This window comes from Panthera leo, chromosome F3 (genome assembly GCF_018350215.1).
Source record: "Panthera leo isolate Ple1 chromosome F3, P.leo_Ple1_pat1.1, whole genome shotgun sequence".
Lineage (NCBI taxonomy): Eukaryota > Metazoa > Chordata > Mammalia > Carnivora > Felidae > Panthera > Panthera leo.
The window spans coordinates 43853338-43923100 of NC_056696.1; the positions used below are offsets into that span (position 1 = coordinate 43853338).

The 69763-nt window shown below is 55.6% G+C and overlaps 1 protein-coding gene across 2 annotated transcripts; it reads left to right on the forward strand.

The window, feature by feature from the left end:
• The first annotated feature begins 29773 nt into the window (after positions 1 to 29773).
• Positions 29774 to 55500, forward strand: CDK18 (cyclin dependent kinase 18). Of its 2 annotated transcripts, XM_042925894.1 has the most exons (16): positions 29774 to 29825; positions 47285 to 47434; positions 47620 to 47759; positions 48355 to 48480; positions 49304 to 49360; positions 50161 to 50275; positions 50476 to 50570; positions 50794 to 50856; positions 51757 to 51880; positions 51982 to 52102; positions 52872 to 52969; positions 53198 to 53303; positions 53432 to 53474; positions 54137 to 54227; positions 54546 to 54623; positions 55378 to 55500. In XM_042925894.1, exons 2-16 carry the CDS (start codon positions 47311 to 47313, stop codon positions 55410 to 55412), a joined length of 1416 nt encoding a protein of 471 aa, XP_042781828.1. In that variant the 5' UTR covers positions 29774 to 29825; positions 47285 to 47310; the 3' UTR covers positions 55413 to 55500. The 2 variants fall into 2 exon arrangements, with proteins under 2 accessions (XP_042781828.1, XP_042781827.1); XM_042925893.1 differs by lacking the exon at positions 29774 to 29825 and having other exon boundaries at positions 47114 to 47434.
• The last annotated feature ends 14263 nt before the right edge of the window (positions 55501 to 69763 follow it).

The following is a 69763-nucleotide window of genomic DNA, read 5'->3' on the forward strand; positions in this document are numbered from 1 at the left end:
ATATGCTCCATTGTGGAGGTGTTCAATTAGCCACACTCGTGAATCCTACACGTCTAACTGGCTTTCATCCACCCCCACCTCCTCCCTCCAGATGGAGCCCTCTGCTCCGTGGGATATAATTACACTCTCTGGCCTGTTTTAATGAAGGCAAACATATTCAGTATTTGTATTCAGGCTTCTCCTGTGTTGGAGAGGGTTGGAGTGGGCAGGGCGGGGAGGTGGTTCCCTGGGAGAATGGGAGAGTACTAACCTCACTGCTCACTTCCACAAGCCTCTCCGTTCACGAGGTCCATTCACGTGTATTTTCTCATCAGTCCTGCTGCCCTATCGCTGTGGCCATGCATTCGAGACCTGTTCGCGCCAGCAAGGTGTGCCCGCGTGGCTTTACAATGATGTTGGCATCGTGTCAGTGCAAGTAAATCGGTATTTCCAGCTCAACCAACTAATTTAGCTGGGAGCTCAAATACCAGGATACGGGTTAATTCACACAATCCCACCATCACAAGTGTTTCATTACGGAGTCAGTTTTCATTTCTCCTACTGTTCATAGTGATAGTCACTAACCTCTGCCTAGCATACTACACAAACCTTGGACCATACAACAAAAGCATAATTATTTTACAAGCCACCAAGAAAATAAAGAGGTTTGCCAATTACTATGCAACCTCCAGTTATGCGCTGTGTGCCGATTTCAAAGATGCTAAAATTTGAAAAATAACGCATGTGAAAATCAGTGGGAGGGCATAAATGACAGAGAACACAACACTACGCATCGGTCCACCTGCCTTTGGCATATGAATCTTTTTATTGAATGTTTACCCCAGATTCAATGGCAAGTGGGAAGAGAGTAGAGAAAAAGGGGGGAGAGAGGCAATTTCCAATTTTTCTGATGCTCTAAAAGCCACTAGAGATTAAAATTTTTATGGTTCCATTTTACAGGCGAAACTGTCAAGGCTCAGAGACATTTCAGGGCTACTGAAGGCCACGGAGGTAGAAGTGGCATGGGACACAATGCTGGGATTTCTGTTTCCAAGTTCAGTGCCTAGGGGCGCGTGGGTGCTCAGTCGGTTAAGCGTCTGACATCAGCTCAGGTCATGACCTCACAGTTTGTGAGTTCCAGCCCCTGGTCGGGCTCTGTGCTGACAGCTCACAGCTCACATCTCGGAGCCTGGATCCTGCTTCAGATTCTCTGTCTCTCTGCCTCTCCCCTGGTCAAGTTCTGTCTCTCTCTCTCACTCAAATATAAATAAACATTAAAAAAAAAAAGAGTTCAGTGCCTAAACCACCCAAATGTTCATCAACTGATGACTGGATAAACAAACCATGGTATAACCATACAGTGGAATATTATTCAGCCAGAAAACGGAATGAAGTACTCATACATGCTGTAACACGGATGAACCTCGAAAACATGAAGTAAAAGAACCCTGACATACAAAGCCACATATTGCGTGACTCCATTTATATGAAATATCCGGAACAGGCAAATCTAATTTTTTAATGTTTATTTATTTTTGAGAGAGAGAGAGAGCAGGTGAGGGGGAGAGAGAGAGAGAGAGAGAGAGAGAGAGAGACAGATTTCAAAGCAGGCTCCAGGCTCTGAGCTGTCAGCACAGAGACTGACGTGAGGCTTGAACACATGAACCGTGAGATCATGACCTGAGGTGAAGTCAGATGCTTAACCGATTGGGTCACCCAAGCGCCCCCAGAATAGGCAAATCTATAGACACAGAAAGCAGACTAATGGTTGCCAGGGGCTGGTGGGGGGAGGGGGGTACCTATTAATGAGTGTGGAACTTGCTTTTGGTGTGATGAAATTTTCTGGATATAGTGGCAATGGTGCACAATCTTGTGACTATACTAAATGTCACTAAGGGCAAATTTTATGTTCTGTGTATTTTACCACAGTCAAGAAGAAAGATACAATCGGGGGGGGGGGGAATCCCATTCCCTTTCCTCCGTGGCACTCCTATAGAAGCAGGGAGGAAGGGTGGCCGGGGAGAAGGGGAAAGGATGGGGATACGAGAGCAGAGGGCACCCAGGCACTTGGCAAGCCCTCCCCCACCACACACCTAGTTGTGACTCTCCCTCCTCCAGCAGGAAGATGCACAGAGCTGGCCTGGGATCATCTGTCTTCATTACACCATCCCTACGAGCTCCATCGTTTCTTGCCAGAAAACTCATCAATATTCCCCTGTGGCTTGGCATACCCAGCCCCCCTCCCTCCCCTGCCCCCACACTGGCTCCTTCTCCTCTTCCCAGGTTATGAGCCTGGACCAGCTGATACACACACCCCAGGGGCCCTGCTCTCCTTTGTCTCCCCTGGAGGCCCCCAGCCATGCCCTCCCTCCCTGGCTGCAGGGTCTCTGGATACCCTGGAGGTGTGCAGGGGGCTTTGGGAGCCAGACAGGCTGAGAGGTGCTGAGTGTTGTCAGCCCCTTCGAGAAGCCACCCTCGCACCTCTATTTGAACTTTCTAAGCACTTCCTAGTACTCTGGACTCCTTGTGTCTACTTCATCTTTCTCTAGTCTAAAGCATCGATCATTTTCTAATATGAGTTATATATTAATATCCTATAGTATTTATAGGTTATAGGTATAATATATGTATGCTGTTTACTGTTACTCATCCCCTATTAGAATGTATGCTCCGTGAGGGCAGGGCTTACATCACATGTGTTCACTGTTGCACACCCAGCGCCCGGACCAGTGCCGGAACTAATAAGCAGAATGAATGAATGGGGGCTGGGTTTGGATGCCCAGCTACAAGGTGTTAGCAACTTTGAGGGCTTTTCAGTACTTCTGGAACCCAGTGGCTGTGATAGCAAGAAACAAAAGTGTAAATCAGATCGGAAATTCTCCTGCTCTCATCCATCCGGTGCCCTCCATTACCCTTCGAACAAAATCCATACTTATTCCCCAGCTTGGCCATGTCTCTGCTCTTTCCTACTCTGCCTCATTCACTCTGTGGAAGCTACTCTGGACCTCTTGCAGTTCCCCAGCCTTCTAAGGTTATTCCCTGCCCCCACCCCGGGTCTCAGCACTTGCTATTTCCACAGCCCTGATTCCAATGCTGTTCCCCATTTCACATTCAACTGCCTGCAGATGGCCTGTCTCTCACCTCATTCAGGTCTCAGCTAAAATTTCACCTTCTCTGAGATGCCTGCCCTGACCACCTGAGCTAACACGGCGTCCCTCATCCCCCTCCACCTCCTTTCCCCAGTGCTACCTGGCTATGCACTACATAGGTTTGTTTACGTCACTCTCATTAGACGGCAAGCCTCATGAGGGCAGGAGCTTTGTTCCCTGAAGGTAGCAGTTGCTGTTGGTGCCCGAGCTCACCTCCTCCGCCCCACCACAGTCAGTGCACAGCAGACTCGACTCCAGCTGCCAGCATCTGTATTTCTCTGCAGGATGGCTTTCTCCAGCTGTGCCTGCTTTGCTTGTATCTGCATCAAGCAAAAGGGAACTGACGGGAAATCAACACACACGCAGACACACCCAGAAGCCCTCAAACGAGGCTCCTGGAAATCGGTTTATACATCCCCTTGCCCCCTCCTCCTCGGGCAGAATGACTTTGAAGTGCCGAGTTCTTCACTCCCAGAGTTAGGCAGTGGCCTTAAGCTTCAATTGTTCTCAGTGGTAATTTGCTCGATGATAATCCTTTACTGGCCGCCTTCCCTTCTCTTTCTCCCTCCCCTGTTCTCCTACTGGTGTTTCCTGGGATCACTTCCCAAATAGAATCCTACAGTTCAAATCTTATCTCGAATTGGAACGCTCATGCATTGCTAGTGGGGATGTAAAATGGTCCAGCTGCTTTAGAAAACAGTTTGGCAGTTTCTCAAAATGTCAAACATGGAGTTACCATATGACACAGCAACCCCATTCCTAGGTACACACCCGAAAGAATTGAAGACATATGTCCACACAAAAACTTGTACACGCACACGTTCATAGCAGCGTAATCAATGATAGTCAGAAAGTGAAACAACCTAAGTGTCCATTAACTGAGGAATGGATAAGCAGAATGTGGCAGACCCATATAGTGGAACCGTATTCAGCCACAAAAATGAATGAAATACTGACGTATGCTACAATGTGGGTGAATCTGCAAAATAGTACGCTAAGTGAAAGAAGCCAGTCACGAAAGGCCACGTATTGTACGATTCCATTTATATTAAATGTCTAGAGTAGGTATATCTCTAGACAAAGTCCGTTTGTAGTTGCCAGGAAGGCAGGGAGAGAGGACAATGGGGAAAGACGACTAAGGTCTGTGGGATTTCTTTTTTTTTTAATGTTTAGTTTTGAGAGACAGCACAAGCCAGGGAGGGGGAGAGAGGGAGGGGGAGAGAGGGAGGGGACGCGGGATCCAAAGCAGGTTCCGCGCTGACCGCAGAGAGCCCGATGTGGGGCTCAAACTCATGAACCACAAGATCATGACCTAAGCCAAAGTCTGACGCTTGACTCATTGAGTTACCCGGGTGTCCCTGTGGGATTCTTTAGAGGGTGATGACCCTGTTCTAAAATTGAGTGTGGTGGTGGTGGCACAGCTCTGAAAATACACTAAAAATCACCAAAATATGCAATACGAATGGGTAAATTTTATAGTGAATGAATGAAATCTCAATAAAGCTTTTTAATTCTTTTAAAGCCCTTTTCTCAAGGCCCACTTCTGGAGGAACCCAAAGGAAGGTCATCAGAACCTAGGACCGTGCCTAGCACATAGTAGGTGTTCGATCGACATACAAATAACACGTGGAATAACGAAATGAATGGAAAATAGCTGCCAGCAAAGACTTGATGAAAACCACGCAAATAACTTCAAACAGAGCTACAGCTGTTCCCCCAAGTTCACCCTCAGCCATTACCTCGTGTGCCACCGGGAACAAATAGCACATCTCATGGGCACGTCTGTCTGGAATTAGCACGAGAAGGAAGCAAAGTGATGTGGGTATGTGTCCACCATGAGATGGTGAGGGTGGGAAAGGTGTGGCTGTGTGTTTATACGTGTTTGTGTGTGTGTTATGTATCTGTGTGTGAGGATGTGCCCATGGTGAGTATGTAAGTGTGTTTGCATGTGTGGTATGTGTGGTGTGTGGGGGGGTGGTGGCTGGGTGGGGAACCAGAGTCAGGCTAGGAGCTGTCAGGAATCTGACAACAGAACCCTTGGTTGTTGGGGCGGGGGGGGGGAGGGGGGGGTGGTTCTGAGCACCGCCTCCTGATCCCCGAGAGCCAGGGCGTGCATCCCAGCCCCCTTGGGGTCTCCTCTGGGCCCGTGAAGCCCCTCCTATTGGAGGCCCCTGGGGTCCCCGGAGCAGATGCTGTCACTTCGGCAGGACGCTCCTACCTGCAACGTTGTCGCTCGGCTGGTCGGCGGGTGCCGTGCATAGGGGTGGGGGGCTGAGAGGAGCAAAAGGAGCCCAAGTGGGAGCAGGCTGAGGGAGCAGAGGGATCCCTCCACACCCGTAATCCAGTATTTCAGACCTTTTCTTGTCCATTAGCAACAAGACCAGTCCTTAATCGACTTAGAACACAATCTCCATTAGAATGTGCTTCCGATTGTCTGTGACTCATCATCTCCCTCAACTGAGTGAGACTTCAGAGTCCCCGCCATGCTGCCGAAGGGCTCCGCTGAGCTTCAAGGACTGACACCCAAGCCTCTGCACGCGTCTTCTGAAAGTCCGTGGGTTGGGTGGAAAGCACACGGGTGACCAGAGTGTGAGCCCTGGGAGGTCCTGAGCAGGTCCCACTTCCTCACAGTGTGTGAGGGCAGGGGGCTGGGTTTTGCTGACGCTGACATTCTGTGTCCTGTCCAACACGGGACAGCCCTCCTCCTCTCTCCATCTTGGCAGCCCCCAGGACCACCCTCTACTTCCTCACGCCCCCGGCGGTTCCAGGGGTGACCGACCAGTGCCCCATCCATTCTGGAGGGCCATGTGGACTCTCCCTCTAGCTGTCCCCGGTCCAGGAGCTCAGTGGCAGGAGACTAAATCCTCTAGGCTGGCTCCAAACTCTACCTCCCTGGGCACCTGCCCTTCCCGCCCCAGCAGATGGCCACAGCGCCCTGGGTCGCCGTGAGCAGGAAAAGAAGCATGGCACCCGGACCAGGCTCGCCCTGACGTTGCCTCCTGTGACCCCGGCATCTTTCTTTGGATCCCTCCCCAAACAGAGAGCCCTGTCCGTGTCCGGCCAGTGTTGGCTCTCCCACCAGCCGATCCCAGCGCTCCTACTGACCATTTAGTCAGTCGGCACTCAACAATATTTTTGGCCTGTCTGCTCTGAGCTGGGCACTATGCCAGGTCTCGAGGATATCAAGATGAAGGAGGATGTGGGAGGGTCTCTGCCCTCAAGAACCTTGGGAGAAGCAGACAGGTGACATAACCTGTCATGGTAAGGGGCGCCTGGGTGGCTCAGTCAGTTAAGTGTCCGATTTCAGCTCAGGTCATGATCTTGAGGTTCATGAGTTCAAGCCTGGTAGGGGGCTCTTTGCCTGTCCCTGTGTGGATGTCTCTTCTGTCAGCTCAGAGCCTGCCTTGGATTCTCTGTCTCCCTCTCTCTCTGCCCCGCACCCAGCCTGCTCGCTCTCGCTCTCTCTCTCTCTCTCTCTCTCTCAAAAATAAATATTAAAAAAAAAAGAAGAGATGGGGAGGGGGGCAGGTGGCTCAGTCAGTTGAGCATCCGACTTTAGCTCAGGTCAAGATCTCACCCTGCCTCTGGCGCCCTGCAGTGAGCACAGAGCCTGCTTTGAATCCTCTGTCTCCCTCTCTCTCTCTCTGCCCCTCCCCCACTGGTGCTCTCTATTTCAAAAATAAATAAACACTAAAAAAAAGAGAGACATGTCTTGGTAAGAGCAAGGACAGTGCTCATAAAACACTGTAAGAGAACTTGCCACATGTAATCATTGTTTTTTGGGCAATTACTGTTTTAAGCACACATATATTAAGTCACGAAGTCTAACAACAACCCCGTAGTACGGATATTACAAAGACAGAAGCTGAGGCTCAGAGAGTTTAGGTAGCTTGTCCAAGATCATCCCGCTGGCACAGGGGGTGAGGAGGGATTCAAACCCATGCCATCCAGCTCCAGCGTGGAACTTTTAAACAATGCTAGCTTGCCTCCAGATGAGTACAGGAGAGAGACACACGGGGGCCAGGCCATCTCAGCTCCTTGGATGAGTAGGGAAGGACTACTGGACCATCAACCTTCTCTTCCCAGATGTCGTGAACGAACTTAAACTTGGCTCTAAACACAAAGGTGGGGCAGGGGGCCGCCTGACACAGAACAGGCAGCTCTTGATCTCAGGGTCATGAGTGCAAGCCCCATGTTGGGTGTAGAGGTTACTTAAATAAGTAAACAAACAAACAAACAAATTTATGTATCTATAGATATTTATATAATCTATATACATAAGTATATATACTTATATATCTATAAGTATATATACTTATATATATATATACTTATATATACTTATATATATATATACTTATATATACTTATATATATATATACTTATATATACTTATATATATATATACTTATATATATATAAGTATATATACTTATGTATATAGATTATATAAATATGGATGAATATAGATGTTAATATACCAATATCTGAATATAGACATTTATATATCGATATGCATAAATATATAGATATTAATATATTAATATATATAAGGCCTTTGAGCTTCAGAATATTTTTTAAAAAATTTTTTAAATATTTATTTATTTTTGAGAGACAGAGAGAGACAGAGTGTGAGCGGGGGAGGGGCAGAGAGAGAGAGAAAGACACAGAATCTGAAGAGGCTCCAAACTCTAAGCAGTCAGCACAGAGCCCAACGCAGGGCTCGAACTCACGGACCGCAAGATCATGACCTGAGCCGAAGTCGGCCGCTTAACCGACTGAACCACCCAGGTGCCCCTAAAAATTTTTTTAATGTTTATTTATTTTTGAGAGAGACAGAGACAGAACCTGGGTGGGTTAGCAGCAGAGAGAGAGGGAGACACAGAATCCTAAGCAGGCTTCAGGCTCTGAGCTGTCAGCACAGAGCCCGACGCGGGGCCCGAACTCACAAGCCGTGAGATCATGACCTGAGCCGCAGTTGGACGCTCAGCCGACTGAGCCACCCAGGTGCCCCTGAGCTTCACAATATTAAGCGCTTAATGGTCAAAGGCTTTTTGCAAACCGAAGAGCAGCAATGTGGTCCTTGGCATGGGAGGGCAGGGAGGGAGCAGGGTCATGATGCCAGGAATCAGTGACCATGAGAGACTACAAGACCCCATGCCTTTGGCACCCGGTACCACCGCACGAGCAGAGGGCCGTCCTGGTGTCTCAGCAAGGACTATCCCCCTCTCATTTCCTTCTCTTTCATTATTCTCTACCCTCTCTTGGTCGTAACTCACCACACTTGAACGTCACTGTTCCACTGTCCGTCTGTCTCACACTCTCCAAGTTCTCTGGGGGCCGGGGCTCCATATGTCTTACTCCAGGTCATGCCCTCTGCAGCCAGTGCCCTTACCTGGAATGGAAGACACACAGTAACGCTACTGAATGAATGGAGGGTGGGGGGACGATGGGCGAGTGAATGAATCCGAGCCTTACAATCACCCCAGGAACATAGAGTAGGTATTACTGTCCCGTCTTATAGGGTTCAGAGTGGCAGCCTGGAGGAACTATGGGACCAGAGCGTTGGTCTGACTCCAGCCCAGGGAACGTCTTTGGGTCGCACTAGGGGTAGGTCCCCAGGGTCACAAGAATCAAGGGACAGCTGGCTTCTGGCAGCCCCAGGTCCCATTTTCCTTCCTCTTTGTTTCCTCCCTCTGCGGGTCCCTCCAGCCGCGGTCCATAGACCCCAGATGGCTCCATCCCTTCCCTCGGCTTGGCCCATCATTGCGTTCTTGGTGGCCATTGTAGTGGAACAGACATGTGCCTGGGGAGGGACGCAAATAATAACATGTATCCCTGAGGCCACGGTGATGCCAGCAAAGTCCTCCTACACAAGCACTTTCCCTGTAGTGAAATGTGCTGGACTCTCAGGGAAAACATTTCATTCCATTCATTCATTCGCTCACTCAACACACATGTATCAAGGGCACACTGTGTGCCATGCGGTTCTGGGCACCAGGGCTCCAGGAGGGACTGGCAGTCTAGCAAGGGAGACAGACAGACAGTCACACGCCAGCAGGACAAGCAGCAAGCACGTGGTGGGTACAGCGAGGCGGGTAAAAGGAAGTCACCTCTCAGAGGGGCCCAGACACTGAGTTGAGAAATAACGCAATTTGCATGGTGGGGGGGTGATGACAAGAAGTGCCAAGCTGAGCCAAGCTGCCGAAGCGAATGCGTGCGGCAGAAAGGGGCAGCAGAGGAAGCTGGGGGAGGCAGTAGCAACGCTCCCAGTTCTCAGAGGAGCTCATGGAATTCTCACAAGCCTATGAGGCAGGTACTCTTAACATTCCGATTTCACAGACGAGGAAACGGTGGCACAGAGAGGTTCAGTAACTTGCCCTTGGTCACAAGCTAGGAAGTAGCAGGTGGGATTTGAACCCAGGAAGTCAGGCTCTAGCATCCGTGCCTCGGATCACATCCCGCACCGCCTTGGCAAGCGGGAGTCAAACCACAGGTGCCTTTTGGGTCATGCTGAGCAGCCCAACCTGATCCCAGGGGGGATGGGGAGACCCTGGAGATGTAAATGGGACAGAGAGTGGCTAGGCGAGCCCCTTTGGGGTTTGAGCCTGGAGGCCCCCTGGGGGACGGGTTTGTGGGTGCAGGCAAAGAGAGCCAGTTCCTGTGATCCAGGTGAGAAGAGGGGAGCAGGGGCTGGTGGGAGAGGGAGGTTGAGTTGGAGAAACACAGAGAAGGTAAACTTGGCGAACTGTGGGGCCTGGCAGGAAGTGAGGAATCAGAAAGAGGAGACGGGGAGGAGGACCTCCTGATTTCTGGCTGGGTCCTGGGGGGCCGGTGCTTCTCCAGCCAGGAAACAGAACTAGGAGAACGTCGTAGGGGAGCGCCAGAGCTCAGGCTGGGACACGTTACCTCTGAAGTACCTTTGGGACACCCAGGTGGCCGTGTGCGGAGGTTACACAAGAGTCCCACAGCCCGCTGCCTCCCAGGCCCCACTTCCTCCCACCTGCCCTGCCCTCCCCACCCCCAGCCACTGCCCGGCCCTGCCTTCCACGGCACCCCAGAGCCACCAGCTTCATGGAAAGCCCCAGTGCTTACTCTGGTCTTCCAGGGCCCTGCAGTTTCCAGGGCCCCTCCCGGCCTCCTGTCGATGGGGGGTCCACGGACCCTCCCCCACTTCCTGCCTGCCCCCTGACGGTGGGATGGGACTTTTCCACTCTGGTTTCCCCTGGCAGCGGTGGGCAGGACGTTAGTTATCTCCCTTTATGGGACTCCACCCAGCACCAGCACCAAACTGAGGACGACCCCAAGCGGCGTGTGCACAGGGGTGGGGTGGGGAGAGCGTTGGCACCGGTGGCTGGGGGGGAGCTGCCACGGGGTTCCTAGAGGGTAGCCCCCCTGGTCTGTGGCGGGAGATGGGGAAGAGCGGTGTCTGGCAGGCACAGCTCCGGAAGGGAAGGTCGGCAGGGTCCTCTCCCCGGGGATCGAGAGACCCTGATGCTATCCTGGCCCTCCTACTGACTTGCCACGTGACCTCGGGCCACATATTCATCTGCACAGGTCTCCTCGGTCACATCTAGGCTGTACGCCTCTGCCCTCACCTCCCCGTGGGGAGCCTCCCCCAACAGTTCGCGAGGGGGAGCCCATAGGGCCACACAGTGCTGTTCTAGAGGGGGGCGGGGCACTTGGCAGAAAGCTCAGGAAGGTATTTTAGCAACAAGCCGGACAATAGGGCGGCTTAGAGCTGGGAGCTTTATTCTGCTTATTTCCCCCGTCTGTGTGTCAGGACATGCCAGGGTTGGGTGTCTGCATTTCGGTAAGCCTCTTGCTACAATAGCATTCTCAGCTCCACTCACTTAGACCACAGGGTAATCGGCTCAGGAAGAGCCTGGCCCTGCCGCAGCCCAGCCTAGCCCAGGGGCCGTGTTTGGGACAGGGGGCCCGGGTGCCCGTGCAGCCACTCCTGCTTGTCTGCCCCCGCTCTTCTTTCTCTCCTCGCCCAGTGTGTCACCTCCAGATGCCCTACAGACCCACCGACAAGCGCCCATCAGTGGGAGGGCCGACAGGTCGACAGGTCGCACTCAGCTGAAAGTTGGGGTGGTTCAGTAAGAAGCAATGTGGTCCCTCTTTGTCTAACGAGTGTCAAAAATACGAGCTGTTTTCTTGTCTGAGGTAGAACTTAGCTGACTGGAAGTTTGGCATGAAGGCAGGGAGATGGCCATTAAGCCTCCAGAACTTTCTGGAAAGGAGTTGAGTAGGGACTGGCGGGGAGTATATCAAAACCATTAGTGAGGAATACCCCCAGGAATAGCTCCCCAAGACTCAGCTGCCCTTTGCCCTTTGAGGTAATGAACTTGACTGTGAGTCCTGAGTCCCAGTTGTGAGTCTGCCTACAGGAACCTGTCTGACCCACTGTTTCCTCTTCTGTCACCCAATTTTGGGCTGAAAAGCCATCTCTGACCTGACACCCTCAGCATTTGATACTATTCATCTTCCCTCCATTTTGAAACCTTCTCCCTTGATCACTAACAAGTGACATTCTTCAAGTTCTCCTCCTTCTTGTGAATGAGGGATCTTCCATTTACAGGAAACAGAAAACTCTGTCTTAACTGCCTTCAACCACAACGGACATTTATTCATTCACCAGTGGTTCAGGCAAGGATCGATGGGGCAACTCTAGGATGTCCCCAAGGGCCAAGTTTCTTTCCATCTCCCGCTGTCTTCCTCAGCCTTAGGCTGGCTCCCCGGGGGCTCCCAGATGGGGGTCAAGTTCTCTTGGTCCCACATGCCTCTTTGTTCATGTACATGGAAAGATCTTTGCCCCGCACGTCCACCAAAGGTGCCGTAATTCTCTGATTGGCCAGACGTAGGACAAATGTTCCCCCTGAACCAACCATGGTCGCCCCACTCAGGAGCTGCTGGGATGAAGAAGGGGACTCCCCCCCGCCCCGGGAGACCCATACAGACAGCCTGCCCCTGGGCCCTCCCCTGATCACCCCCTCTCCTGCTGGGCCTCAGCCTTCCCCTACCCTGCCCACCTGGCATCCGTTCTCCTTCTCACAGCTCCAGAGGTCATGTCCACATGGCTACTTCCCTCCTTATCTGTGTCTCAAGCCCTCTCTTCCAATGCCCACGGGGGTTACGTCCCCAGATCCCCGAAACCACAGAGAGTACCGACCCCTCGTATACTATGTTTTTTCCTGTACGTCCGTACCTACAATCAAGTTTAATGTATAAATTAGGCACCGTAGGAGCACCTGGGTGGCTCAGTTCATTAAGCGTCCGACTCTTAGCCTAGGTTTAGGTCATGATCTCACGGTTCGTGAGTTCGAGCCCCGCATCGAGCTCTGCACTGGCAGCGCGGAGCCTGCTTGGGATTCTCTCTCCCCTCTCTCTGCCCCTCCCCCACTCGCTCTCACTCTCTCTCTCTCTCTCTAAATAAATAAATAAATAAAGTTAAAAAGATAAATTAGGCACAGTAAGAGATTAACAAAAAATAACAAAATAGAACAATTATAACAATACACCGTAGTTAAAGTTATGGGGTCTCTTTCTCAAAATCTCTTACTGTACAGTACTCACCCTTGTGGTGACGTGAGATGACAAAACGGCCACGTGATGAGCTACGTGGGCACCGGGACGTAGCGTTAGGCTGCTGTTGACCTTCTGATGATACTCAGAAGGAGGGTCATCTGCTTCTGGACCCCGGGTGAGTGAAACTGCGGACAAGCGGGGCACTAAGGTATCTTGAAGTGGTCACAGAGCGTTTCTACCTCATGTCCTCAAATCCTGCCTCCTATAAAAAGAATTCGTCCTCTTGTCCCTACCATTGCCCCCTCACTCATGGGCACCACGTGGCTCTCCAGCTGGTCCTAATTTGGGCTAGTCTTCCTCTTTCGCCCTCCCACATCGTATCGGGCTCGACACCCTGGCAGTTCACCTGGAACCCGTGCCTTCTCCAGGCCGTTGGTGGCCCTCAGCCTGTAGCACAGAAGCATCCTCCTCTGCTTCCTTCCCGATGTGTCCAGTCTCCTCATCACTTTCACATCAGCCTTCCCGAAACTTCCGCAGCGCTTACTGTCCTACCCTCCTTCAAAAGCCTTCTCTGCTCTCCCCGCTGCCCACATGACCAAATCCACCTCCCTTAGCCTGGCATTCAAGGCTGTTTGCCAAGCAGCCGCCTCTAACTTTATGGGCTCCCATACTCCCCTCTACTCTGCTGGCTGGTCCAGACACCCCCGTCTGGTTCGCTGCAGCCCCTGAAAGACCATGAGCCTTTCTGCCTCTCCGCTCTCCTTCCTGCGCCTCCCCAAGGGCCATTCTCCCGACAGCCTTCCCCGACCACTTCAGCCCAGCAACCTCCCTGTCACAGTCTGCAGCTGAGCCTCCCGTCCGCGTGTGTATGTGCCAGTGTGCCCTCGCGTTCCCAACTGTTCCCACAAACCCCTGGACCCAACAGTCTCTGCCTCAAACCCCCTGGGAGAGCCTGTTCTCAGTTGAAATGAGCTCACGTGCGGGGAAGCACTTGAAACGTTCCCGAGTTCCACAGAGGAGCGGTTTGGTGTTTCATCATCAGGAGCAGGACACTGAGGGAAGCGACGGCAGGTCGAGCCTCAGGGACAGTGTGGCCGCAGATGACCAGGAGAGAGCCACACCTGGCATCGGAAGATACGTTCCGAGCTATAATCCCAGCCACCCTGCTAATAAACTGTGGCATCTTGGGCAAGTCACCCCCCCCCCCCCCCCCCCCCCGAGCTCTGGTGCCCTCGCTGGGACGACATCATCCCACCTGCTCTGCCTGCATCCAGGGGCACTGGAGGTTGACCAGAGGTGATATGCAAATAGATGGGAGAAGGAATATTTATTTATCCAGCGGCCTGGCCTCAGCCCAGCCGGCCCCAGAAAGGGCAAGAAAAAAGCCTGGCCTGCCCCCGGCAGGAAGCTCTGCGTCAGTCCGGCCCTCAGCAGGCTGTAGGGAGAGCAGGAGCTGATCACAGGCCAGGCTTGTAAACAGTAGGGGCAGACACCTCTCCCCATGCAGGGAAGCTGCAGACCGACTCCCGCTGACGCCCTCCTGGCAGCCAGCAGGGCCCTCCTGCCCCCTAGTGGGCGCGATTAGGAGGTGCACCCACTTCCGTAGCCCTGGCAGGGCCGCCTGCCCTAACAGCAGCAAGGTCTGTGGATGGCAGGAAGCCACTGTGCACTGGGAACTGTGCTGTGAGATTTGTCACCTTGTAGAATTCTCAACAGTCCTCCAAGGTCTGTGTTATGATCCCCTTCTCACAGGTGAAAATCCTAGGGTTTAGAGGTTATGGGATTGTGTAAGCCCAGCAGTTCACAATGGTGGAGCCGGGATTTCCAGACCAGAGGGTGTGGGGAGGGGTCCGGGCGCCTTTAGGATTCCCCTAGGGAGCTAGCAGGAAGCTGGGAAGATGTAGGTTTTTCACTGGGGAGTCTTGTCCTGGGAAAATCAGGGCAGCTGGCTCTGGTGAAGGTCTCCCAAGAGCCTATCTCCTCCTTCTGCTCCTTTGACCGGCCCCTCCTTCCTCTGCTGTCTGCAACCTGCACATCCCGCATCCTCTACCCCCTACCGCCCTCCCCCCAACTCCATCCCACCCAGCGGACAGGCTGCTTCCGCTGCAACAAGGGGGCAGATCCTGTGGCTCAAGGCCCTTTTACTCTAAGCTCAGGATCCACACACTTTTCCGCAAAGGGCCAGATAGCAACTATTTTAAGCTTTGCGGCCATATGGTCTGCGTTACAACTCAAGTCTGCCATTGTAGCTGGAAGCAATCATAGAGAATGCATAAGTGAATGAGCACGGCTGGTTCAATAAAACTTTATCTGCAGACATTGAGATTTGAACTTCACGTAATTTGGGGTGTCATGACATATTCTCCTTTCGAATTTGTTCGACCATTTAAAAATGTAAAAGCCCCATGGTTCACCAGCCCTTCAGTTTACGTTACCCTTCCTTACCTGTGTGTTACCTGGAGAAGGCGTTTCCCTTCTCCAAACCCCCAGCAGCAGCGATGTGGTTTGCTCCAGAAAGCGTGCAGGGTGCTGCTCCCACCCCAGCTTGGGTCTACATCCTGACTCTGACACCAGCTAGCGTGTGATCCTTATCTTGTCCTCCTCCGGGGCACATTGTGTCTGTGTCTCATGCTATGTTGTTGGAGAAGCAATGAGAACTGAGTTATGGGCCAGGACACCTGGTGTCTGGTTCCAGCTCTGAACTCGGGGAAATTACGGAGTGCTGGGTGCTGGGGTATTAGGGCCTTTTGCATCAGGACACACAGACCTGGATCTCAGAAGAGATGAAGATTTGGGCTGAGAATAGATCTTAAATGTTCTCACTTCCCCTTCCCCCCCACCTACATTCAAAATGTAACTATACGAGGGGTGCCTGGCTGGTTCAGTTGGTAGAGCACTGCACCCTTGATCTCGGGGTTGTGAGTTCGAGCCCCATGTTGGGTGTAGAGATTACTAAATAAATTTGAAAGTAAAATTTAGGGGCACCTGGGTGGCTCTGTCAGTTAAACGCCAACTTCGGCTCAGGTCGTGATCTCGCGGTTCGTGAGTTCACGCCCCGTGTTGGGCTCTGTGCTGACAGCTCAGAGCCTGGAGCCTGCTTCGGATTCTGTGTCTCCCTCTCTCACTGCTCCTTCCCCACTCCTGCTCTCTCTGTTTCTCAAAAATAAATAAACGTTAAAAAAAATTTTTAAGTAAAATTTAAAAACCTATAACTGGGGGCACCTGGGTAACTCCGTAGGTCAAGCAATCTGATTCTTGATTTCGGTTTAGGTCATGATCTCACAGTTTGTGAGTTCGAGCCCCATGTCAGGCTCTGCACTGACAGTGTGGAGCGTGCTTGGGATTCTCTCTCTCCCCTTCTCTCTCTGCCCCTCCCCTTCTCATGCTCTCTGCTCTCTCTCTCTCTCTTTCACAAAATAATAGATAAAACTTGAAAAAAAATTTAAAAACCCATAACTTTACGAGGCCATGGATGTGTGATCATTTCACAGCATATACATATATCACATCATCATTTGCACACCACAGATTTGCACAATGTTATGTATCAACTGCATCTCAATAAAGATTGCAAAACCAAACCTTCAATGATCATATATATATGGGAGTCAGCAGCATGTAGGTGGTCACATAGCCCTGGGAGAGGATGACATCAGAGAAGAATCCTGAAAAACACCCCTGGGCTAGTCTTAACACTTTGTGGCCAGGAGGTGGCAGCATAGCCCTTTAAGGGGTGTTCTGAGGGGCGGGAAAGGGGCTTGGGAGAGAGGGGTAGGCCCCCCAAATTTCAGATTTGCCAACTGTTTGGGCAAATGCCTGGTACCCAGGTATAAGAGGGGAGGAGAGCTGAGTCAGGGGGGTTTATGTATATGTGGATAGAAACACATGTAGCTTTTTCCAACTAAAAACTCCCTGGAATCAAGCAGGTATTATATTGCCAGGAGCACTGACCTAGAAGCCCGAAGGGTAGCACTCACTTGGGGAGGGCTGGAGGAACACAGGGTACACACTCCCAGGCTGCCTAGTTTCAAATCCCAGCTCTGATGTTTACTAGCTGTGTGACCTTGGGCAACTTACTTGACTTCTCTGTTTCAGTTTCAACTCTAAAATAAGGACAATGATAATATCTATTTCCACAGGGCTGTCTGAGTACTGGACGAATTGATACACGAAAAGCTCTTAGAACAGTGCTTGGCACATAGAAAGTGCTTAAATATCAGCAGTTAACGTTATTAACTTTAAAATGCCACACTGAATGGGAATCCCCCAGGTTCCTTACTTCCCAAGAGGTGCTGCAATCTCAGCCTGGGGACTCAGAAACATAGTAGCCACATCAGATCAGCCATTAGCAGAAGGGCCCTTGGCAGAAGCATAGCATGGCTTACCAGGCCAGGAGACTCAGATTTCAGAGGCCATGCCAATAGGAGGGTCAGAGGGCACATACCTGCTGACTCTGAGCCCATTTTACCAGACCTGGGTCCCCACCAGTCCCCAGGAGGAATTCGAACCGTGTGTGTGTGTGTGTGTGTGTGTGTGTGTGTGTGTAGAAGGAGGGGGATGGGAAGAAGACAGCCTCTCCATCTCTCATGTCCCCCACTCTCCCAGTTTGTCTCTGATCCTGAATTCAAATGATGAGGCAGAAAGACCCCCGGACTTGCCATTAGGCGACCCAACTTCCAATCCTGGCTCTGTGACTTAGGGTGACTTACCTTCCCTCTCTGATCTATTTCTCAGAGGTCCCTTCTGGCTCTGGCATGTCATGGTCTTTGGGGGGGCTTATGACTTCTCACCCCCCCGTCATGCAGTGTGGGATGCCACACTCCTCTTCCCAGTGTCTTCTCCCTCATCCTCCCCAACCCACTCCCATGTCCTTGTAAAAGGATCCCAGGTCAAGTCCTGTTTTGAGAGCGAATAGGAAGAGACAGGCAGCCTCCCAGCCTATCTGTTTCCATTTCCCCTGCAGCAATGCTTCTCAGGGGTCAGTAGGTGGGCCCAGACTGCCAATTTAGCAAACGGGCTGGGCCCCCTGGGAACAGGAGTCTAAAAACAGCTAAGGGGCAGACGCTGTGGAGGTCAGATGCCTCAGAGCAGTCTGCGTCGGAGGGAGGAGGCGGCTCCGGTCCGGCTCCGGCTCCGCCTCGGGTTCCAGTCCTGGGACAAGCGGTGTCTGGAGTGTCTAACCTGGTCGTCGCTTTCTGACCTTATTACTCAGAGCTCTGTCTCCTCCCTGGCCTGTAGCCCTCATCACCCCAGTGGGAGCCGAGGGGGGCTCGGCAAGTGTCGTGGCCCTGCCATGCATTCTTGGAGGAAGTGATTTGGGACGAGTGGAGGCTCCCAACCTTGTGGGGCACTTAACACTAAATGGGGCTGGTGGCATCACGGAGACCACCCTCTGTTGCAGAGAAACTTCGTGGGCGTAGAAACTCCTGAAATGATGAAACGGTGGAGGCTTGTTCCGGCACGGGGCACGGTCAATTCTTTCTGGATTCAGGGAACTGAACCCAAACCAATAAGCAGGATTCGTTAGATAATTTGCAGGACCCAAAGCAAAATGAAAACCGCAGGGCCCCTTGTTTAAAGAGCATGAGGAATTTCAAGAAGGCAACAATGAGGCATTAAACCAAGCGTGGGGCCTTCTGAGCGTGGGACCACCTGGGCCCGACCCTGTGCATTGCATGACTGAGTATCTGTAAAGCCACCCCTGCCAAGAACGATTATGTATTAAGGGGTGCTAGATATTTTAAATGATTTTTTAAGTTTATTTTGAGAGACACAGAGACAGCGTGAGCAGGGGAGGGGCAGAAAGAGAGGGGGGGTGGGGAGAGAAGAATCCCAAGCAGGCTCTGCAGGGCCGGCACAGAGCCGGACACGGGGCTCAAGCCCACAAACTGTGAGATCATGATTTGAGCCCAAGCCAAGAGTTGGACGGGTAACCGACTGAGCCCCCAGGCGCCCCCTAAGTTTTGGGGCTCCTACAGAGTCACGGTGGGCCCGATCTCTTCTGTGCGTGGCAGCTGCTGGTCCTGATGCTGGCACCCGCGTGCTTTCCTTCCTCAGCGGGGTCTCAGTCCAACGCCGCTCCTTTCCTTGTCCCCATCCCCTTCCAGGGAAAAGTGTCCCCTTCCTGCAGGAAGGCCTCCTGCCATGGGTGCCTCCAACTGGGTACCGCGGCAGGACCTGGGTGCCTTCTTGATCTCAGGGAGAGAACCCTGAGCCCCCTCATCTACTACTGGTCCCAAAGTTTCTTTCTAGTCTCTTCCAGCCCATGGCAGGAAGAGGAAGTAGATGGTTGCGTCCGGGGATACCTAAGGCCTGAGAAACCCTCCAGTACCTGAGAAAACGCAGCAACTTCTCCCTTCTTCTCATCGCCCCTCCCCCAGAACCCAGCCAACTGCCGCCTCGGGCTGCCTGGGGTGACGCCTGCCCCTTTGCCCTCTCTCCAGGAGTAAATATTGGATCAGCCTCAGTCACCAGCTGTTTAACGAAGAGCGAAGTTGTGGGTTCACAAATGGCTGGGATCCCGGAGAAGAAATGCTGAGCCCTATCAACACCGCAGAGGGACCGTGGGCAAGTGCCCCGGGGCAAACAGTAGGCCTGTGGGTTCCAGACTGTTCACCGATCCTTTCCTTCTCTGGGCTGTGCTGAGAACTGTTAGATACCAACCTGCGAGACTGGGCTGTTCACCGGCAGCAGCCGGTCCCCTGGATTGGGTCTTTCTTGCCAGGTCATTTGGCACGCTGGTCTGAGTGGGGGCAGCCTGGTGGATCCAGGCATTGTACCCGGTCACGCCTATTCACTCAGCCACACCGTGGCCACCACTGCCTGGCCACTCAGGTACGTTTTCACCTGATAGTACCCGACATATTCAGATATATTTTGATTGGACATTCCTGTTCATTCAGGTATAGGGTCCCTGGACCTAGCTGATCGTTCGGCTGTGTCTGACCTGAGCAGGCCTGGTATCTGCTCCATCACTCAGACAGGGTGTGCTCCTGGGAGGCCCCAGTCATCCACACCCTTCTGGTCACGGGCTTACCTCAGAGAAAAAGGATTGTGAGTCAAGCTCCCTACTCCTTTCTCCCTCTTCTGGTTGTACCCCCGACACCGGGCCTGTCCCGATTCCTTCTGGTTCCAGATCCCTCCTGACCCCTCCCATCTGCCAGGCCCCACTCCCATCCCTTAGGCCACACCTGGCTGCTCCGGGGCCCCAGCCCCTCCCAGGCTGCAGCAAAAGGGGAAGTTGGTCTGGGAGGAGCCCCCAGGAAATTAGCTGCCTCTCCAGGGCTGGGTTCACCTGGTGTGGTGACAAAGGGCTCCCCGCTGGTCCCAGCAGGCCGTAGGCACAGCCTGCCCCGGCATTTCTCAGGGCGGCCTAGCCTCAGAGGCCAGCACTGTGAGTCAGCACTGCAAGGCTGTCCTCGCCTCTCCCTCCTTCCCAGATTGGTGGTGGCAGTCCTGTGGTGGTCGGGCCAGTCCGAGCCGGGGTAACCCCCAGGGGCGAGGGGCAGGGGCCAGACGGGTGCACTTGTCTGATGATGGGCAGTTAGTTCTCTGTGCTGCAGCTGGGTGCTGGTCACCAGTCCAGCTGCTCACTTTGACATTTAAGGCCTTGCACACGTATAGCATCCACGTTTTCTATCTATGCCTCGGTCTCAGAGGCGCTGGCCTCTGGGTCTCCCCGTCTCTGCCCCTGTGAACTCACCTTCTTGCCTGTGCAGAATGATGTGCTCCGTGGCTCTGTCCTCCATCAGGATCCAGCTGCCGGAGCTGGGGCTTGGAGCTTGGAGCGTCGGGTCATTCAGGCCCGAGCCACTGAGGCAGAGGGACCGGATAACTCTGGAAGGGTGTGGACGCCCCATCCCCACGCCCGAGGCACCTGTCTTCTCTCCAATCTCCTTTCTGCCTCTACTCCACCCTCGTGCTGCGCCCCCGAGCAGCCCCACTTGGGTAGGGGCAGAAGCCCCGTGGTATCTTCTCTACCCTTCAGCTGGAGATCGTGTTTGGCTGGAGACACGTGGGTGCCCAGGGCAGGCCAATCACGTGGCACCTCTTCATCAGGGTATCTTCGCAGTATTTGTACAAAGTGATTTTAGCAGAGAAGCCAAGGTTTGGGTGGGATTGGGCAGAGAAGGACCGCTGGGCCAGGCTCGGCCCCTCTGGCTTTCCCAGTCAGTTCGTGCCCCCCACATAGCAAAGCAAAAGTGCTCGGTCCTCCCACCCGCCATCTCGTCACTAGAGCAGTCTTGAGCATGAGGCGAGCTCACCTTGACCCTAAGAGGCCTACCAAATGATTTCTCCTACGTGCATCTTGTTACATTTTTAGGAAAGGCCTGTGCCCCTGTCTGCTAGCCCACCCCTTACTCCAACTTTGGCTACTAGGGTCTCTGGGGTCCATCTTGTCCAGGACTCTCCCCCCAGAATCCATCTGTGTCAGCCCCCTTCTGGTTACAAACCAGTGGAGTGTGTGTGTGTGTGTGTGTGTGTGTGTGTGTGTGTGTGGTGGGAATGTGTGTATGTAGGGGTGTGTGTGTATATGTGGGTATGTAAATGTGGAATGTGTGTGTGTGTGTGTGTGTGTGTGTGTGTGTGTATGGTGCATGGACGCTGAGATGTTCTCAGACAAACCCGGAGCAAAGACTTAATAACACCCCTCTTTCTAGGACCTCACTTTCTAGAGTCCAGCTCGGAAACCCTGCAGAAGGCCCGTGTGGCCCATTTGCCCTCCGTCCGTCCTGGTGTCAGATAGGGAGAAGGCGGGGTCCCTCCTCTCGCTCTGTGCCCTTTCACTTCCTTTCCCTGAGAACTTCCCACATCTCCTCCCCAGGGGAGGGTCCCGGGGATCCCCATTCACGACCCACACCCCTCTGATTTCCCTTCCCCCAGCAGGGCCAGAGGGAGGCCTCACCCACGCTCAGCCCCTCCCCACTGCCTCCCTATCCCCCACAGGAGGGGCAGCCAGTGCCTTGAAGAGACGGGGATTTTGTGTTTAATTATGGAGCAGGCACTTGGCAAGGAGGTGGCTCCAGCAGGGCGTGCGGTGTCTGGGCACCCTGGCTAATGAGACGGTGTCCCGGCGGCCGACGGAGGCGGGCCCTGTGATCACGGCTGTGGGGGCTATTGCTTCTTCCTTCGATCAAGAGCAACCTCCTTCTTGTTTTTCCTCCCTCTTTCCTCTTTAATCTAACTGGGAGAAACAGAGTTCGGGTGTCTCCTAACAAATGCGTTGTTCCGATCCGGACACACTATTCCACGGCACCGGGGTCCATTCGAACGTCTCTACTCCAGATGACGTTATGGGCTTTCAGACTCGCTGAAGCCCCGCGTGGACTGTCTCCTGCTGCTCAGGGGTATGAGCTTCTCCGCATTTCGGAGGCCTGAACCCAGACCGAGATACCTGAGGGTAGGAACTGTGCCTGTCACCTTGACCACTGGATAAACAGTGCTTAATTAGTGTTTCCCGAAAGAAGGAGAGAGGAAAGGAGGAGGCAGGGAGGGAGCGCGTGACCCCTGCCTTTAAGAAGTTCAGAGTTTAATTAGTTGGACTAAAGAAATACAAACTAAAAGATTTTTATCATTTTTTATCTTTAGTTTATTTTTTGCAAGAATCTTTATTTTTTAAAAAGTTTATTTTGAGAGAGAGAGAGAGTGGCGTGGGGGCAGGGGCAGAAAGAGAGAGAGAGAGAGAGAGAGAGAGAGAATCCCAGGCAAGATCCATGCTCAGTACAGAGCCTGACACAGGCTCTAACTCACGACTATGAGATCATGACCTGAGGGGAAATCAAGAGTTGGATCCTTAAGCGACTGAGCCACCCAGGCACCCCCAAAGAAGATTTTATAGTATTTAAAAAAATTTTTTTAAATTATTTTTGAGAGCAACAGAGAGACAGAGCACGAGCAGGGAGGGGGGGTAGAGAGAGAGGGAGAGGGATAGAGAAGGACAGAATCTGAAGCAGGCTTCAGGCTCTGAGCTGTCAGCACTGAGCCCCACACGAGGCTCGAACTCACAAACCGTGAGATCATGACCTAAGCCGAAGTCTGTTGCTTTAACCGACCGAGCCACCCAGGCGCCCCCCCAAAGGAAGATTTTAAATAAAAGTTTAGAAGAAAAGTCGACCAGGAGTAGCTGGATCTGTTGTGCCTACAGGAAAAAATACTACAGATACAAGGGACAGAGGGCCACTGGTGCTGTGGGCATTGAGGTGGTGGGGAGGGTCAGTCAGGCGATAGAGGTAGTGACCCTGGAGCCCTTCGGGAGGAAGTCGTCAAGGGGCACGCGATGTTCTTGACACGAGCCTCGTTTGCTTTCTCCGCAGGGCAGTGGGACCAAGAGAGAGAGGCTGGGAGGCTGGGGCCATCCTCAGGCTCCCGCTGCTCTCCTTCCCAGACCCAGCACACTGGCTCTGCAGTCGGTCACCAGTTGTCCCCAGTCGTCCTTCCGCATCTGCCATTGGTCCTCCAGCCAGCCTCAGGCAGGTTTCTGCCCCAATCTCACTTCCAGCACTGCCCTCGTTAGGGTCACCAACCATGACCAACCTGCAGGGTGGCCAACCATGACCGTTCACTCAAGACTTCCAATTCCAGAACCGGGGGAGTCCCCGGCAAGCTGGGGCTGCTGGTTACCCTACCAACGGCTTCCTGGTTGCAAATTCAGTGATGCCTTTCAGTCCTTAACCATTTTGACCTCCAGCTTCTGATGCCTCTTTCCTCCTTGATAGCCTCTCTTCTCCTGGCTCCTGTCCTAACTTCCTGTCTGCTTATTTTCCTCCTTTGTCAGCTCTGTTTCCTCTGCCAATTTGGTCCTGCTATTTTGGTTCCCCAGACCTATTACATGCTAGGTCCTAGGGACATAAAGACTAAAGAAGTGGTGCCTGGCCTCAGGAAACTCAAAGCTCGATAAAGAAGACAGACACAGATCCCCCATGTATTGGGAGACAGGTAATGAGAGGAGTACTTCAGACCATGGAGTGATCAAGCCTGTCTGGTCAGCATCAAAACCTATGAGGTGTTGACTCCTGAACAGGGTTTTGAAGCATGAATAGGAGTTTACCAGGTAACAGGTGAAGGAAGAGGCCTCTCCAGTTGGTGGGAACACATGCACAAAGGCGTGAAGCAGGCCAGTATGGCGGTGCCCGCAAGGGGAGTGCACATTGTTTGGTGTGGCCTGTTATATACCGGGGGCGGGGGGGGGGGGCAAGCCAAGTGAGCTGATGAGGGAGGCAGAGGCTGGCCACATGGGCCTTCACATGCTATTCCCCCCCAATCAAGTCCATGAATGAGCTTGAAGAGGCCCATAGCTCCCCAAAATGAATGGAAAATGCTGGGCACGTATGTTTTGGATGCTAGGAAGGGAGTCTCTCAGCTGTCGTCAGATTCTGAAGGAGGGGACCCAAGGCTGTTGGGGAGCCACGGGAAGAAGAAGCTGGGCAGAGGAGCCCATTGTCAAATTTTCATTTTGAATTAAGGTCTCTCTGGTAGCTGGCTGAAGGGAGGATGATGAGGGATGGACGTCAGAAGCCAGTTCGCCAAGGGGGCCCGCAGGGTCCCAGCTTCAGCCCTCTCCCTTGGCCCGGAGCAAAATCTCCTCCAGGCAGCCTGCTGTCCGTATAAGCACCTGCTCCAGACCCGCCCGGACAGACCTCCAGGACGCTCTCAGATGTCTCCACCTACACGTTCTGCAGGCCCCGCCCAGCCCACCCGGCCACGGCTGAAGTCAGCATCGCTGCCTGGCACAGGGTAGATACCAAGGAAATGTTTTCAAACTGAATCGAGGCCCAACTCTACGAGGAACTCATGAGCTGGATTTTAGGGTCTCTCTGAGGATCAACCAGAAGTCTTCCTTTCCCCAGGAGTCTCAACATTCTGGAGGTTTTCTGAAAAGATCATCTATAGTTCCTATCCTTATTTATTGGTTAAAAAGTAATTGCAACGCGATAATACAGGCACACACTGAGGATACACTAAAATACAAGTAGGCGTCTGTGACCCTACAGGTCAAAGGTGAGCAAGCGGAGGCCCAGGGCTAAAAACTGGGCTTCGAAGTTCCAGACACACCAGCCCTCTTTTCCTCCCCTCCCTGCATGGGGACCCTCTCCGCATCGTGACCTCACGCTAGCCAGTGCTCACCCCAATGACTGGTCCGGTCTTGTTGCTAAGGGCCACTTTCCCATTTTCCCTGCTTTGTGTGATGGTTTCGTTGCCATGGTAATGCAGCCACCTGAAGGTTGTGTGTGTATATGGTGTGTTTGGGAGGCACTGCCGGACTCGGGGTGGGGGTGGGGGTTCTAATCGGGTTGATGGTTGCTAGGGTCAACAGGGCTGTGATTGGCTTACTCTGTTTACATGCCCATCCTGTTCTAGAACCTTCTGGGGACGCAGCTGTTGTTCCATCGGAAGTCTGGAGTGGTTGTGCATGGGGTGTGTGTGTGTGTGTGTTCACACACACGCACGAGTACATGCGCGTCCGTGCATTTAGCGCAAGCACTGAGGAGAGGACGTGATGCTTGGTGCAGTGACAAAGTGGCAGCTCCAAAGTGGCAGCTCCCGGGCTCTGTAGTGGCATCACACTGGAACCAGGTAAATGACACTGACCCTAATCACCGTCACTCTCCATAAGTCACTGGAAAACAATGGTCTGAGTTTCTTCAGGGGAGGAGTAAGCATCGGCTGAGCACGGCCACGTCCTGCCGCCCCTACGGACTCACACACTCGTAAGGAGCTAGCCCACAGCGGGGTGGCCCATGGGCCAAGCTCCGTGTTGCCATTCTCCCTCCTCCTGCTGAGGTCACAGACGTCCTTGGGGAAGACTTCTCTCTGTTCTGAGTTTCCCATTTCTCTTGTCTTCACTTGTCTCCTGAGAACCCTAAGAAGGTCTCTTTGGCCAAACACTAATGATCTCATACACAGGCAGGTGTTTTCACAAAGTAAACTTTCACATTCACACTCTCATTTAACCCTCCGGAGAGGCAGCACTCACATTATTCCCCATTATTCAGAGGAGGCAAACTGAGGCCCAGATAAACGAAACGGCTCTTGGCACCTTAGGGCCAGAGTCGGGTCTCCGGGCCTCCCAAGTGTCCCTGCAGTGCTTTTGGAGACTGTGTCACATGTGTGGGTAGCACCAGAAGGGAGGAGAGTTTGCAGCAACATGCAAAAAGGAGATTCTCCGTTGGCTGGTCTCCCTGTCTGGATGCTGAGCCTCCCAGGGGAAAGTAGGGCGGGCTTGAACTTTGGTTTTTCAGAAGCTATTCGAATGCACTGCCCACACAGTCTGTGAGGGAGAGCTGTTTCCAGCTTCCCCGCCAGCCCTCGGGCGCCCAGGGACGCCTGTCCTATCTGCAGAGCAGTGGCATGTGATCGGCAGCAGGGAGGAGAGACAGGATTGGAGTGGGAGAGTGGGCTGGGCCGCTGCTGGGCCCCCATTGTCATCCTGCCAGCACTATACCCTAGGGTGACCAGGGCCACGCGGGGATGCCATTTAGGCTAGCAGAGGGGAAGGCCTATAGCGTGGGGCCCCAGAGGCCGGTGTGCCAGGGGACATCCTCAGCTGACAGTCTCGTCTGACCCTCTGCAAGGAGGCAGTTACTGGGCAGAGAAGGGAAATAAGCATCCCCTGTCCGCCAAGTTCACGTCACATTGAAACCTCACAACGGCTCCACGAGAAGGGGACTGTTACTATCTCCATGTCACAGATGGGGAAATCGGAGATGTAACAGTCCATCCAGCTGGAAAGCCCAGAGTCTTGCTTGGTGGGACAGCAAGGCAGCAGTCCTTCCTTAGTGGAGGACCAGGGAGCGCGGCTTCTACCAAGCTGGGCTCGTTAAGAGATGGATGGAAAGAAAATTGGCATGGGAGGCAGGCTGAGGACACCAAATGGTTTTGCGGGGAATTTTTAGAAGGGTACAGACAGGGAGCAGAAAAATCAGGACGGCCCAAGTGCACACACATATAGGCTCCTACCCGGCTAGCAAGCTCCAGCCACGTGCCCACGTTCACGCTTACCTGGTCCCCCTCTTCTATCTGCCCATCTGCTCATGCCCTGCCCTGGGGTTGCCAAGGTTCTATGTACCACTCCCTGCGTCCATATAGACACTCATCTGTAGTCCACCCCCTTCTCCCAACCCCGAGGAGCATGTCAAATGCCTTCAAAACGGAACATTTCAGATTCTGAAACGCAGTCCCATGTCTGGGAGACGGGGGCGATATGATAGCCTCTGAGCCGATAGCTGGCCCTACGTGGTTTAAGCTGTCATCTCTCCTCGGTGAAGTTGTCCTTGATTCTTTGGGCACAGTTTCCTCCTCTGCCCCAGCCCATACCAGCCCGTATTGCTTGGCTATATGGCTATCCTCTGCATAGCTCTCTCCCACTAGATGGTGAGCTACACGTGACTAGGGAATGAGACTTACGTCCCAAAGATCTAGGACAATCCGTGGCACATATCAGGTGCTCAACAAATGTTTGTGGAAAGGAGAAACAATCATAATTACATCTACTATTTATTGAATTCCTGTTACGAGTTAAGCCCTACGCTTTGGCATACATTATCTTTAATATATACAATGACCACGCAAGATCGATTTCAGTATCTTTGTTTTACAGATTGCAAAACGAGGCTCCGGAAGGTTGTCATTTGCCCAAGGTCACACAACCAATAAAAGGAGGTTGTATGAATCAAGGCAACCCGAAGAAGCTTCTAGCTTGGTCTATCACACCAGGGACTCCAACCTTGACATTCTTTGCTCCCTTATCTCCTAGACTCAAAAAGGCACAAAATTCCATGATCCTGGCTCCCAAACCGTCTCTCAAGTCAGCCCCCTCCTCTGTCCCTGCTGCCACTGCCCCAGTCTAAGCCTGCGACATTCATCGTCAGGATCAGCCTGCAAATTGGGGGTTCTACCTCCAGATTTTGACCCACTGTCAAGCCTCCACTTGGCTGTCCAAGGGATCATCCTATATCACAGACCTGGTGATTTCTCTTTCCTCTGACATGTTCCACTTTGCCCTGTAGTTTCGGGAGAGGGCGAGTGTTAGGAGGGTCTTCAGAACCCAGCACCTGCCTCCTTCTAGCACATCACCTCTAGCCCCGGCAACTCTAAGCTCTGGCCTCTCACCCCTGAAGTCTGCACAGGTGTGACCCTTCCTGAGAAAACGGAAACCCCCTCCTGTCTTCCACTGTCCTCTTATCCCTGGACCTTCAGCGCAAGCAGCAAAACAAACTCTCCAGGCAGCCGCAGCTCTAACCTGGGTTAGACAGACAACACCCTGTCGCTTGTTACCTGTCCCATTAGATCGCGAGCTCCCGGAGGGCAGGGCCTGTGTTCCATCCATCTTTGGTGCCCGGAATCCTGGCTATCATTGGGCATATAAGAGATGTTCAGAAAACTTCTGTTGAGACCTCTCAACCCCATCCATTCCCCTGGTTCCTTGAAACTCTAGTTTGGCCCCGTTCTCTTGAATCCACCAGTGTGCACAGTTCTTTAGCCATAGCCCTCTCCCCTGCCCTCCCTGTCCCTTCCCTGCCTCTGCATGGCCTCTCTGCCCCCTGTGTTATCATACACATGGATTATGGAGCCAGGCAGCTGGCTGTTCCCATAGCCTGGAGGCTATGGATCCATCCACTTTTTGCACCCCTTCGGCACCAGGCAGTTTTCTCTTCCTAAAGTGCGCGTGCCCAGGAAATCTCATGCCCTGGCAGAGAAAACAGGTGGCAGAGTTGGGACGCCCTTTGTGGTGTGCCCCTGCTGACGGCCCACAAGTCACTCTACTGCAAGGGCCCAGGGTCTTCCTTCTTTCTGCCATCTCCAGCCCCCGTGGAGTCTGGAGAGATCTGTGTTGCCGGCTGCATGCGGGCTGGTGTTGGGGGGCAGACGGTAGGTAGGCCCATGTCCTCTAGAAAGGAAACACATCCACACTGTGGACCACCCTCCTCAAGGTCACCCTCCCACCCCCTGTGAAGACCCCCAGACTGTAAAGGCCACGCCCACTGGCAAGGCCGAGGACACAGATCTCTCTGATTCGGTGCCCCTACGGTCTGAGGTACCACCTGCTCTCTGATAGCCCCCGCAAGGAGGCAGGGCTGGGCGGGGCCCGGATGGGACAGGTGTGCCCTTCACTCCATCCCAGTTTTCCTTCGATCCCTGAAGTTAGATGGTGTGGTCATTGGCTTGAGTCCCAATCATGGTTTGTCTCTGACTCTTTGTGGAACTGTAGGCCAGTCCAATCACCTTTCTGGGCCTCAGTTTCCCCTTCTGTAAAATGAAAGCGGGACCGGCACTGGCTATTCTGTAAGGGTTCCTGGATGAATCTCAGTCGGCCTGCAGAGTTTCATTCCAAAAGGACAAACTGAATTACCCTCCCGGGTAGGAAGTGGCGGTGATGACTAGCAGGGAAGCTTCATTCAGGCCCCGGAGAGGTGGGGAAACCAGGTGGGAGTTTTGTCCCAAAACGTTAGTGACAAGTCCCACCGGAGGGAGAGCCCTAGGGCTACTGTTGCCAAGAACGCAAAAGGCAAATGTAGCCAACAGGATCACTCTTTGCACATTAGCTCCTGGGATGCCAGGGGCTGGGATCCAGGATCAGCCTCGGTAGGAAAGCTACCTTTCCAGAAAAGCACTGTCAGCAAGTCACCCGTGGTGGTCTGGCCCCAATCCTGGGGTGCTCCAGTCCAGAGGGTCTCTTTGCCTAGTCGGGGTTAACCGGGCCAGCCCCAGAGGGCTGGCAGGGGCCAGGCCTAAGGAACGAAACCGGAAGAAGCCCTTGGACCCTGGTTCCCAGAGTGGGAGAAAGGGGTGGGCACTCGGGCAGAGGGAGCCCTGGGGATTGGCAGCGGCTGTGGGCAGGGCGGGAGGCACGGGGGAGGAGTCAACTTGTACACGTGAAAAACTCTGGCGGGGGCCGGGTTTTTCCCTTCCTCCTCCTCCTCCTCCCCCTCCCTCCTTTTCCCCACCTTCCTCCAACCCTCCCTTCCCCTCCCCTTCTCCCTCCTCCTCCTCCTCCTCCAGCTCAGGTTGCGGCTCCTCTGGGGAGCCGCTCACCTTTCCGGAGCAGGGGAAGCAGCCCCGCGCCCGGGCAGGGACCCCAGCAGGGCGCAGGGCACGGCGCCCAGCCCCGCGGCACCCCGGCCGTCGCGGGCGGGACCCGGCGCGCCGCGGCCCCCAGGACACGCGCGGTGAGTCCCGCGGGCGACGCGCCGTGTCCGGAGAGCTGGGCGGGCGGCGCGCCGGGGGAGGAAGGGGGCGGTCGGAGGAGGGGGCACCGCGGCGCCGGGTAAACCGAGCAAAGGTAAGCGGAGCGGCTCTTAAAGGCGCCGGTCTGCTTTTGCCCTGGGGCGAGAGGTTGGAGGGAAATGCCGGAGCGCCGCGGGGAGATCGGAGATCACGAGGCGTAGGGGCCAGTGTGCCGGGGGTGGGTGATGCCCCGTGCGGCCCCCTCCCAAGTTCCAGGTGCGCTATTTTGCAGCCGCAGCTTTCCCCCACCCCCCCACCCAGGGAGTCTCCGCCGGGACTCACTTTGGCCCCCGGGCTCCGGTCAGAACCCTAGGAAGCAAAGTTTTCCACCCAGGCTCCGACCAGGCGCTTTCTAGTCGCCCTTCCTTCTGGAAAGGGCAAGGGTCAGGAGTCTCCGGGTGACGGGAGAACCCGCGAATGTGGGGCCAGATCGCGCCTTGAAGGGCTTTCTGGGCTCCGGTGAACTTTCCAGAGTGGCAGGCTGGAGGGTGGGAGACCAGAGCCCTGGGGTGAAGGTGGAAGGACGCGCGGAGCCCTGCAGGTTCCGGCGCTGGGGAGAGGGGGATGGATTGGGGCCTCTGGGGATTGCTGCCTCTTCTCTGCCCACCAGGGAGACCATGGGGGCAGCGGCCCCCACCCCGCAGCAGTCGTGGGCGAAGGGTTAATAATACAGCGAGCCGTGGGGAAGGGCGGGCGGCCTGTTGCGCTATGTGGCTGGAGGATTCTGCTGTATGGGGGGGGGGGCGGGTGGTTGGAGGGAGAGGATCGGGGATCTGAAATCGGGAATGGGCTGGAAGCCTCTCCTCTCTCCCTGTTGGTGGCAGGGGTTCCCTGGAGCTGTCTGCAGGCCCTGTGGGCCTCCGGCTGTTGAGACAGTGACTGATTTTCTGTGCTGTGGGGTCAGCACGCCCCTAGGCACCAGTGGCCTCTTTAAGGCTCTCCAAACCCTTTCCTGACAGGGAGGCGGTGGGGAGGAGGGGGGGGAGGGGGGGGCCGCAAAGTTAGGGTGGTGTGAGGAGTGGGGGGAGGTCAGCTCCCCCCGAATCTCCTCCCTCCCCCCAGCCTCACCCTCAGCAGTTCCCCAGCTGCGGCCTGGGCGCTGTGACTCACTACCAACACCAGCTTGCCCCTCCTGGTCAGTACCCTGTGAGATACAGCATGTTCGGTGGCGTTTTCCACTGGGCATGGGCACACAGCACATTCCAGGACGCTGGCCTGAGGGAGCAGAGGCCTCCAGGATGCTGGGAGGACGGGCTGACAGGCACTGCCGGCCCTGGGAGAGCCCCTACCTTTAGTGTGGCCTTGGGAGGGGGCTGGGAAAATTGCTGAGGGTGGAGGGGAGGCAAGGATGGGCCCAGGCAACAGTGGCTTCTGGGTTTGGGTCTGCATCTTGAAGGCGGTCTGGAGAGAGGGTCACCTTGCCACAGCAAAGCTCCTGTCTCGGATTACTCTGCCCCAGCCACCTCCTGTTTGGACTGATGAACCTGTGAGGCAGACCTCCCCCCACCCCTGCAACCTCACTGCCCATTGGGGTTCTGGGACTCTCCCCGCTGTCTGCCCATGCCCTTCCAGGAGCCTGGAGCCTTTGTTCTTCCCATATTCATGGGGCTTCCCGGAACCAGAGTAGACTTCAGTAGTTACATCCGATTTCTGAACGCCTTGATGGCTACCATTTATAGAATATCTACTGGGTGCCAAGCAGTGTCTTACCCGGCTTTATAAAGTAGGCATTACTAGCCCCATTTTACAGGCAAGGAAACAGAGACTCTGAGGGGCCAACTTTCCCAGAGTCCCACATAAGTGGGATCCAGCCTTCTTTCATCCGACCCCGAGCTCCCTGCTCGCAGTCCCTGCCCCATCAAGGGAGATCCCAGCCCACTCTGGGGGTTCTCTGGTTTGACATCAGTCCTCAGGAGAAGGAAGGATGGGTGTGGTGCTCCGAGTAAATGAGGCCCCCCTGCTTGTCCTGTGCCAGGCAGAGCCAGGCTTCTCCATGGGTCGCAGGAGAGAAGGCACCAGATCTGAGGAACAAGTGGGTTCTTGGTCTGAGATCTCCTGGGATCCAGCCACCTGCCCTGGAAGCCACCCCCCAGGGCCCAGGGGACGTGGAGCTGCCTTTACTGCTGTACTTGTTTTCTCTGTAGACCCAGACTCTGTCGTCGGCCGGCCGGGCAAACACGCCCCATGCTGTAGGGTGGAGCCTGGCTTGTCTTCTCAGCTGCTACCCCAGCCATGCGTCTTCTTTCGGGGGTCACCCTGTCTGGGATTTTTGTCCGGCATGTCCGTCTATCCCTCCCGATTCCTTTCCTCCCTGAGTCTGAGACCTACACGGGAGGGCAAACCCAGGGTCTTGTTGGACTCCGGCTCCAGAACTTCTATACAAGCTGTGTGACTCCCCTCTCCCCAGCAAACTCCTGAGCTTCTCTCAGCCTCAGTGTCCTCATCTGTGAAATGGGGCTCATCGTAAGGAGGATTGTCACATGAGTTAAATAAAACAACTCCTAGTGCCTGGCACGCAGCAGATGTTAAATGACCGCTAGCTGTACCGTGGACGGTTATTTGGGAAGGAAATTTTCTGGTTATCACACCATGCCTGGCTCTGGGGTAGAGACTGAGGCAGGCTTTCCTAATTCCAGCAGGCTGGGCCCTGCACATCGTTTCTGCTCTTGCAGGTTGGGAAAGAAGGGTTGGATGGAAACCTGCCAGGAGGGGACCAGGAGTCTGTGTGGTAGGGACTCCGCCCTCTAGTTTCCAGCATGAGTGAGGGGGGCACCGGAAGCTGGAAAACCAACAGCCTCCTGCTCTGACAGGCCTCTGGCGGGGCCTCCATTTCCTGGGGTAAGGAGACCCTTGCTCACTACTTAATTAATGACGGTCCCCGTTTGGCTCTGTTGTCCATGAGGGAGTGGCTGGCCTGGGTCCAAACTCACCTGATCAGCTTTACCTCGTTGTGAACAAGTCACATTTCTCTTCTCTAGCCCTGTGTCCTGCCCTAACCCCTTCTCTCCCCCACCCTGGACCCTTTGCCTTTGCCCTCCTGGCGTGAGCTGCTGAGTGGGCACTCTGCCATTTCCAGGGGGTGGGAACACACCACGGCTAGTCTTGTCTCGTCCTGGTCCCCACAGCGGCGTGCACACCCACAGAACCCAGCGCTGAGGCTGGGCTTCTGGCAGTTGGGGCAGGGGGCTGGGGTCCCGGGGGTCGCCCCAGAGCTGGGGGCCGGGCCCGGCAGGAGCTGGCCAGTGGTGCGGCAGCAGATGAAGGAAGAAGGAAAGCTGTAGGCGCATCTCAGCCAGAACTCCTGTCTGAAGGAGAGCCCATCTGCTTCTGAAATCTTCCCAGTTTTGTCTGCAGAGGGGGAGGGGTGGGCAGGCAAGGAAGAGGTTTAGCTTCCAACCAAAAAGGGTCCTGAAGCTCCCTGCAGGCATGAGTGTCCCCGCTGAGACAGGGCACGCTGGTGGCAGAAACACTGGCCAGAATTTTGAAGGGACAGTGGTGAGAGCCTCTTTCTTGGAACCGCGGATGGCAGTCTCACCCTGTGCTGCTACCACACCTACCGACGTTCAGGTCTTCCCTGGAATCAGGGGGGGTCGGGGGGGGGGGGGCCGGGGGACAGACAAGAGGACTCCGTAATGGCTGATGCCTTCACTCATTCTTTACAAGTGCCCGTCTAATGTCCTGCATGGGTGGGGGCACTTTACAGACTTTGAGGTTCGTTCAAATCCTGCCCCTGCTGTTCAGTGAGCGATTGGTCTAGGTGAAGGGACTTGTTCACCCAAGGTTCAGTTTCCTCATTTAGAAAACGGGGAGAGTCGCAGTATTACTTTGTGTGGTTACGAGGATGTCTGTGAGGTCGTGGCCACAGCCCTCCTAGCTTTTTGCCTCACCTCGTGTCGTTATCGAGGAGCGGTGGCCAGCGGAGTCACTGGGACACGCGTAGCAGTTCTCGGTAGCCTGGCCTCTGCATGGCCCCTGAAGAAACCAGGGCTTAGGCCTCAAATCCAGAAGGGCAATATTCCTAAGCCATTTCCTCCCTCCCTCATTCCAGGCACCTTCTGCATTTTTATTGTTATCGTGGTAAGTTCCAGCAGAACTCCAGAATGGTTTCTGTCCTTACATCTTGCCTCCCTAAAGAAACCCACCCTTTCTTGCCTCTGGGGGTCCCTTCAGGAACCGGGGCTACTTGTCTCCCCTGGCCCCAGCCATCCAGCAGAGGAGACCCTTGCTGGGTGACCGAGTTGGGTCCTTCCCCGTGTCCGTGGCAGGGTTCGGTGCCTGGAAGCAGGTAGGAGGTAGGTCCTGTGCCAGAGGGTATCCCTCAAAACGTCAGCAATGCTGGGTCTCCAGACCACCTCTGGGATGAGGCCAGACGAGGGGTCCCAGAGCCCCTCCCTGTTCCTGGCACAGAGCCCAGCGGGCAGTACCCTCCACTGTGGCTGGGCTGGGCGCCGTGTTCTGGGCTGAGGCCATACCTGACATGGCTTCTTCCCTAGGCAAGCGGGTCCTTGGGTGGCCTGATGATTGTCTAGGTGATATTGCCCTGTGCGGAGAGAGCTATCTCTGGGCAGGTCCTTGCAGTCCCTGAGGGAACAAAAAGGGCATTGCACTTACAGTCACAGGCCCTCAGTTCTGGTCTCAGCTCGGCCTCTTCAGCCTGAGTGGTCTTGGGCAGCCCATTCCCCTTTCCGAGAGTCTTGCCTTCGCCTGAAAAATGAGGGCACAGATCAAGGGATTTCTAAAGCTCCATGCAAGACTGCTGGTTTGTGGTTCCAGCTTTTGCCGGTCGTGCTGATCAGGTGAGCTGTACTCTGAGACTCCAGGAGGGACGCTCTCTCTGCCGTTCTTTTAAACTCTGGAGCACGGACAGGGGCTTCCCCAGTGGAGGCCTGCGGACCTGGTCCCTGCCGCGGCTCAGATGAACCAGGAAACCCTGGAAGGCCTCCCCACAGTCAGATAATGAGGGGAAAAAAAAAAACTCTCAAAGCAGGGGGTGCTGGATTCAAGTGTCACACAGGCACTGGACGCTCGGGGACAAGGGACTTGGCTCTCGGCCGGGTCCAGCCTGTTGCAGTATGGCACGTGAGCTAAGAATGGTTTCTACGGTTTTAAATGGTTGGGGAAGAGTCAGAAGAAGAAAATAATAACATGGAGACTTACATAAAATTCAAGTTTTACTGTCCACGAGTCAAAGTTTACTGGAATGCAGCCACACTCACTTGGTTACATCTGGTCTCTGGGTATCTAAAAAAAAATTTTTTTTTAAATGTGCATTTATTTTTGAGAGAGACAGATCGCAAGCCAGGGGAGGGACAGAGAGAGAGGGAGACACAGAATCTGAAGCAGGCTCCAGGCTCTGAGTTGTCAGCACAGAGCCCGATGCGGGGCTCGGACCCACAAACCGTGAGATCATGACCTGAGCTGAAGTCGGACACTTAACCCGCTGAGCCACCCAGGCGCCCCATCTCTGGATACTTTTCTACAAGGGCGGGGGGAGGGTTGTGTGACTGCCGCAGAGACCATATGACCCCCAAAGCTTAAAATATTGACTCTCTGGCCTTTTACAGAAAAAGTTGGCCAATCCCTGTTCCAGATAATTATAGCCCTCCCAAGGCTTGCACTAAACAGTTTCGGAATCTCAATCTAAAAATACTTTCTTTTTATTTAAAAAGAAGTGTTACTTCTTTTAACATAAGCAATGAATGGCCATTGTGGAAGTATTGGAAGATGCGAATAAGCAAAAAGAAGATGCGACAGTCACCCCCATTCTGCCACCCTGAGCTCACTACCGTTAGCATTTTAACCTGCATCTTTCTGGACTGTATCTAGTGTTCATATTTACAAGTCGACACGTGTAAGTGTATACGTATGACACGTGCCTATCTAGCACACACACAGCTTTCCCAGTTGTACACATCTGCCCTTTCCACTTAAAAACACATCTCAAACTATTTGCTACATCCGGGCCCAGTGAGGTTTATTCTAGTATTTCAGACCCTGGTGGGGGGACATCCAGACAGCGGTGGCCCGGCAGGTGGTCAGATCTACAGGTAGCACTGAGGCTCCGGGGCTTGCTGGGGCCAGAGCTGTGGGTCTGGGAGTCATCGGCACGTGGCTGGTGGTTTCCACCACGGGAGAGCATGAGGTCACCAGGAAAGTGTGTGGAGGGGAAGAACAGAGGGCCGGAGAGGGAACTCTGGGGAGCCCGGGCACTGAGGGACAGGTAGAGGAAGTGAATCTGACAGACGCAAGGGACAGAGAGAAGCAGGAGGAGAGCTGGGAGGCTGAGGGAGGGGAAGACGGGGCGTGGAGCCTGGGACTATGCCTGGCCCAGAGCAGGTACTTGTGGAAGGAGTGAGTGACGAGGAGAAACCAGTGGGGGAGCCTGAGCTCCAGGCAGCAGGGGCCACTGATGGGGGCATTTAGAGGATAAGCTGAACAACTGTGAGATGTTCAGAGGGCGCCTTGGAAGCGGGGAGGGGTGGGAGGAGGTCTGGGCAGAGGGGGCCGCCTGGGCCCAGCCTGGTGGGAGGGAAGCCCTGCTGAATGTGAGGAGGTCAGCTTGCCTTAAAGGTTGGGAAATATTGGCCGGGGGTCCTGTTGGAATGTGGGCCAGACTGGGGAGGGGGGGGCGGGGTGCGACTGGGAGTGGAATATAAATAGGAACAGAGTCAAGAGATGCTGGGAAAGCCTCCCCTCCTGCCCTCCCTGCTCCTGAGACTGAGAGGTCCCCAGGGATGCCAGCGCTTGATGTTAACAAAGATCCTGTGACAGACCACCATGAAAGCTGGGCTTCTTCCATGGATGAGGGACAGGGTGGGTGAACTTGATAGGCCTTATTTCTCCTCCTTTTTATCGTGTGGAAGCTGGTGGGCACCGGCCTCTAAACTTCAGCAAATGCAGAGGACACAGGTGTGAGCTGTTTCCTTTGGGACTGAACAAAAGGTTCCAGACCTTGGGATTTTGAAAACACTAGACTGGGGCCGCCTGGCCCAGCCGGTGGAGCATGCAACTCTCGATCTCAGGGTTGTGTGTTCAAGCCCCATGTTGAGTATAGAGATTGCTTAAAAATTAAATCTAAAAAACAAAACAAAAACAACAAAAAAATGAAAATGCTGGGCTAGGTGGCTGAGGGACCTTCCTTAAGGGTCTTTATTTTATTTTATTTACATTTATTTATTTTTGAGAGATGGAGCATGAGCAGGGGAGGGGCAGAGAGAGAGGGAGACACAGAATCGGAAGCAGGCTCCAGGCTCCGAGCTGTCAGCACAGAGCCCGACGCAGGGCTCGAACTCACAAACCGTGAGATCATGACCTGAGCCGAAGTTGGATGCTCAACCGACTGAGCCACCCAGGCACCCCATCCTTGAGGGTCTTTAATGGAGCCTGCTGAAAGGAGCGGGCTTCTCCCCTGGGAGGGGAGGTGGGCCCGGTTTGGAAGCAGGACAGTGTGGGGACAGGTCTTGCCTACACTGCCCCTTGCTGTAGCCTCTGGTCTGGGATGTTCTGCCAGGACTAGAACTGGCGGAAGGGCACCTTGTCCCATCGTATCATTTGCAAATTCAGAGCCTCCCTAAAGATTGCAGACTAGACTTAGCTGGGTCTCAAAAAGGGTCAAAAAGAAAATACGAGAAGATGATACATGAGCCTCCATTCCTTGAACCGTAAGAATCCAAAGAGAACAACAGAGTGTGAATATCAGCAGGGTTGGTGTGGGGCCCACACAGAGGGGCTAGAGAAGTGGGCAGTCAGGGGGTCAGGAGGGGTCAAGGTCAAGGTCTGATCCCGGATAATGCACCTGACCTGTGAAGCACTGGGAGTCTGCCCCTGAGGGATGGGAACCCATGAGGAGGGTCCAGGCCCTGTCATCCCCCCTTCCCCACAAGCCCTGTAGGCCCCAATCGATGGTGTTTGGTTGGAACCCCCCCTTAGGACTTTCTCCATCACCAGTCTAGCCATCATGGTGGGTCATCAGCCCAAGTAGAGACCTCTGCAGACCTCACTGAGGGAGTTGTCGTGGGGCAGGCAGCTTCCCCCCATGCCTCAGTGGCCCCCTGGCCCCCACCACTGCCATCAGTGGAGGGCTAGAGAAGGAAGGTTCGGTTACAGCTGAGGCCTCGAGGCCAGTGAGCAACGGACAGTCTCCTGGCTGTTCCTGGCTGTTCTCTTGTCTCTGAACAGCCCTTAGAACTCAGAACTCACACCTTCCAGGTACTCCCTCACTGATCGTTTGAGGGCTCGCTCAGTGCCAGGCCCTGGGGATGTAATGATGAGTCAGACCCAGTCCTTGCCCTAACAACTCACAGGCAAACTGGAGAAGCAGACAGGTGAACAGGAACAGTACAGGGAGCCAAGTGCCCTGCTTGGGGACGGCTGGCATGCCGCAGGCTGGGGCCAGTGGGCTTTCCAGTTGGAGGAGAAGGGAGGACCGTCGCAGAGGGCCTCGTGGAAGAGTCTGCACCTCTGTCAGGCCTTGAAGATGTGAGCGTTTCCCTGGCTTTCCCTAGTCCCTGGCCCACCAGTCCTGCCCGTGTTCCAGTTCTCACTGAGAGTCAGGGGAACCAAGGAGGAGCGACGTCCCGGGGGACTAGGGCTGGTTGACTGGGCCGAAGGGCTCGCTCTGGTGTGCCCGGAAGGAGGGCAGGGCCAGGCTCACCCCCATTGCGCTCGAGGCCTACCTGCTTAGAGTAGAGCTGGCCTGATGAGAAGAACCACTTAGAATCAGGGCCTTGGCTGGGCTGGATGTAGGAAGAGAATCACATATGCCTCACACAGAGAGAGCACCCTGGAGGTTCAAGGGGACCTTGGGGGGTGGAGGGAGGACAATGGGCCTCGTCCCCATTATAGCTGCAGAGGGAAGAGCTTGAAACAGGCCATTGGGGTGCAGTGGCCCGATGGTCTCATTCACTCCATGAACACGGACTGAGCACCTTGTAGGTTCCTTACACTGTGTAAGATGCTGGGAAAACAGCTCAGAGAGCCCCTGCTCTTGTCCCGAAGGACACCACAGTCTAAGGACAGATGTTCACAGGCTGGAATGGGAGCGACAAGGAGGAAGCATCCCATTTTACCTAAAGGAAGGAGGTGCGGTCACATGTGACTTTCCAGGGAAAGCAACACTGGAGTTTAGAAGCAGTCTTACCAAGGGAACAATGAAGAAGGGCATCCAGGCCAAAGGAATGACCTGTGCAAGGCTGCGGGGCACGAGTGTGGCTTACTCTGGGAATGCCGAGCACACTCCGTAACACCGGACCCTCCAGGGAGGGGTGAGAGCCGAGACTCCAGAAGGAGACAGGTCAAAACACAAGAAGCCTAGTCGGCTGGGCCCTGGAGTTTGGACTTTTGTCTGAGGGCGATGTTATTTTGAAGGATTTTAAATAGAGTGACATTGTCAGAAAGTAGCCAAGAAAGAAAGTTAAGTCTGGCAGCTTCTTGGCAGTTGGATCAGGGATTAGGTATTCTCTCCACTTAGCGGACAAGGAAACTGAGACATGGGGGGGGTCTTCCCAGGTCAGGGTGCTGGTAGGTGGGAGAGCTGGGGTTTCTTCCATACTCGGAGCGGCAGAGAATTTCGGAGAGCAGGCCTGGACAGCATGTGGCCCTCACTCTAGGACGCTTCCATCAGGTGGGACCCTGCAGGGGTAAATGGTGCATCTGTCCAGAGAGCAGAGGCCCCCCTGAGCCCCAGACACTTCACCTCCTGACCATGCTTCCTGTGGGTCAGCCCGGCTGGCTCCCGGAAGGCCTTCCCCGCCTGCTTCCTGCATTCCAAACAGAGGCTGCAGGCAGCATCTGTTCACTGGCAGGGCGGCTGTGGGCCTGTCTGTCCTCCTCGAGGCTGGCCACCCACCCAGAATGCGCCAGGCTCCCAGCCTCCCATCCAGGCCGGAGCTGGGGCAGGGGTGAGGTCCGTGATGGGGGCTCCGGGGCTTCTGCTGTGGCAACAGCTCCAGGCAGCCGTGGGGTGACGGGCGGGCCTGAGGTTTGTCACAAGCTGGAGAAACCGAAGCCCCACGCTGTGCAGGGCAGGGGCAGCCAGAGGAGGGTGGAACAGGCAGTATCTGCAGGGCTCCCTGAGGCACGCTTCTCACTGGGAGGAAGGCGAGTCTCTGAAGTCCCAGCTCATGACGGCTGCAAGCTCGCTCGGCCCGTGGCCTCTTGTTCTTTTGAAACCCGCCCAAAGCGGCAGAGTGACCGGGATTGGGGGCAGGGAGCGAGCAGCAGAGGGTGCCCTGAGGATCCTGGCCAGTGGTCAGCCTTTGAGACTGAGGCTCAGACCCTCTGGCCTCCAGAAAGTGGGCAGTTGGGAGTTCTGTCCTTGGAGCCCTGCCCCTGGGACCACGGAGACAGGGATCTAAAAAAGAAAAGGAAACGGGACAAAACCAGAAGAGGGGCTGGGAGAAGCATCTGACTTGTTCCTGGAACCCAGTAGGTGCTCACCACGTGCCTGTCTGCTGTATGTCACCGGCACCGGGCAGAGAGAGCAGAGCACCCTTGTGGGAGAGGCACTTGAAAAGTCCTCACTGTGGCCCTGGGAGATTATGTGCGTTCTCGGACTGTGTCCATCACAGGGCTGCCCGGTGGCCCTGGGGGTTCGGGGAAGCCTTGGAAGACCCCAGGCCTGAACCGTGTGCAGGGGGTACAGGTGCTGGAGCCGAGCTAGGGTTGTGGGGAGTGGGGAGAGCAAAGCCGGGGAGCAAGGGGGCTGGATCGAAGGACCTTGGGTGCAGGCTGCAGATTGGGGCTTTATTTAGGGAGAAGGCAAAGGGCTTCTTGGAAGGGTTCGCTGAGAGGAATCTCAAAGCCTGGCTCCCTGGAGGTTAAGGGATGGAGCTGACCCCTGCCTTCCACGTTAGTCTCACTTCCGTGAGGTGGACGTTCCTACCCAGCTTCCCTGGATGCTCTGCCAACCTCCTCTGCCTCCATAGCTTCCCGGTAAGGGCCCGGCAGGTGGTAGGCGGGAGGGGCTGGGAGAGGCTGTCCTGGGGTCAGGGGCAGCAGGCTGTGTCCGGACTACCTGTGCAAAGGGCCTGTGGACCGGCCTGGCCTGCTGTGGGGAGCTTTCTCCCCTCTGAGGACCGGGGTCCTCTGCCCTGCATGGCTTTGGAGAGTTGTTATCAGTCTGAGCAGGGGTTGGGGGGGGGGGGACCCTGCCTGCCTGGCCTGTCCCTCTTTGTCAGGGGATTCAGGCCTGCAGATAGCTGACGGGCTCCTGCCTCCTGCCCCTCTTCCATCCGGGGTCTCAGAGCCCTTCACAGGCTGGAAAGAGGTGTGCGAGGGACGTGTCTGATGAGCTTGATCTGGGGCCTCTCTTCCGGCACATCCTTGCATCTTAGCAGGGGCTTGAGAGAAGACTAGAGAAGAGCTGACGTCTCCTAGTGTCTTCCTTATGCGGGCTGCACCGTGTCCGGGTGGTCCGTGCCTGCACACAGGTGCCCACTGGACATCAACACTTGCCCCAAGCCCAGTTCCTGGGCTTCCCTCCAGAACCTCCATCCCAGCTTTGCTCACCTGCACCGATGGCCACCCCATCCTTCCACGTGCTCCAGCCAGAGCCCTTCAGGGTCCCGCTTGACTCCCTGCTGTCACCCCCTATACAAATCCGTCCGTAAATCCCTTTGGCTCCACCTGCAAGATATATCCAGAAGCCAACCACGTCTACTGCTCCCACGCTGGTCTCAGCCACCACCATCTGTCACCTGGATCTCTACAGGAGCCTCCTGACTAGGCTCCCCGCTTCCTTCCTTGCCCATACAGTCTGTTCTCAACACAGCAGCCAGAGGTACCCTGTTAAAATCTAAGTGGGATCAGGTCAGTCATCTGCCAAAACTTTTCTATTCCCTGTGGGGACCAACACCATCTGCTCCGTGCTCCTCCATGGCCTCCTCTGCAACCACACTGCTGTTCTTAGAGCACACTAACACTTCTGCCTCAGGACCTTTGCACCTCCTGTTCCGCACTGATCTGCTTCCCCCCAGGTTCGGCATGACTAACTCCCTCGCCTACACCTTCTTGGAATTCTTCCTAAGGTGTCAGTTGCCCACGGAGACCTTCCTGACCACCCTGTTTCAGGTTGCGACACCCCACCCCCACACCCCATCCTTCTCTGCTACTTTGTTTTCCTCCATTGCACTTGTCGCCATCTAACATCCTGTGCATTTATGTATTTGTTTGCTTGTCTGCTGCTCCCCACCATTAAAATATAAGTACTATGAGGGCAGGAACTATGTCTGTTTCTTTCATAAATGGATTCTCAGGGTCTACAACAGGGCATGGCATGTAGTTCAATAGATACTTGTCAAATGAAGGACCAGAACCAAAGCTAAAAGAGATCATAGAACGTCACTGCCACCATCCAGCCCTGCTAATGTAACACCAGGATTTGAATTTGGTTTTTAATTCGGGGCGGGGGTGGGAGAGACCCGGAACAGGAAACAGCACTCACAGCCTCGTCCATAGGGAGGGGTGGGGCGGGGAGAGCTCCCCTTAGGAGAAGCAAGGAGCCGTGTGGTCACGGAGTCTGTGCGCTCGGCAATGACCAGGAAGTTGCCGCATGATTTTGAGCAAGTCAGCTCTCATCTTGGAGCCTCAGCGTCCTCCCTGCCCGGGCCAGCAAGGGGGTGCAGTGGTGGATCTGTAAGTGCTGCGGCTAACGTTCCAGAAGTTCAGCCCTTCATCACTGGGTGCATGGTGGCCTCAGGGCAAGTGTCGGTTTCCTCCTGTGCTGCCCGCTTCTCTGGCCCCAGCAGGAAGCTCCGGGCTGGCCGGTGTATGTCCGGGAGAAAGTGACAGCAGGTAGACTGAGAGCTTTAGGCTTCCCTGGCAGGGGGTGCAGGAGGGAAGGCCTAGTTGGGCATCTGCTTGTGGAGGGCCTACCCCACAGTTCCTGAGGGGGGCCCTTCTGCTTCGACATGCCCCCCCCCCCCAGACAGCCCAGCCAGGCCAGCATCCCCCACGCCCATCCCCCTCCTCCCCTGGCACCAGTTGCACGAAGGCAGCCCCAGATGGCTCCCTGGCCCAGGGACAAAGGCCACACTGTGCCCGGCCTTGGGCCGGCCGCAGGCTGGGTCACACTGAGCCCTTCTGTCCCCAGATGGGGGTGAGGGGCAGACAGCACCAAGGTGACAGGCCTTTTTCCTGTCTCCCTTCCCCCTTGACCCCCAAATCTGAAGAGCCGATTCTCTCAAGGGAAAAGCGACAGAGGCATCTTATGTCTTGAGCTGGGGAACAACTAACCATTCACCACTCCGTCTGCCCTGTCACACCCAAGACCCTGTCCGGCTCAATGCCCTGATTGTCCCCAGCAGAGAGAGACGTCCACTCTCTGCTGTGGCCACCACCCCTGCCGCCTGCTCCACTGTCACCATCAGAAAGTCCATCCTTACATCTGCCCTCTATCCCTCCTGCTGCAGTGACAATCACTTCCTCTGGGTCCCGAGTGGGTGGAGAACAGCCGGTCCCCATCCCTCCGCATCGCGTGGCCCTGCATTCCTGCTTGAGAAGCCGTCCTCTGCTTCACCCTCCTTCCAGCTCCCACCCCACCCTCCACCCCACCCTAGACCCAAGCCGGTGGCTCCTGGCTCCTAACTGAAGTGAGGGGAGAGCAGGAGCAGGTGCGAGTCTTGCAGAAATTGGGGGCCTCCCTCCCCGAAGGCCTTTAATGAGCCCCCCTTCCCTACAGACAAGAGCAAGGGCATAAGATTTATGGCAGCTGCTGGTGGATTCCTGAACACAAACCCAACATGCCATCCCATAAATCCCAGACTGCAGGACGGCTTTATGGGGAGCCCTGTTTTTAGGAGGGGGCATGACTAGTCCCTCTTGGCAGAGCTCAGACCTCAAGGAGCCAAGTGACTGCCCCCCCCCCCCCACCACCACCACCACTGCCGCGAGGCCCTAGGATAACGATGACCAAGCCTGGGGCATCAGTCTGCAGGGCAGACATTCCCCTCCCTTCTGTGCAGTGGTGGTTGGCAGGGAAGGGTGGGGGGTCTGCTGCTTTACTCGGCATGCCTTCCTTCTGCCCTCCTGCACCTCCCCAGCTCTGAAGATTCCCCATCAGCACAGAAGCTGGAAACCGGGGTGAACTACCATCCCTTACCTGGACATCGGATGCTTTTCACCGTGGCTCCGTGTCCAGAGCACTGGGGATGCTTCTTTAAAAAAAAAAAAAAAAAGTTTGTTTTCCCAGTCCCCATTCTCCGTTCCAGACTCTGAGGGTGAGACCCAGGAATCTGAGTTTTTAAAAATACTCCCTTGGTGCTGCTAATGTTCAGCCCGTTTGGTAAACAATGGACCTGTACGGTGGGGACATCTCCGCTCTCCTGTCCTGCTTGGGAATGGGAGGCCACAGGTAGGACGCGTCTAGATCTTCTTGTCCCCGGAACCCATATGCCGCCGCTATCATGAAACTTCTATCGCGGGACACCCCCTCGCCCTCAGCTGGCTGCCACTACAGCGTGAAGCGGGGTGGCTGCCCTCTGGGAGCTTCCCGTCTGTGAGTCCTACAGAAGGCACCAGGGGCGCCCGGGGGGCTCAGTCGGTTGAGCATGCGACTTCGGTTCAGGTCATGATCTCACGCTTCGTGGGTTCGAGCCCCACGTTGGGCTCTGTGCTGACAGCTCGGAGCCTGGAGCCTGCTTCGGATCCTGTGTCTCCCTCTCTCTCTGCCCTTTGCCCTCTTGTGCTGTCTCTCTCTGTCTCAAAAATAAATAAACAAAAAACCAAAACCTTTCCTGATAGACACCCATCAGTGAGTGGTCATTGGACTCCACTGAGGGACTCACAAATAGTAACTCTGCTTGTTTTTAAATTTATAGATGGGGACTTACAATGATTATGGTGTGCCCAGTTCTGCCACTTTGTGCAGGTGTCTTAAGGACATCATACTGACATAAAACTGTTAATGCCATGAAAAAGCGGTCTTTTTATGTTGTATTTCATATGTGTGTTACTTAAATCTTTATTAAGGTTGATAAATCTTGTGCTGCTCAACTGAAAATTTTTCTGACTTGCCTTAAAACTAAGATAAATTCTTTGTTCGGATCCTTAAAATTTTGCACTATAGTTTTGTGTTAATGTGTTGATAACCTAGAAAGTGTAAGAATCTAGATTAAAATATGGGGTTTAGCTCTGCCTCAATGGACTAAATTCCTTTGTGCATTTATTCTATGATGACAGATTTTAATAGAACATATGTAATTAGAAAATACATTGGTCCGTCCTTAATGTTATTCTTTGTAAACTAATCAGAATGAGCTTTTGACATTGATTTTTAAAAATTAGTCTTGCCGGGGCGCCTGGGTGGCTCAGTCGGTTGAGCGTCCAACTTCAGCTCAGGTCATGATCTCGCAGTTCGTGGGTTTGAGCCCCGCGTCGGGCTCTGTGCTGACAGCTCGGAGCCTGGAGCCCACTTCAGATCCTGTGTCTCCCTGTCTCCCTGCCCCTCCCCTGCTCACGCTCTGTCTCTGTCTCTCTCTCAAAAAAAGTAAATAAACATCAAAAAAAAAAATTTTTTTTTAAAAGCAGAAGGCAGGTCTGAGATGGCAAAGAGCCATGGAGGAGAGCCTGAGGTTGGCTGGCAGGAATGAGCTTAGGGATGGAGAACCGGGAAAGTCCAAGCCTGCTGGGCTTTGCCAAGGAAGCTGGTAGAAGAGCTTCTGAAACCTTCTCATCAAAGGTGTCACCAGCCCGAGTTCCTTGAGAACACAGGCCGCACTTTACTTGCCATCGTGACCCCCGTGCCTTAGCACAATGCCTGGACACAGTAGGTGCTCAGTCCTCATTTGCTCAGTCCTCACTGAACTAAGTGAGCCTCCACGACCCGCTGACAGAGATGGGCTCGGTAGGCAGTGCAGACCTGAGACCTCTACGCTGAGACCTGCCGGCCTGAGGAAAGAGGGCCTGGCCACCCCCAGTCTCTGGGCTCAGGGTTGCTGCAGGGCCACGACTCAGGTGCATTTGGGGGCAGCCAGGAGCCAGCAGGCCCACGGAAGGGACCGTTTGCAGGCTGGCTGAGGACAGAGGATGATCATTAAGCAAAGCAAACATGTTACTGACCCATAATCCCTTAAACCGGGAGGATTCTGGAGGGGTCTGGTTGCCTCGGCAACGGGGTACTGGCTAGTGACGGGGCGGAGAGCATCCCCTGGGGATGGGCTGTGCCTGGTGCTTGGGTAAAAGCTGGGAGAGGGTGCAGGGTGCCCCCCTCCCATCACAGGACTGGCCCTGGGTGTCTTCTTGTCAGGCATCAGTGGGGCCCTTGTGAGGCCTCTCAGTCCCCCTGCAGCTGAGGGAGGTGTGGGCAGAGCGGGATGAGGGCAGCCACACCGAGAGCTTATGAAATCATGGAGGAGAGCAGGGAGGGGGTGATTTGGGGAAGCGAGGTGGCCCAGCCCCGCTCTGGTTTTCAGGGCAGGATAGAGAAGAAAGTGTCTGTAGGAAGAAGCAGTCTTACTGGGTGGCTGGGGGTGTCCCCTCACTCAGAGGGCAGGAGGGCTGGGGAGCCACAAGGAGGGAACCCTTTCTGGTTGGGACAGGGGCCTTGGGGGTGAGCCTAGCAGCCCACCCTCTTCCCCCATTGTGTTCTCTGCAGTGGACACCCTGCTGCCCTCGGGGCTCTGGCGAGGGACGGGCCCAGCCTCCTGTCCCTGGGGCCCTCTTTTTCCGGCAAACTTCTGTGGTTCCCCTGAGACCTTCAGCTGCTCCTGACCTCCCTCCAGCTGGAGAGATGGGGCCGGGCCCGCTCAGATGCATATGTCCCCTCCCTTGTCCCTTCCTTCTCTTCTCCTGTCTCCCAGGGACCTAGGACAAGCCAGAGAGGGACCTCCAGGTGTCAGTAGCACGATGAAATGGGAGTTGGGGCCAGATTCTGTCACAAAGCTGTAGGCAGAGCTGATGTTCAGCTTGTGGGCGTCAATCAGTAAGGCTTACTGGCTGTTCGCATACTCAGGCTCTCACATACAAGTTGGTAAAGAGCTATTTGGCCTGAGCGTCACCGAGTTCTGGTCCCCCTGTTGCCACTCGAGGCCTCTTTTGAGAACCCTCTAGACCTCCAGCAGCTAAAAGGTTACCATCTGGCCCCGGTGAGGCCCCCAGGGTCCTGCTGGCACATCCTGCGGCTATTATGAGCAGTACTTTGCTATACTGATTGATTCATGGTGTGACCGTCTCCCCCCGGGGGCAGGGGATCCTGGGGAAAGGAGATTTGCAGGGAGGAAGAGGGCTGCTAGGTCCTCCCCTCTGGGGGCTCGAACTTTGGTTAAGAAGATGCAGCCCCAGCTTCTGGATGCAGGGCCCCAGAGCTCAAGGGGCAGACGGAGACCAAGACCCAGAATTCACATCTGGTGTCAGCACGGACCCGGTGCCGTGTCCTCACCTGCCCTTCTCCCCTCTCCCGTCTTAGGCCCTGCTGCCTGGTCCCTGCTGACCATGAACAAGATGAAGAACTTTAAGCGTCGTCTTTCCTTATCCGTGCCCCGAACAGAGACCATCGAGGAGTCCTTGACCGAGTTCACAGAGCAGTTCAACCAGCTCCACAACCAGCGCAATGAGGGTGAGGTGTCTGCCCCCCCACCCCCGCCCCATCCTTGATGCTCCCCCACAGCCCCTCCTGGCCCGTCCTGACCACGCCCTCACTGCTGGGGAAGGACAGAGGTGGGGCAGCAGACTCCCCTCCCCACCCCTCCCCTCCCTCCGGGGCAGAGGGCCAGGGTGGGCAACTCATGCCTCTGCTCTCAGACCTGCAGCTCAGTCCTCTCGGCAGAGACCCCCAGCCGGCGTCCAGCACCTTCTCCCCGACAGACAGCGGGGAGGACCCTGGGCAGCTGTCCCCGGGCATGCAGTACCGGCGGCAGAATCAGCGCCGCTTCTCCATGGAGGTAGGGGCCCAGGGCTCTGCCCTGTGCAGGTGACAGACGCGTCTACAACGTATGCCCAAGGAGGGTGGTTGCGTGGGAGCCAGACTTCATGGGTTCAAATCCCAGCTCCGCCACTATTCAGCTCTGCGACCTTGAGCAAGTTTCTCAAGCACTGCATACCAGTCTCCTTGTGTCAAAATGGCCATCGTGGAGATTAGGCAAGTTAATATATACCAAGTGCGTAGAACAGTCCAGGTACACGGCAAGGGCTGGACAATTTGACTATTGTTCTTGTGACCCGTATGCATGTGCCCAAGTAAATGAAAAACAGGCTTATGGAATCACGGCGTCTGGAGGAACCTCATTCCGTAGATGGTTATACTGCAGCCCAGAGAGGGGAAGGGACCTCCTAAGGTCACACAGCAACCCCTGTGTGTTCACATATGTCTCTGAGCACATCTTTGAAGCAGCTGTGAGCCTGGGGCCACAGTCCATGGTGTGGCCCTGCTGGGATTGCGGTACAGGAAAGCCGGGCCCTGGGGGAAAGGCGAGGGTCCCACAGCACGAGGTACCCTGGAGCAAATGCTAGTGTCCCTGTCTCTTCCCGGCCACGTAGGACATCAGTAAGAGGCTCTCTCTACCCATGGACATCCGCCTGCCCCAGGAATTCCTGCAGAAGCTACAGCTGGAGAGTCCAGACCTGCCCAAACCGCTCAGCCGCATGTCCCGCCGAGCATCCCTGGTGAGTCCTAAAAGGGTCAGAGGTCACCAGGGTGGACCATCCTCTCCCCAACTTGGATACATCAGTCCTCGTTTTGAGGGTCCCAGCTGAGGCCTGCAGTAGTCTGTGGGCCTCCAGCGCCACCTGCTGGCCTCAGGAGACTCGCAAACCTTGTACTTGGTCAACATCCCTTCCCTAGAGGAGTCCCACCGGGCCTGGGGCTGAGCCCCCAGCCCTCTCTGGGCCCCAGGATCTCCACTCGGGTGAGATCCATAGACCAGCTGGCACGTGCTTTCCAGTCGCGGACACTTATCAGATTTCCTTGGGAGCATCTTGCAAAAAACATGGACTCTGGTCCCTGTTCCAGATACCTACAGAATCAGACTCTGGGTGGTGGGGTCCAGGAATCTTGTTGTTAAGGGTCGGGTACCACTGAGCTAGAGAAGGTATGCTGATGAGAGAGGCTGCCGGGGAGGTGGGTTCTGAACTGGGTCCTGAAAGGCACAGTTCCTGCCCAGGGGGAGCGGGTCATCCGAGCAAGGCGGAGACAGACAGGGAGAAGTTGTGCGGCAGTCCCATGTGCCCCAGCCCTGGCTCCACACCCTCCACTGCCAGGGGAGGAGGGAACCCTTACTTCCAAGACTCCTTCCTTTATCACAGGGATAGAGGGGAGAGGCCAAGAGGCAGGATTTGTGGCTGCCCTCATCCCCGCTAGCCTCTGTTTTTCCCTCTCACCAATGGGGGTCTCATTCCCTTCCCTCCCAGAGGCTGGTTGGGGGGGTGTCATGTATGTGGGGCTACTGGGGCCTTGAAGCTCACAGGACCCTGTGTCTCTCCCTCTCAGTCAGATATCGGCTTTGGGAAACTGGAAACATACGTGAAACTGGACAAACTGGGGGAGGTAAGAGACCGGGCAGGACGCTTCAGAGCAGGGTCAGCATCTTCCTTGCCCTCCCTGCCTTCTCACTGCCCCCGCCCCACAGAGGCGTACCATTTTGGCCCGCCAGTCTGGCCCAGCCTTTTGCAGGCGTTGAGGGGGGCCCAGGTCCTGGAGGACATTGAGGACACAGTGGCCCGTGGGCTCTGGGCATAATCCAGCCTTTTTTTTTTTTTTGCCTGAAAGTACTTCTCTGGATTCAAATCCCTGCTCTAGCATTTGCTAGCTCTGTCGCCATGGCCAGTCGTATGACCTCTCTCTGCCTTAGTTTCTTCCTCTGGAAATGGAGACGCACTTGCACTGCCGCCTAGGGTTGTGAGGCCAGAACAGGTTACTATGATAAGCTCGTGTGCACACTTAGTGCCTGGCACACAGTAAGCACTGGGTGCCGTCCGCAGTTTCTGTTACCACGCTTGGTGTCAGAGCCTTGGGGTGGGCGGAGGTCTACAGACGTGGCCCTCTCCCTCCCGGAACCCAAAGAGGAGACCGACCTGTAAACGTCGACACAAGGAAGGGCAAAACTGGTGTTAGAATAGAAGGGCACCTAGCCTACTGGGGGCCTCGGGGGAGGACAGTGCATCCTGAACAGGGAGGAGGGAGGGAGAAAGTCATAGAGAGGTGGCCCTCGGAGGAAACAGAGAATATCAGTGAAAGGAGAAGAGGGACGCAGGGCCCAGCCCAAGCGGAGGCACGAGGGGGAGGGTGCTGGACAGAGGACTGTGGGCCCTGAGTGTGGCTGGTGCGGCTGGGGTTCTTGTCCCCAGGGTACCTATGCCACAGTCTTCAAGGGGCGCAGCAAACTGACAGAGAACCTCGTGGCCCTGAAGGAGATCCGGCTGGAGCATGAGGAGGGGGCGCCTTGCACCGCCATCCGAGAGGGTACAATGTCCTAGGGTCCTGCGCTCCTGGGGGCTCCTGGGAGGAGGGCTTCATTGACCTGATCCCCAGTGGGAGCTTGGGGACAGAGGGTCATTGCTGGGGCGGGGCGGGGGGGGGGGCTCCCGAGGCTGATCGCGGGAAGAGACGGAATGAGGGGTTTGTGGGGCCCCAGGGACCCAGGTGGGCCTGTCACCCCACAGTGTCTCTTCTGAAGAATCTAAAGCATGCCAATATTGTGACTCTGCATGACCTCATCCACACGGAGCGGTCTCTCACCCTGGTGTTTGAGTACCTGGTGAGTCGGGCTGGGGCTAGCGGCTTCTCCTTTCAGTGGTAGGGGTGGGGACAGCGGGAGGGGGCAGCCCAGGCCTTGTTCTAGAACCAGGTTCTCAGATGCTCCCATGCGGGAGTGGGCCAGGGGGGCTTAAAGGGCAGCTCGGAGCTTGGGCTCTGCCCAGGGAGGGGCTTCCGGCCGGGGGTCAGGACAAGTCAGGGCTGAGCCAGGCTCTGTGTTCCAGGACAGTGACCTGAAGCAGTATCTGGACCACTGTGGAAACCTCATGAGCATGCACAATGTCAAGGTGAGGGCCTCAAGGAGGGCCACCTCCCCTCTGACACCCCATCTTGGCACCCACCTGTTTTCAAGCCCAGCGTGGGAACCCACGCTCACCAATAGGGGCCCAGCTGCTGAGGTTGCTCAGACCTTCAAGTGTATGAGGGTTGGGGCGCCTGGGTGGCTCAGTCGGTTGAGCGTCCGACTTCAGCTCAGGTCATGATCTCACGGCCCATGGGTTCGAGCCCCGCGTCGGGCTCTGTGCTGACAGCTCGGAGCCTGGAGCCTGCTTCCGATTCTGTGTCTCCCTCTCTCTGTCCCTCTCCCCGTCACGTTCTGTCTCTTTCTCTGAAAAAATAAATAAATAAACGTTAAAAAAATTTTTTCAAATGTATGAGGGTGTGCAAGGTCACAGCCATTCGGGGTCAGCACCCTTCTCTACCCCACCAGTGCAGACACACACCCTCTACCACCATCTAGCTGTTGACATAGAATCCCCTCGCCAGCTCTGAGCACCACTTCCCCATCCGTCAAATGAGTGTATGGATAAAGGGAGGCTTCTGGAGAAGCGTAAAAGGATGAGTGACCTCTTCTGGTCGTTGTTAAAGAATCAAGGGCACACCTCCCCACCCAGGCCCTTCCTGGCCCTTCGTGTCCCACCCCCCCACCCCCCGCAGCTCCCAGGCCAGAGAACTCTCTGGCCTCCAGCACACCTGATGCCCTCCTCTGTGGATGCGATCCCCTGGGACGGACGGAGCCCAGGATGGGGAGCAGCGTGGGTAGAACACGAGGTAGCTCTTCTCCAGACACCTCGCTGCCCCTCCGTCCCTGCCCCATCCCCATCCGAGCCGTGGGGCAGAGACGCAGGGTCTCCCACGTGGGACACGCTGTCTCCTTTACTCGCCGTCCTCTTCCCCTCCTCCCGCAGATTTTCATGTTCCAGCTGCTCCGGGGCCTTGCCTACTGCCACCGCCGCAAGATCCTGCACCGGGACCTGAAACCACAGAACCTGCTCATTAGCGAGAGGGGGGAGCTGAAGCTGGCTGACTTTGGTGAGGGCCACGGCCCGGCAGGGCGAGGGGGGATCCGCCACGGTGTCCTCGGGAGGCGGGGGCTGTGGGGGAGGGAGATTCAGTGACACGTCTGTCCCCAGGCCTGGCGCGGGCCAAGTCGGTGCCCACGAAGACCTACTCCAATGAGGTGGTGACCCTGTGGTACAGGCCCCCCGATGTGCTGTTGGGGTCCACAGAGTACTCCACCCCCATCGATATGTGGTGAGTGAGCGCCGTGGGGCCAAGGTGAGGGGGGATTCACACCCCCACATTCCCTTTCGCGGCCTCAAGTCCCTCTGCAAAGAACTGCCTAACCTTTGACTAGAAGCCATGTGACATCCTGCTGAAGCAGCTGGATACGAAAAACTAAGTCTGGACTACCCCGGGGTTCCCCTGGCTCTAAACAGACCCTCCAAGGCTATGCTTCTGAAACATGCCCCCAGGGACCCCTAGGAGGTGACCAGAGGGTACGGGAGGCCTTCCAGAGTAAACGTGAGGAATCTCCCCCAAGCATCGGTTCTACTGAAAATTTCGGAAAGGATGCATTGTTTTTGTGTGAAAATTAACACGCGTATGATTTGGGGTCGGATGAAAAGTCAGCCCAGTTTTAAAGCTAAAACACAGGTTTCCGATGAATGGCCACTGTGCTCTGTGCCAGGGGTTCCCCAGGAGAGTGGATTTATGGACTTTCCTCTTCCGGTGGGGGCACACGTGGACAAAGCTTGAGACAGCACTGCTTAAGGATGCCACATGGGTGCAGCCGCAAACTCCACAGCGTGAGGGGAGAGCCGAGAGAAGCCCCAGAGAGAGGCCACGGTGGCGGATTGGGCTGTGCCAGCCTCCAGTGTCCCGGGCCGCCCACCCCAGAGCCATGACCATTCGAGCCACCGTGGCAGGCAGGGCATCCTTGGTGCCCTGGTGGAGCAGCCCTAGGACGGGCAGGTGCGAGGAGGCCCAGCCTGACGCCGCCCCTGCCCATTGCTCCCCGCAGGGGCGTGGGCTGCATCCACTACGAGATGGCCACGGGGAGGCCCCTCTTCCCCGGCTCCACGGTCAAGGAGGAACTACACCTCATCTTCCGACTCCTCGGTCAGTCTCCGGCCGCTCCCTCCCTCTCGCCACCAGGGGGCGCCAGGACTCTGTCCAGCCCAGGCGCCTAAAGGGACTGGGAAGAGGGGCTCCCCCTCGCTCTGAACCGGGCGGCCACCCCTGTGGCCTCGGCCATTCTCTGCCCCCGCCTCCTTCGTTGCACCTTTCCAAGCCGCCCTTGGCCCTGGCCCCTCACCATGCCCTTCCCACCCCCTCTCGTCTCCCCAGGGACCCCTACGGAAGAGACGTGGCCCGGTGTGCTGGCCCTGTCGGAGTTCAGAGCCTACAACTTCCCCCGATACCTCCCCCAGCCGCTCATCAGTCACGCTCCCAGGTAGCCGTGCCTCCCCACACCTCCTGGCCTGCTCGTGGTCCCGGCTGTCCCTTCTGGAGGTGGCCACACACACACACACACACACACCCCACCCAGATCAGGCTTGTGCCCGCTCCGTTCTCGTGCAGGTTGGACACCGAAGGCATCCACCTCCTGACCAGCCTCCTCCTGGTGAGTGTGCGCCTGGCCGGGCCCAGGCAGCCAAATAGCGCCGAACCCCCGTGCCCCACCTGGGCCCTCCGCCAGAGCTCAGGCGTCTCCCCCATCTTCCACCCTGTCGCCCCAACCCAGGCCCAAGAGGGACTTGGGAGTGGGCGTGCTCTGAACTCGAACCTCAGTTCAGACCCACCTACTAGCAGTGTAGCCGTGGGCAAGTTCTAGAACTTTTCTGGGCTTCCTTTTCCTCAACTGCAAAGAGGAATTAATAATTCGTAGTTTTGAAGATGGTCACGAGGACAAATTGAGATCATGGAACACAGTATGGGACCTGTCGTGAAGTAAATACGCAGCGAAGGGTAGTTGGTGATATCCCGCGTTAATGTTTCTATTATTGATGTTGTGGTCATGGTTGCTTTAGCGTCTGTGTTTCCATCCCAAGAGGAGGTCACTCTCTGGAAGTCCCGTTTCTGTCTTTCTCTTGGTAGTTGGAGACCCTAAGAGTGGAGACCTAGGACTGGCTTGGAGTTGGAGGCTGGCGGCTGACCCCGGGGGCTCCTGGGTTAGACTGCGGCCCCTCGCATCCTGGCCACCTAATTTAGTGCAGTAGTTGCCCTGCCCAGAGGGGTGCCCAGAGTCCCCAGCCAGGGCCCAATAGCCTACCCTCTGCCTTTCAGTATGAATCCAAGAGTCGCATGTCAGCAGAGGCTGCCCTGAGCCACCCCTACTTCCGGTCTCTGGGGGAGCGTGTGCACCAGCTCGAAGATAGTGAGTGTCTGGGGGAGGCTGGGGGAGGGGGACCAGGGTCGCCCCGGAACCAAAGAAGGGGCAGCAGGTGGGGGCGGAAGAGCTGGAGCAAAGAAGCCACAGGTCCCAATCTAGCCGAGCAGCCTTGGGCCCGGGGCTTCTCTTCCTTGGGTTCTCGTCCGACCCTAAAGGGAGAAACTGTGGGATCTGAGACACCGCCTGAAAGGCCCAGTCCTGAATGAAGGGGTTCCCCAGCCAGGAGGTGTGGGGGGCCACGGGCTCCAGGAGCAGGTCGCCCCTACCCAGCTCTCTCCCTGCCTTTTCCCTCCCTCGTCACAGCTGCCTCCATCTTCTCCCTGAAGGAGATTCAGCTCCAGAAGGACCCGGGCTACCGGGGCCTGGCCTTTCAGCAGCCAGGTAGGGGCTCCCCCACCACTCCCCTTATTGGAGTAGACCAGGCAGGCTGCTCCTCCCTCCGGAAGAACAGAGATGGGACCCACCAGCCCCTCCTGCAGCGGGGAAATCAGCATGGCCTCCGCAACATGGGCCTTCCTTTGGGGAGCCCGTGGGGAGCGGGGAAGGGGCTGGCTTCCCTATCTCCTGCCCAGGCTTCCTCCTCCAGGGTGTCCCTTGTCAACTCCCACCCCAGACACAGCACTGACAAAGCCCTGATGAAGGTGCATGCTCTCTCTGGTGCGTTCACACTCTGAATACTCTCACCTCCATACCATGTCTCTAGGACAGCTGAGGGGGTGACAGGTGCGTTATTCCAGTCCATCCTAAAACACCCCTTATAGCTGGTGCTTGTGTGTGTGTATATATATTTTCTTAAGTAATCTCCACACCCAGCGTGGGGCTCAAACTCACAACCCCAAGATCAAGCATCACAGGCTCTCCCAACTGAGCCAGCCAGGTGCCCTGAAGTAGGTACTATTAATGCTGAATAATCCCATAATCACTGAATCTGAGGCATAGGGGAGGTTAAGTCACAGTTTCATGCGGCTAGTAAGTAACAGAGATGGGATTTGAACCCAGGACCTGCTGGCTTCTGAGACCATACTTTTGCTGGCTCTGTCAGAGTGGCACCGGAGCACGGCCGTCCCTCCCGATCTCGGGCCCCCTTCTGCCCAGGCCCCTCTCTGCAGCCCCACCTCTCCCCTCTGTTGTCCAGGACGAGGGAAGAGCCGGAGGCAGAGCATCTTCTGAGCCGTGACCCCCCTGCTGCGGCCCGAGAGACGAGAGGTCACAGTGAGCACAACCACAGGCAGGACGGGGCCTGCGTGGCCCCAGCAGGACTGAGGAGCAAGGGCTGATGGCTGGCCCAGAAGACCTCTGGCCATGGCTGTTTCCTCTTCCTGCTTCCCACATGCCTCCCCTGCAGCCTTCACCTACACACCACACCGTCTGTCACCGGCCCTGGAGCCGGGGTGGGAGCCGCTGTCCTAGGAGGAGACGAGGGGGCGGGGAGGGACCTCAGACCCTGTCTCACCCTGAAGTGCTCGGGCACCAGCGTGGGACCCACACAGGCGGGAGACTCCAGGGGCCAGACTGAGCACCGTGCCCAGGACATGGGCAGCACCGTGCCCCCCCACCCCTGCCCACACTTCACTCACCCTCTTCCCCCCTGAGAGCAGGAAGCGGCACGGCACCTCGTCTAGGACCCTGGAGTCCTGCGTGCCAATGTGTGTGCCAAAGCCCACCCCCCCCCACTCGAAGGGAGGGTGTCCCGGGAGCAACAGAGAGAATAGCAGCCCACCCCCCTTCTCCACACCCTCATCATGTTCCCATCCCCTCTCCTGGCCAGAGGCCCCATATGCTGCTGGAGTCCAGCTGAGTCCAGAGGTGGCCTGGTACCACCAGCTTCACTCTGTCACCTCAGCTGGCTCCCACCCCTCTTCCTGGCCTGAACGGGATTGCCTTAAATTGGCAGGTGGTAGAGCACTCACTGCCCTTGGAGCTCTGACCCAAGCTCCTGCCTGTCCACCCTTTCCCGAGAGCGGTTCCTGCTTATCGAGCCCGGGCGCTGATCAGCCGGCCCTGGGCCAGGGTCCTGGGGGTGACACGCAGATATGCAAGGTCACCCTGACACTGGTGCCAGGCCGGCCTCGGCTCCTTGGGGCTAGCACAGCCCCTGCCCCCCCACCCCCACCCCGTTCCCTCCTTCCCACCCCTGTGTCCCTATCCATGCTCCACCCAATCCTGGCACCAGCCTCCCCATACCTCTGCCCACCCCTCTCCCCAGAGGGTAGGGTGTAAATGCCACGGTCTGAGGTGGACAAAGGTGGGATAGAACGCACAGGCTTTGATCCTGAGAGGCTGGGAGTATGAGGGGCCGCAGCCCCAAAGAAGGCACCCTCACCACCCCTTCAGAGCACGCCTGTTGTATCCCCAAGGTCTCCTCAACACTTGGCTGAATCTCGAATGGCAAGGCCAAGAGGAGGCCAGGCCCGGCCTTGCTACACAAGACCCCTGCCCAGCCCGACCCCTCAGCCTGAGGGGCAGCCCTGGAGGGTCTTGGCCTCCCCACAAGTCCCTCCCTTCCTCCCCCACTGTACTGTGAATGTCCTGTGACTCAGCACAAAGACAGATAATATATTTAATTCATATTGTACAGAAAGGAGCGAGCAGTCTGTACCGAAAAGCTGATTTTGACAGATTGATCCCAAAGACGGACGACCGAAGGCCCTTCTCCAGGCCTCGTGAGTGCGGCTGGGGCGTGCTTGTAGATGTATATATATATAAAGTGGACAGAGAGTTTGGTTTGTGTGGATCTCTGAGCCCACCCTGGGCTTGGGCGGGGTTCCCTGCACCCTTCCTGCTGGATTCCGGATGCTGCCGCCTCCAGGGCCGGAAGTCAGCTCTGGGTGTTGTGGGGTGGAGTGGAGGAGGCCTCTGCCCAGGGTGGTGGCTGGAGGGGTGGGGCCAGCCAGAGAGGGAGGCCCGGGGAGGGGTGCCGGCTGCTGTAGCTGACCCTCCTGCTCCCCCAGCTGAACAGCTTCCTGACTAATGGGGAGGGAAGGAGGGAGGTTTAAGAGAGGGTTGACATGGGGAATGGCCAAGGCCAGGGCACAGAACGAGGGTGAGCACCTCTGTCCTCCAGCCCAGCAGCAGTGTCCACAAACCCTGAATCCACCTTGTGCTGCCCAGACCACCTCTCCCCTCGGGTACACACAACCTTCTTGCACACACATCTTCCAAAGTTCCCAGCATCCTGCTCTGTCTTCCAAGTCAGCGTCCAGGCTTGTTCTCCCAAGAGCACGCGGAGAAGGCCGGCCCCAAACCGCACCTCCTGACTTTCCCTGTCCAGTGGCCTCATAGCCAGCCATAACCACTTTCCAATCCGCTGACATCCTTGGCGTGGCTGCTTTCAGAGAAGGAGGCTAATGCTGAGGTTGGGTGATGTCTTCCAAGGTCATGAAAGTAAGGGGCGGACCAGGGCTTGGCTCTCAGCCCAGCACCACTTCCGCCCCCTGGACTTCCTCACCCTTTTCAGGCAGCCAGTCACCAAACTATAGGACAGTTAGTGCTTGTTGGGAGACGTAGTGGTGGGAATCAGGGATATATATGAATATGAGAGAGACCGTGAGCCAGGGAGAGGGGCAGAGGGGGAGAGAGAGAGACTCTTAAGCAGGCTCCATGCTAAGCAACAGAGGGCTTGATCCCACGACCCTGGGATCATGACCTGAGCTGAAATCAAGAGTCGGACATTCAACTGACTGAGCCATCCCGGTGCCCCCCAAGTCAGACTTTTTAAGCTAAGTTGAGTGGGGGGTCACCCGGGTGGCTCAGTCGGTTAAGGGTCCGACTCTTAGTTTCCGCTCAGGTCATGGTCTCACTGTTGTGAGATCTAGCCCTGAATTGGGCTCTGTACTCACAGCACGGAGGCTGCTTGGGATTCACTCTCTCCCTCTCTCTCTCTCTCTCTCTGCCCCTTCAGTGAGCTCTCTCTCTCTCAAACACACACACACACACACACACACACACACACACAAAACAAAACAAGCTGAGTTTGGAAAGAACCCAGACAGACCTGATATTGATGAGACTCCCTACTACGTGCCAAGCACGTGCGGAAGCATCTCACTGACCCCTCACAACAGCCCCGTCGCTCTCCCTGCTCTGCAGGTGAGGACAGTGAAGTTAACTGTCTTCCCCAGAGTCATCAAGCAAATAAGAATCCCAGGTCTGTCGGCCATACCAGCCATTGGTCTTCAAGGAGGGAAAGGAGCAGAGAGAAGGAGGTGTGGACAGTGCGGGGCCCTCGGAGCCAGGGGAGCCAACACAAGGCAGGACTCCAGGCTGCCGCTGCTTTGCTGGAGCACCTCGCGAGACCACCGTTGTGGGCAGACAGCGATGGCCACCAGTTCACAGAGGGGCCTGCCCCTTTAAGAGTTCCTGGGGGGACAGCTGTTCCGTCTGTTGTGGAGGCTCACATGGGTGGGGGGGATGTTGGAGGTCTATGGGGGGGGGGCATCAAGGCACTCTGAGCTGCCCAAGAAAGCCTGGGGCCCCCAGTGACAGGTTCGCACCAGGCTTCGTATGTAGTTAGCGCTCCAAACCTTTCAGTGCAGAAGTGCTTCCAGAGAAGGCAGCTGGAGGGCCCGGTGAGTCTGGTTGTGAGCTGTAGGGGCCGAGGGCGTCAGGCGCCATCACCTGGCTGTCTAGCGACCAGGCTAAACAACACAGGCACGTGTTTCCTGGACACCCCCGCCATCATGTCCTTATACCTTAGGGCTCAGGAGACTGCCCGTTTCACTGGAGCCCTGGGCAAAAGCACCCCTTAGCGAGTCATATCCCCCCTGGTACCACTGCCCCATCTGCTCCTGGAGTAGGTCAGGGATCCCGGGGTCTCGACTGACCTCTCCCTTCACCATGCCCGCTCTGCTGGGCGTTTGTAGTTTGCAGCTGCCTGACAAAAGGTCCTAGTTGTGGATGGCTGCAGGGGTGGGGTGGGACCTGGGCTGGCTCTCCGCAGCCCCACCCTTCCCTTCCTGTGGGCTCCCAGTCGCCCTGCCCCTCCAGTCTGGTCCAGTCCCCCAGGCCACCACTCCCTTCGCCCTGCTCGGCTGCTTGGACCCGCTGAGGGTCAGCGCCATCACCAGACCTCCTTGTCTTCCTTGAATCAGCGCCCCTGTGGCCCATCTTTCCACCTCCGTCCCTTTGGACCCCTGCTTCCATCTTGAGGCCTCCCAGCACTCATGAGCCCTTCTGTCTCCAGAGCAAACCCTCACACCATGAATCGGTCGCTGGGCCCAGGACGCCGAGGTGCATGGGTTGCCCTCACCTTCCAGGGGCTCAGGCCTGCTGGCGGAGAAGGTATCTCCATACACCTTCTTGTCAAGTGCTCATTGAGTGCCAGGCGCTATGTTGGGCCCTGAGGATGGGGCAGTGAAAGAACCGCCATGTCCCTGCTGTCAAAGAGCTTAGAAAGGTGTCACCCAGATACACACATGGTACATCCAGGGGTCAGAAGTGTGACAGGACAAAATTGAGCAGTGTCAGGACAGATGTGACAGCCGGGGGTGGGGGCTCTCTGACAAGATCGGGGGCAGCCGTGACTTGAGGGGGGGCGGGGAAGGTGGACCCCCAAGGACAGAGCATTCCAGCAAAGGCCCCGAAGGGAGCGTACTTGAGAATGAGCAAGGAGGAGGCAGGCTGGAGCACAGTGGCCGGGCAGGCTGGTGAGGCCGCCGGGGAGCACGTAGGACATGCCAATGCCTGGCTCCAGCTCAGATCGGTTCGCTCAGACCTGGCGGTGGGGACAGGCATCAGTAGTTTTTCAAAAGCTCCTTAGATGACCCTAATGGAACGTGTGCAAGTGAGCAGGTTTGTCAGGACTTGAACCCAGGCCCGCCTGCCTGAGCAGCACCACCGGCCTCCCAGGGAGATGTGGGCGGCCGGCGGCCAGCACAGAGGATGCACAGCTGGGGTCCTGAGGACTGGGAGCAGCACCCTCGCCCTCCGGTCACCTACAAGCAAAGGTCACCATAGGCACCAGAGGGTTAGCCAACAGTCACTGCGCCCCCACCCCACCACACGCCTCCTGCCACCAGCCAGCTCCTCCTCTGGACCCTCTGGACCTCCCACCATCCACCAATGGGAAGGGCAGCATAGGACATGGAGGCCGGAGGCCGCTGTGCCTGGCGGCCTTTCTGAAGGTCGGTGCTCAGCTCCCGTGAGGGTGTGCCACCGCCTGAGACAGGACAGGATGGGGCAGAGGGTACGCTGCCTGCCGGCGCCTCCCCCGCCCATCAGCCTCTTCTCCTCTCCCTCCTTCCCTCCTTCTTCCTGGCTCTCGATCCCTTTTCCCCTCTGCCACGCCCTCTTTCTGCCCCTCCCCCTTCCTCTTTGAGGGGGAACACTTAACCCTGGGGAGCCATCAGCTGACCTGGCCTTCTCCCTGAGGAAGAAGATCTTGTGGCCTCCCCAAGCCCCGAATCCCTGAGAAGCTCTCTTGAGGCCAAGCTTCCCTTTCTTTCACCCTCATCCCTTTTCTAGTGACATCGACACAAGCAGGGGGCATGGGGCGCTGTGGCAGTGGCTGTGCGGCCATGGGGGGGGGGGTGCAGCCAGAGCGTGGCAGGCGCGTGGCTTTGTCCTCCTGGATGCAGGCAGCACTCCTTCCTGCTTGGAGCTTCTGCCCTGTTCCTATTTCCTGACCCCTCCCCCCCTCCCCTCTCCCCTCTGTCTCCTCCTTCCCCTCTCCCTCCTCCCTCCCTGCCTCCTTCCCTCATTCATTATTCATCTGAGGGCTCCTGACAATGTGCCAGGCTCTGTTTCCAGTACCACCCGGATACAAACTTGACCCTGACTTAGACCCTACTTGGGGGAGCTCAGAGTCGGAGTCAGTTAGGATGTGGTCTTGGCTTCCTCTCATGAGATCTCAGTTACTTGAGGGAAGGAGAGTTGTCTTTTAAAATTTACCAAGTTCTTTTCTTTTCTTTTTTCCTTTTCTTTTCTTTTTTCTTTCTTTTCTTTTCTTTTTTCTTTCTTTTCTTTTCTTTTTTCCTTTTCTTTTTTCTTTCTTTTTTCTTTTTTCCTTTTCTTTTCTTTTCTTTCTTTTCTTTCTTTTCTTTTTGTTTCTTTTCTTTTTCTTTTCTTTTCTTTTCTTTTCTTTTCTTTTCTTTTCCTTTCTTTTCTTTTTGTTCTTTTCTTCTTTAACATTTCAAACACAACAAAACCTTTTTATGCCATCCAGGTTTTCCCTGGAGGAGGGGTCAGCTGGGTCCTGGGTTCCTGAGACGGAGTCTTACACATCCAGGGCTCCAAAATACACAGGCCTGGATTCAAATCCCATCTCTGCTGCTTGCAAGCTGGGTCACCTTGGGCATGTTACACCCCTCTGTGCCTCAGTTTCCTTCTCTGCGGCATCACCCTTTTTCACAGGATTGTGAGGGTTCATGAGAACCCTGGGGCTGGCACCCAGTGCTCGGTAAACGGTGGCATGGGTACGCTGTGCATGCCCACCCTGGTCCCCAACAGCAGGGATTCCAGCCCCCTCCTTCCCCCCGGGATCCCAATCCTGGCATTAGAATTGGCCGCTATTTCTTTTCTTGCTTTCTTCACCCTTGATAAGATCTGTTATTTTCAACAATGTATTAGGCACCTTCCATCTCAAAGATTTTGCAAGCCTTTAAGATGACCTCAGCCCAGAGTATTGTCTCCACAGAGCTGGGGAAGGAAGCATGGAAAAGTTTACAATAAAAGCATTGGGTCAAGGTGTCACTCAAAGTGGGTCAGCTGCCTTCCGAAGTAGCCAGTGCTCTGTCCCTAGAAGCACTGTGGCAGGGGCTGGGGGAGCACCTGTTGGGAGCTCTGGGGGCGTGCACTGCCTCTCCTAAGTCCTACCGGCTTGCAGAGGAAGGGGCCATCTGGGTCGGCCGGATCCGTACCTGGTCTGACACTACTCTGGGTCTCTACTTTGCCAAGCGGGGGAGCAAGGTCTGGCCCACAGGTGAGAAACATTGCTCAGAGTGGCAGAGAAAAATGTAGTAAACCGTGGCTGTGGGTTGCAAACCTCCTTCCCCCTGGACTCCAGGAGGCTTGGGCCACCCTCCCAATCAGGTCACTCGCTTTAAGACCAGACTACTTTGGCTTTTCAAGAGCTGGGACTGACTCTGGGGTGTGGGAATGAACACACCTGGGGTTCCAGAAGCTGGAGCTGTTGAGGGTGGGAAGGCTGCCTTGGGGAAGAGGGGATGGGGCCAGGGGTTAGAGAGGTGATCCTCAGCCACCTGTGACTGTATGCCTCTGGCCAAGAGTTCCACCTGGTAATGGAAAGGACAGCCCAGCTTCACCATACAAGGTAGCGGGGAAGGTCAGGATTCACAAGCAGGGCAGAGGTCAAGAGCAGAGCTCTCTCTAGTGTCTGGCTGCCTCGACTTGAATCCTGTTACATCACTTCCTGGTTGTGGGACCACATAACATGGCTTCTCCGTGCCTCAGTTTCCCCATCTGTAAAATAGGGTGAGTGTAGGATTAATGTGGAGATTAAACGAGTTAATACATAGGGGCGCTTGGGTGGCTCAGTTGGTTAAGCATCCGACTTTGGCCTAGGTCATTACCTCGCCGTTCCTAAGTTCGAGCCCCACGTCGGGCTCTGTGTGGACACCTCGGAGCCTGAGCTTGCTTCGGATTCTGTGTATCCCTCTCTCTCTCTCTCTGCCCCTCCTCCACTTGTGCGCTCTCTCTCTCTCTCTCTCTCTCTCTCGGCAATGAATAAACATCAAAAAAAAATTTAACGAGTTCATACACGGAAAGCACTCAGAATTTATTGGCCACGTAGAAAGCACCACATGGAGTGTTAGCGTTGTTACCTGTCTCCCAGCATAGAAGCAGACATCACTCACCCTCTGTTTTCCCAGTGAGTGCCATGAGGGAGCACTAGAGGGAGGAAGTGCTGTGGGGTGGGGGGGGGGGGGGAGCCCAGGGATGAATAAAACCCCTTCTGTCCGAAGGGAGCCACTCTTCCTCCTGAACTGCCATCAGAGCTGGAGAATTCCGACGTCCCTTATCCTAGCACATCTATGTTCCAGGCAGAGTGCTGTGAATTTAACAAATTGACTAAATTTAAAAAAATGTCCTTTGTTTACTTCAACAGACATTTATTAAACATCTCCTTGGCCCAAGCAACCCTGTGAAGCACCAAAGATTTAGAAATAAGTAAACAGTGCTCTCTCCTCAAGGAACTCACGTCTGGTCAGGGAGAGATAAGCCGGTTGCAGGAATAATAATAATGGCTTCGAAGTGGGCTTCGTTTATCTGCTCCTCACAGATGCCCGGGTGATAATCCCAGAGGGTGGGAGCGGCCTGCCCGCCGTGAGCCTCCCTCCCCTCCCCTTCCTCAGCCCCCGCAGTACCTGTGAGTGTTACAAGCCTCATAAAGTGAGTTGCACCTTTACACTCCAGGTTCGGGTCAGGGTCGTGAAGAAACATGAATTAATATGAAAATGAAACGTCTGATCCGTCAGGAATCTTCCCGTCGATGGTCCTACCGGCATCTTCGCAAGGTTCCCAAGCCCTGTGTTCCCCAGCCTCTGAGCCTCTTTCTCCACCTGCGTCTGACCATCCACTCTGTAGTGTGACCATCGACACTCGTGCTGCTGGGCCAAGGACCCGCCCTTCCCGGAAGGGGCTTCCTCTCTCAAGCCTCTGCACCTCCAAAGCCCATCTGTCCGTGTTCCCTCTGCCTGGACTTCTCCTTCCACCTCCCTCAGCAGCTCTGGCTCAGTCAGACTCACTGGGCCTTGGACAGGTGCTTCCCCTTGCTGGGAGTTCAGCGCCCCTGTCCCTAGAGTGAAGGGGGGCCCCAGATGCCCTAGAGTGTCCCCTCTGCTCCAGATTTTACACCAACCTGTTTCCACTTCAGTGTTTTGTATGAATCATTTCCCTCCCTCCTCCTTTCAAGCATGTCTCAAACTCCCCTCCTCCAGGAAGTCTTCCGTGATCCACCCCATGAATACTTTCTGTGTGCTCAGCTCTGCCGGCACCAAAGTGCTGACACTAGGGCTTCAGGGGGTCTCAGCCTCTCATAACCCCCATCACCCAAACGTCACCCAAATACACCCAACCTGAGTAAAACCAGAGCTTGATATGGTAATGTGACCTCGAGGTAAGTCATCCAACACCCTCCACCTCCAACCAGTCGTACCCCCAAGCCTCACTATCTAGAAATTCTAACAACCTGCGTTCTGCACTCGGGTTTCCAGTGTCTTCCTAGGGTTCAGATTGTAAACTGTCTGGGCGGTCTTCACTGCCACCCAAACCCTAACTGCTTTGTTAGGCGAACAACACCAGTTGGTGAATTTGTTTGCAATGACTGAGGCACTCTCAAGCACAGTAGCCCATTTTGCTCTGAAAACATCCTGTGGGGTAGACAGGGCAGGCGCGATTACCCCATTTCACGGATGTGGAAACTGAGGCCCTGGGAGGTTTAACGCCTTGCACACGGTTAGTTAAGTGACAAAGCAAGGTCTCCCATCAGGTACACCTATTTGCCTCACTGAACTAGTTTTTTGCCAGCTCCGATTTTAATCCGTTCCAGTGTGGAGCTGTTGAGCCCTTGGCCCCTTAGAGCTGGCAGGGGAGCCAGAATAAGCAGATTTGACTTCTAATCTGACTCGCCCAGCTGGTTCGGAAGACAGCCACTCTTCACCTTGCCTCTTCCACAGCTGCTCCGGGCCCCTCTCTGCACCCCTCCTTCTCCCCCCACCCTTTCCCACTAGCTCTGGGAGCCTTGGGATGGGCGTGGGGTGGGCTCCCAGGAGGATGTGAGCCTAAGGACAGGCGGGATGTTTTTCTGACTCCACATTGTTCTGCCCGTGCCCATTGTGTGGGCTGAGAGCTGGACGTCACCGAGTCGCCTGGCAGGCTTTCAGCAGAGCTGGGGAACATTTCCGGAGGGAACTGACCCGTTATGAATGATGGAAGCTTCTCACAAGTGTTGGCATTTCTTTGGATGGGCCAAGGCAAGGAAGACTCCCAGACTCCCCACTCCTGGCAGCCGGCTACCAGACTAAAGGTCCCAGGGACCTTGGCTGACCTGTGATTTGCCGACAGGGCCTAGTCCCACAGAGAGAGGGGTTTGGGAATGTAAAGTGGAGGGGAAAGGGGTTGGGGGCGAGGGGGGGGTGGAGGACTTGCCTACGAGGGGCCAAATTGAACGGTTATTCTGTTTACATCACCTGACTCCAACTTGGGACGGCTCACACCTGAGGACGGGAACCGGATCTGGTCACCTTGGAAAGCTCATGGAGCTCATCCTACAGGAAACGCGGGTCAGAAATGTGTTAAAACAGTTCGGCGTTTGCCATGGATGAGTAATGCTGGGTGTACGCCCAGCTCTTCCCTCCCGGGGAAGGCATTTAATTTGTGCACCCCCCCCCTTTACCACGTGGCTGGGTGTGCCCCCGGAGAGGTTCCCCGATGCCGGGTGTTGTGTATCGATTTTCCCACAGTTTGATTTAATCCTCAAGAGGCCGGCATAGTAACCCGCTTCTTACAGATGAGGAAACCATCTCACAAAGGTTAAGGAATTAGTTCCAGACCACACACACACAGCTATTTCGTGGCAGAGCTGAGCTTTGAACCCAGGTCCGTGACGCTGCAAAATCCACATTCTACAGCAGGATTTCTCAACCGTTCGCGTGCGTAAGAATTGGTTGGGGTGTTAGCTAAGAATGCAGAGTTCTGGGCCCCGTCCCCCACCCCACCCCTCAACAGAACAAGGTTAGGTGACTGGAATCTGCATTTTTTTGCCAGACAACACAGGTGACTCTGAAGTTGCTGGGGCACAATCAGAGAAACACTGCCTTGGGGTCTGGATTGCCTTCTGTGACTTTCGCCAAAGAGAGCACCAACCTGGTCTGAAAATGTGGGTGCAGCCCGATGCCCCTGCCACGACCTCATGGTGGCCTCACCTCACGCACATGTCCCTTGCCTGAGGAGTGAAACCCAGGAGAAGCAGCCTGGAGCCTATGAGGACGACAATCTGCAGCCTAGAAAAGTCTCCCGTCGCCCTTTACAACATGTTAAGCCCACAAGAGAAACCTGAGTGACAAAATCAGGGATAAAGGGGTCCTCGTTCATCCCTTGGATGTTTATGGACCTTTGCCATGGGAAAGGGTTTGGGACAGACAGCTGAGATCCTGAGCTGACAAATAGTACAGGTTTCTCAGAGCTGGGTGCCTCCAGGAACCTCCTGCTTTAGAATTATTTGCTGTGTGCTGCGAATTCAGAACCCTGGGCCCCAACCCAGACTCCACAGTCAGAATCTCGGGGCCGGGTGAACCCTGGAAATCTGCATCTTAAATACCCTCCCCGGGCGATTCTGAAGCAAACAGAGGTTTGGGAAGCAGTGCGCAAAGGGTCTGGAAGGCAAGGAACTCCTGCGGGGATCCCAGGAAGGCCCCACAGCTGCAGCATTGGCTGGGAGCCCCGGGGGGCAGCTGTGGGTTAGTGGAAGGGGCGTCACGCTCGGTGTGTGCAATTCTGGGTTTGAATCCCGAGCGAGTGGCAACCTCCCTGAGCGCAAGTGCTCACGGGCTAGATGAGGATAGTCTGGGCCACCTCCCCGCATCACCATGAAGACCAGGGGGCATGCTGTAGGCCCTGAATGGTCCACGGCACGGGTGTGGTGGCACAAGTTTATTCTAGGTTTTTAGGCAATTCCAACAGAAGGATCCTGGCCGCATCTGGCCTCCAGCTGGCACAGACACACTTCATGCCCCTGGGGAGCCAAGAGCTGGGCTGGGTGTGGGGGGTTCAAATTCAGAATCATGACTCTGGACTCTGATGGAGTGGCCCGGGGCATCCTTGGAGGGTCAGGGCTCAGGCTATGGCCCGCAGGACCCTGACACCCAGATCAGGCCTCGAGGGCTGTTGCCACCCCTCCACTGCCCTGTCTGTCTGTCCACTCCCCTGTCCATCCGCTTCCAAGCCCCTTTGCTCCTCTCCAGGAGGTCACATGAAACGCATTGGCTCTGAGAGGCCAGCTCAGGCCCTTCCTCACTCTACCCTCACTGTTCCTCCTCTTGTCTCCCTGCTGTTGTCCCTACCGAGCTGGGGGACCTAACCGTTCCCCCCTCTCCGCCACCCTCAGCGGCTCTGAGGACCCTGCCCGCTCTTCCTTGACCCGCATGCCCTCTTTTGAGGCTGCATTCCCCACCCACCCCGCGAGAAGCCCAGGGTTATCCTTAGGCCCGCAGCCAACTCCTTCCGGGGGGAAGGACCTGCTAAACTAATTCACACTCAGGAGGTGGACGAGGCGTCCCTGGGCCCTCGCCGGGAACGTGTGCGCTTCACAAGAAGCTGCAGGAAGGAGGCAGAGCAGGGCTGGCAGATGGCCTCTCCCCTGGCAGCTTGGCCTTGCAGTTAAGGGCACAGGCTCTGGAGCCAAAGGGTTCAGATCCTGGCTAGACCATTCACCTTGGGTCACCTGCTTTACCTCTCTGTGCCTCAGTTTCCTTGTGTGCAAAACAGATGTGGTCAATGAATCCATTTCCTTAACGCAGGAGAGCACTCAGAATCTGTCTGGGACGTACCAGGTCCTCGGTAAATATCAGCCATTAGCGCTTATTAATGGAAGGGTTTCGGACACGGGAGACCGTTAATGGTCTGGGCTCCATCAGTAACTGCCAGTGTCCTCCCAGGGCCATGTGCGCCCCGCCTCCAGCCTTCGTGGCGCTCTCATCTGAGGGCGATGCTGCAAAGGGAGCCAGTGTCCAGACTCTCAGGCCGAGACTCAGCCTCTTGGGAAATCTGGGGAAGAAGGATGAGAACAACAGTGGCCAGATTAGGGGCAAGGTCTCAAATAGCATCCCTGAAGCCAGGGCAAAAATGGACGGGAGAGGAACTTGACATCTTCTCCGCTGTCATTTCCTTTAGGTTCAGCTCCCCTGTGAACTGGGGGCAGGGCTTGGTGAGAGATGGGGGGCACAGGGGCGGGTGCACAGTTTATGAACCACTGGGTCTCTGGACTCTGGGAAACCGGGAAGGAGTGGGATTCTCTGGCAGCAACTTTCTTCTGCAAAACGGAAAGAAAATTCAGGTCCTCCAGGCAGGGAGACGGGCAGCAGGGCCCTGCTCCAGTCACCCCTCCGGCTCCCACCCTGTCCCTTCTGGCCAGCATCCCTCCAGATAGGGGCGGGCAGGAAGACTGGAAGGCTCCTGGAGGGTGGGGGGGGGGGTCCGTGGACAAGTCTCTGCCACAAATGTCACCTCGTCTCCCAGCCCCGTGTTCTCCAGGGACATGAAGAAGGGGACTCCTCTACTTCCTCAGAAGAACCACCCCGGGAGAGCCCTGTCTCCTCACACCGGACCACTGGGAGTGGGTCCAGCACCCTTTGTTGGTTTGGAAGATGCATCCCCGTTTGAAGAATGCCACTTAGGTAGGGGGCCCCGCGAGGGGGGGGACAAGGACTGCAGCCAGGTCAGGCAGAACACCAAGTTCACACCCTAGAAACTCTGACACGCGGAAAGGAGACACCGAAGCAGAGACTGTGGCCAATAGTAATTCTCTCAGTACCTCCATCTTGCAGAAGGTGGAAGAAGCCATGAGGGAACAGCCGTTAGGCCCACACTTTCCTGGCACTCGGAGTGAGTCAGGGCCTGCGCTGCACCAGGAAGCACGGTGACTCATAAGACAAGGGCCACACACATGAGGAATCCGGTGCAGAGGGGGATGGTGCATTACCCGGCCACAAAGGAGGGCGCCCCTGATTCTATCTGGGAGGGGGGATATTTGAGCTGGACAGACTGGGTCGCATTACTGCAGGACAGGGGAGAATAGCCAAGGGGCCGTGTTCACGGGTCATAAACCCTCCCAGGGGTGCAGGGTGGGGGGGAGGGACGGGGAACCACAGAGGAGGATGCAAATGCAACAGGGGCCTCGACGTGCACATTGAAGGGATTCCTGCAAACAGTGGGGAGGGGGAACATACATGGCTTTTTCCTGATCATTAGAAGCAATATATCTTTATCATTAAAAATTGGGGGAGGGGTTCCTGGGTGGCTCAGTTAAGTGCCCGATTCTTGGTTTCAGCGCAGGTCATGATCTCAAGGTTCTTGAGATTGAGCCCCACGTCGGGCTCAGCACTGGCAGCACGGAGCCTGCTTGGGATTCTCTCTCTCTCTCTCTCTCTCTCTCTCTCTCTGCCCCTCCCCCACTCTTGCTGTCTCCGTCTCTCTCAAAAATAAATAAATTTTAAAAAATTTTTTTATGTTTATTTTTGAGAGAGGCAGAGACAGAATACAAGTGGGTTAAGGGGAGAGAGAGAGGGAGACACAGAATCCAAAGCAGGATCCAGGCTCTGAGCCGTCAGCACAGATCCCAACGCGGGGCTCGAACCCACGAGCTGGGAGATCATGACCTGAGCCGAAGTCGGATGCTCAACCGACTGAGCCACCCAGGCACCCCTCAAAATAAATAAATTTTTAAAAATTTAAAATAAGTGAGGGGAGAAACAGAAAAAGAAGAGAGAAGAAAATTAAAATCACTCATCTGCCAACTACCCAGAAATAACCACTGTTAACATTTTGATGTTTTCCCTTCAGATTCT

Excerpts from the sequence above, each read along its gene's own strand:
- CDK18 (XM_042925893.1), top strand. The coding sequence starts at position 47,149 with ATGCAGCCCCAGCTTCTGGATGCAGGGCCCCAGAGCTCAAGGGGCAGA. Across the intron at positions 47,435-47,619 it reads CCACAACCAGCGCAATGAGG|ACCTGCAGCTCAGTCCTCTC; the intron begins GTGAGGTGTCTG and ends CTCTGCTCTCAG. Across the intron at positions 53,475-54,136 it reads TCCTGACCAGCCTCCTCCTG|TATGAATCCAAGAGTCGCAT; the intron begins GTGAGTGTGCGC and ends TCTGCCTTTCAG.